The sequence below is a fragment of the Trachurus japonicus genome, chromosome 9 (assembly GCF_045865225.1).
Source record: "Trachurus japonicus isolate A0001 chromosome 9, Traja_1.0".
Lineage (NCBI taxonomy): Eukaryota > Metazoa > Chordata > Actinopteri > Carangiformes > Carangidae > Trachurus > Trachurus japonicus.
The window spans coordinates 5935312-5999055 of NC_140915.1; the positions used below are offsets into that span (position 1 = coordinate 5935312).

At 42.7% G+C, this 63744-nt stretch overlaps 1 protein-coding gene across 2 annotated transcripts; it reads left to right on the plus strand.

Annotated features, from left to right (window-relative positions):
• Nucleotides 1-22527: 22527 nt before the first annotated feature.
• ddr2l (discoidin domain receptor family, member 2, like) lies at nt 22528-50890 on the plus strand. Of its 2 annotated transcripts, XM_085785787.1 has the most exons (20): nt 22573-22878; nt 33154-33252; nt 33377-33479; nt 34370-34433; nt 34822-34974; nt 36320-36467; nt 37211-37316; nt 38243-38432; nt 39405-39651; nt 40137-40232; nt 41153-41298; nt 41866-41977; nt 43070-43186; nt 43450-43524; nt 44640-44884; nt 44963-45090; nt 46468-46665; nt 46758-46992; nt 47276-47425; nt 47711-50890. In XM_085785787.1, exons 2-20 carry the CDS (start codon nt 33189-33191, stop codon nt 47843-47845), a joined length of 2712 nt encoding a protein of 903 aa, XP_085641913.1. In that variant the 5' UTR covers nt 22573-22878; nt 33154-33188; the 3' UTR covers nt 47846-50890. The 2 variants fall into 2 exon arrangements, with proteins under 2 accessions (XP_085641914.1, XP_085641913.1); XM_085785788.1 differs by lacking the exon at nt 43450-43524 and having other exon boundaries at nt 22528-22878.
• Nucleotides 50891-63744: the final 12854 nt, after the last annotated feature.

Here is a 63744-nt window from a genome sequence, read left to right on the forward strand (position 1 = left end):
ATGAATCATGTCTACTGTGGGCACTCCAGCACTCACTGTCCATTAATATGCATTGTCCCGACTAAATAAACAAATTAAGTAAAGTAAGTAAAGTACGTAGGGTTTCTCCTATTTTTTTATTTTATTTTATTTTACCTTTTTATTTTATTTTTATGTTATTACTTATTTATTTTTAACAATTTGCTGATCGATAATAAATTTGGTGTAATAGCTGTTCGTGTTTGTGTTTGTGTTTTTTTTTTCCTTTATCATTATTATTACTTTTACTATTATTAAATATTCTTAGTTATTTACTATTACCCACTGGATACTTGTATTAGGTTATTATTGCTGACTTGATTACCAGTAATAGCATCCAACAACGTATTACCCATTATATACATGAGAAGGTATGCTTTGTCCTTTATGTGTCTTTTTTATTTTATTTTTTTGTTCTGTTTTTTGGTGTGTGTGGGTTTGTATATATATGAGATGGAAGAACTGAAGAAAAAAAAAAGTAAAGTACGTGGGGTCCCGACCCCAAACATGTGGTCTGGAGGAACCGGACCTCCTGACCCCATTGGACGTTGTTGCAGATGTTTCCAGCAGTGTGAGCAGCAGACGGTCCAGATGTGTGAGTGAGCTTCCTGCTGGCTGACGCTGCAGACGGAGCAGAAAACATTCCTCTGCTCTGCTCACTCAGGAAACATTCCTCTGCTCACTCACTCACTCACTTTCATTTTTTTTTTTTGCCATAAAATGTGAGTGTTGCTGAGTCAGGTTACATCACAGCTCTGGTTCTGATGAGTCATGAGAAGACGACTGCAACGAGCAGCTCGGCCTCACGCGTCGGCCGTTAGCTCACTGTGACATCACCGTCTCCTGGTGATGAGGTCACAGCTGGCTGGGGGCCAGGGCCGCTGCCTCGTGCCGCGGGGCCTCTGGGGAAGCCTGTTGATGTTGTCGGTGGCGGTTGCCATGCAGGTATCCCAGAGTGACGCTGGATCCTGAGCTGTGGGACAGGTAACAGGACAGGAATGATGTGTATGTGCTGGGGGGGCACACGGTGTTCTCCTGCTGTGACACACATGTTCCATGAAACCAAACACATAATATGACAAGCGGATGTAACATTTAAAAGCTAAGTTTGACTGTCCAGAATTAACATTGTAGATATCAACAAGTCGTAACTACATTTTGAATAGTTCAATATATCTGTAATTCAGTTTTGCCGAATCAAAAAGAACATTTCAGATCCCCGCAACTACGTTCTTCCTATAGGACAAATGACGTCACTTTTGCCGTTCATGTGTATGGGGTTTGTCATTACAGATATCTACAATTCATTTGCAGATATCCACTATGTGAATTACGGATATCTGTAACTGAATTACGACTAGTACGAATTCCAGTTTGAGATATCTACAACGTCATTTTGACTAGTCATAATTCCATTTACAGATATCTACAACTTCATTTCGCTTTGTCAAAACTTAATTTAAGATATCTGAAAAGGGACATGTAGATATCTTTAATTGAGGTGAATTAAAGATATCTTGAACTGGAATTATGACTAGTCAGAATGGAATTAGTACTAGTCGTAATTCAGTTACAGATATCCGTAATTCACATAGCGGATATCTGCAACTGATTTATAGATATCTGTAATGACAAACCCCATACACGTGAATGGCAAAAGTGACGTAATTTGTCCTAGGAAGAACGTAGTTGTGGATATCTGGAATGTTCTTTTTGACAAGACAAAACTGCATTACAGAAATCTACAACACATATCCAGTCTGGCTTTTAAATGTTAAAATGGCTTGACATAATACAAACGTAACAACCTGGTGGTTTGTTTCTCCTCAGTCTGAATCAACATGACTGACACCTGAAGAGATCTGGACCCAGAACAACTAGAAAGACATTTATGTATTCAATTAATTGATTTAAAAGGATAGTTCACCCAAAATTCAAATTTCACTATATCTCCTCCCCCTCATGTGGACTAAGGGCTGGGAGAAGTTTCAGAGTCCTCCGTGGCTTCTCTGAGTTACAGGGGGTCTCGGCGTAGCAGTGCATGTCCATATAACGGTTGCAAATGGATACCAACTGTCTTCGTAACAAAAAGACACACCAAAAAACATCCAAATACCTCCATGCTGCTCATATGTAATGTCCCTCTTGTATTGAAGCCCCAAAATGCGAAATTGTCCCGAAAAAAATTAAATGAGTCTATTTCAAGCTTGTTTGTAGTGGAAGCTTCTCGAAGCTCCTCTTTCGGTTCGTCCAGGAAGAGGAGCTTCAAGAAGACAATTTCTCATGTTGGGGCTTCAATACAAGACGGACATTACATACGAGCAGCATGGAGGTATTTGGATGTTTTTTGGTGTGTCTTTTTGTTACGAAGACAGTTGGTATCCATTTGCAACCGTTATATGGACATGCACTGCTACGCCGAGACCTCCTGTAACTCAGAGAAGCCATGGAGGACTCTGAAACTTCTCCCAGCCCTTAGTCCACATGAGGGGGAGGAGATAATGAGTTTGAAATTTGAATTTTGGATGAACTATCCCTTTAATAAAAACATCTACCTTTATACTGTATGGAGCTTTAATATGCAGGTTTGGTACCAGTCCTTTTCCTACTTCATGGAGTAGATTGAAAAATGATCAAATGTCACAAACACAATTTGACACAAAGTGAAACAAACCATCACAAAGACATGATGCATTTCACACCGACACCACAACACAACACAACACCACACCACAGTGACACTGAGGTGAATGAGGTGTATATCTTTGAGGTGCAGTGTTAAAACTGAAAAGTCGGTTCGATTCTCAGTTCCTCCAAAGTGGTCAGTCAGTATCTCCCACTCTTCATGTGTGTGTGTGTGTGTGTGTGTGTGTGTGTGTGTGTGTCACATCAGAGGTGACGTCACGGCGGCTCTGTGTGTCATCGTGGTGGAAAAACACCGGTGATGACCTCAGCCCCGACGCCAGGGCCTCCGAGGGCCCCACAGCTCCAGAGCTCAGACACATCCAAGAAGAATAACGTATAGAGACCACAGGTTCCTGAAAACTCCTCCTCTGCTCTGAAACTCTGAGCTTACTGTAGGGTTTGTTTTTCTCTTTTTTCTTCTTTTTCCTGGAAGTTTCTCAGTGGAAACTAACTGGATGTAGGCCTGTGGTGCGTTCAGGGACTCTTCTTCTTCCGGGATCCTCCTCTGCTCCGCTGCTCTGGGCTCATGTGTTACATAATTATGAGCTGAGTCCAGTCTGAACCTGCCCCGGCTTCACTGATCAACATCAACACACAAGTGCAGTGAAAATCACCTCCAAACACCTGCAATGATCCGATCTGCAACAAAAAACACTTCAAATGAACTGATGAAAGGTAAAAGTAAAAGGTATTTTATTTGTCACATATACAGCTAGTACAGTGAAATTCTTTCTCTGCATTTAACCCATCCCTGAGAAGAGGAGCAGATCTTCACTTAAACAACACACGAGCAGCATTTAGGAAAAAAACAACAGAAAAAAGGTAAAATATTCACATTCACCAGACCGGATCAATAAGCAATGATAACTATCAATCAGGCAGATTTGTTTCTCTGTAAAAACACTTTATCAGTTCATCTCAGGCTCAGCTTTAATCTTCTGTTTATGAATTTGTGATCAATTTGACTTTTTCTATATTTTCTTTTCATTATAATTTAATATTAATTATGTTTCATATTTCATTGCTCTGTAAAAGTTTGTTTTACTTGTTATTCAAAATCAATAATATTCACAGATGAAGAAAAGTAATCAATTTAATCAAGTTTTTTATTTAACTGAAAAAACAGAAATGAACAGAAAGCACAATCACACCATATTATATAGAAAACTATTTTACACAATCATCTCTATGCTCAGATACAAGTTCATTAAAGCAGAAGTAAGCGATCCGGTCGTTTTGGCTAATGCTGCGTTCCAGGCAGGCTTTTGAAACCGTAAATTACAGCTTCAAGTCACAACTTACGACTTTGTAGCGTTCCAGGCAACCCACTCGTGTTTCTCCGACCTGTTTTACCTGTGAAAGTCACTATAACGGCCACTCGTAACTTCCGACCCGTGAACTCGTACCAGATCGAACTGGTACGACTTCACATGTCGGAAAAACACGAGTTACGGGCTGCCTTGAACGCACCATAACGGTCCTCGTCCCTACGTCACCACATTCACGCGCATCCCTTGGCTGCACACACAGCCCTTTATGCCGTTCTCTCTCCTCATTGGATAAAACTTGTAGGATACGAGAAAAGTTTTCTCCTCGGCTCAGAGCAGAGCAGAGTGACTGACAGACCCGTGTTTCGGTCCAAACACTCTATGTAAGTGATTGCTGTCGGAAGATAGAACTATTTAAGACTTATATTAACACAAATATATCACTTACTTCTGCTTTAACCACATGGAGGTTTGCATTTGAATTTCGTTTATACCTGGCTTTGAATGACAATAAAGGAATTCAATTCAATTCAATTCAATTATTTCATAATTTAGTAATTATTAAAAATTTTAAAGTTAAAAGTAGAGATAAAACCATGTTGCTTTTCTTTCTCGTTATTATTTTGGTTTTACCCGTTTCTATTTAGTTTCATTTCTGGTTTAGTTTCCAGAGGTAGTTTCCCAGTTCTTATCTGTGGTCGGAGGTTTCCAAAGAGGGAAAAAAACAAAACAACAACAACAATGAAAACATTCAACACGACCGACGTTTTTCAGGACGTGTTTTGGTTTTTCCTTCTTCCACTAAAACGATTGTGGGTCAGTTTCCTGATACCGGCTGCTGAGCTGACCTTCAAAACACAGACCGCACTGATAACACACACAGACACACAACAACAGAGTCACAGTGGCAGCTCAGCCTGTATTTACTATGAGAGGGTTTCCAGGAAGCTGATTAACTCAGAGTGAGTTCGCCCTAAAGGAGAGGAAACTCTGGGTTTTCCTTCCAGAATGAGAGATTCTCAACTCTGTGTCAGTCACCATGGTAACTGAAACTCTGTGAACTTAACCTGCAGCTTTACTTGAAGAAACCCTGACGCCTACTGGAGTAGCTCGGTTCATTTCTTATGGAAAGTGTCAATGCCCCTGCAAGGCATTTTGGGTATTGGTGACGCAGCGTGTCCCAATAGATGACCACGATTCAACTTATCTACTCTACTTCTACTTATTTTTGTGTTTATTTGAATGGGACAGTGCACATTAAAGGGACAACGAGGAGTTTCTATTTGGTTATAAAAAAAGTCTCACGTTAATGTGGATGAATCTACGTTACCACTTGTTAATGGGCCCATTTTCAATATCGTTTTGTCTCTATGGTTATTTTGTTATTATTAGTGGTGGTGGAAATGCTGGTCGAGCCGACCAGCGTTTCTTTACTTTCGGTTTCGTGGCGAGTCATGAGAATAACGTCGCCGAATCTCCGTTTATGGTGGGAACTACGACGGTATGTGATCGTCTTCCAACCTCTGACTTTAATTCTTGATGAATGAAAACATGAGTCTGTCTTGCGCCGGTCAAAGAATTTCATGATGTAGTGTGAAAATGCTTCGCTTTTCCAAAACTCCTCGTTGTCCCTTTAATGGACAAAAAAACATGTAAATGTGCTGGATTGTAGCAAGGTGCTAATTTCCATCCGGAGTCCCATAAAGATAACAACAGGTCAAACAGTACACATTACACATAATAATGTAGACAACACAAAAATACAATGAAGAACATATTGACAAACACATTAAACACAGGTAGGGGACCATAAGAGTTTAGTTCTGGGAGATAAACTGCATAAGTGCTGGGTTGTGCTAAAGTGTAAGAGTGCATAGGTACCAGTATTGCACGATGCCCTATAAGAGTAGAAGTGCTAGATAGTAGCCTATTGCAGAAGGCCCTAAAGTGCACATCAGTGTACAGTCCCATTGTATTGCATAATGCCCATTACACCCAGTTGCACAAGCAGAAGTGTGTAGATATTGCACAAAATGAGACAATACAGTGTAATAATAAAGTGCTACAGTGCTCATCATCGTCAGGGATGGATAGATGAATCTAATGTAAATGAATCATGAGAATCATGAAATGAAACCTTACAACAGACATGACATCATGCAGGAAGTGATGAGCTGTTCAGGTGTTTTGTCACCGTGACTTGCTGTTGCGTTGTTGTTGTTGTTGTTGTTGTTGTTGTTTGTCATGATATTCCTCTGGCTGTGACCTGTCTGACTAACAGGACTTTATCAGCTGCTGAGGTTCAGCCACACGGTGATAACACACTCAACAACATCACAGCTCTACGCAAACTCATTCTGTTTACGTCTGTTTATCAGCACGCACACACACAGAAATATATAATAAACAGTAGAAACAGCTGCAGTAGAAGTCACTTGAAATGTTTTTGCAGAAAAATTGTGACGCTGTGACGATTTTTGCGTCATCATCAACCAGTTACTAATCGGAAGTTGTAGTCACCCCCCCACACACACACACGCACATGCACACGTGCAGAAGAACTCCCAGTGGAAACTTTACGCCCAGCTACATTTGCGTGGTAGTTCTTCATACACAAGAGGCAGTTTCTCCAAACACACTTCATTCATGATCTCCCCTGTAAACACACTTAGGCCTGTGTGTGTTACATCTGAAATAAACCTGAGGTGAAGTGAGGACACACTGAGAAAAACAACTCACATCTTTCTGGTCTGACACCGGATTCAACTTCAGCTAAACTAAGCTAAGCTAAGCTAAGCTAGACTGTTGTAGAGGAACAGCAGCATGTTTACTTTAATTCAAATTAGTGTTAGCATGTTAGCATGCTGTGAACAACATAGTTAACTTTATCTTTGAAACATGCTAATGTTAAGTCCATAATTATTAGACCACCTGTGTCTCACGCTGTCTTAGTATGCTAATGAATGCACTACATTTTGTTTGTTCGTTTAGCCTACTCATTAGTAACCATGCTAGCAGCATGGCTATTACAACATGAGATGTTTGAATTTATGCAAATTACTACTGTGGAAATGTTACTATTATTGGCTGTATCTTTGTTTACATGTTAATATTCAGGTTTTTGTTTGCCTGTAGCTATTTTACCTTGTTTAGAGGGGTGGGTCCACTAAAAAAAATCACGTGTCGATGGCTGGGGGGGGGGGGGGGGGGTCATCTTAATGCAGGGTCATATTAAAATTTACTGACTCCGACAGGGGGGTCATGTAAAAAAAAAAAAAAGTCCTGTGAATCCCTCCGGTGGCACTGATGATAAATAACGAACAGTCCCTTATGTCTTCCAGCATGTTAGCATGCTAATGCAAGCAGTAGGCTACCCTAGTTATTGCATGCTATGTGCCTATGTTCCCACAGCCCTATGTTCCCTCTGGACTCTCTCTACCTATCTGGACTCTATCTATCTGGCCTGTCTAGCCTCTACCGGGTCTTTTTACTAAACTTAACCAACTCTTTTCTTCATTGCCTAAACCCAACCAATGGTGGGACCAAAGGGCTGTGGGAACATAGGGCCTAATTTTCAGTGACAACAAAAGTTAGAAATGTGGGAACATAAGGCTGTGGGAACAAAGGGCTGTGGGAACATAGGAATGACCCCATGTGCATTAACTATTCTGCTTATTTCCATTAGCTTAGCTGCTGTTATCATTGTGGTCTAGCCTACACCAAACATATTCATTCAGAAACAGGTTTTTATAAATGACAGCATATAACGAAAAGCTATAATCAAATTATTCTTTTTCTACAACGTCTTTTGATAATGTCTCACCAATCTTCAGTTCAGGTCTTTAATCTCGGGTCTATAATCAAATAGCCTAAATATGAAGTTAGTGATCTGATTGCTTCCTCTTCATGTCCCCACACGTCAGGGTGAGCCCAGAGCTTCAATTTAACTAATTAGAGTTAAAGGAAGGTAAAAGCTCTGCTGGTGGAAACTACCCAAAGTGTATGGAAAGAAGTCCACCTAACAACCAACAACTAACTCGACAACCAACAACTAGACTAGACCACTCCAATAACTACTAACACCACTAACTCACAACCAAACCAATTTATTTGCAGGGCCAGTTTCCTCTGCACCAGAGTGGACACACACTGATCTGCAGCTCTCTTGACTTTCCTCCGTCAGATTTCGTCACTGGTGTTTCTTCCTCTTTCTTCCTCTTTCTTCATCTTTCTTCCTCTTCTGCTGACTCTGATCCAGGTGAAGATAAGAGGAGGAACCAACTCAGAGCAGCTTTTTCTCTTTTTAGCCGAGTTAACGAGAGACACAGAGAAAGTTTTTATTCTTTCCACACCTCCTCCCTCTCCCTTTTTTGTCCCTCCATACCAACCGGGTGAGTCATCGCTGGCAGAGACCGGAGGGAGGGGAGGGAGGGAAGGCTGGAAGACCCGGAGCTGAAAGGAGGAGGAGAGAAAGAAAGAAAGAAAAAAAGGAAGAAAGGGTTTTTAAGTGGGAGATTCCACACATACATCAGACAGGAAGCAGAAAATGATCGGGTAATGATTTCTCAATCATGTTGAGCCATCACTCACAGTGACGTTGGACCCTGAACAACATGGGAAATAATGTTCAGTGGAGCAGAAAATCCATCACATTTCACTGGTAAAGCCTCATCAGATAAGTGAATCTCCTTTATCAGTGAGTGAGTGAGCCGACCCAGGAGGCACCGAAACTGTAAAAGAGGAAAATCCCACAATCCTGGAAAGTCTAACAGGAGTTAGTCAAGAAAAACCAACAACAAGCTTCAGGAAAACCAGTCATCAGTAACTAATCAGACTTTTCCTCAAAGGTTGTTATTGTTGTTATTATTAACTGGTCGATAAAGCTAATGAACTACTGGAGTTGTGGTAATCTACCTTCAGTTCGACCATAACAATATAAAACTACCACATCAACCGTGACACACTGAAAAATATCTAAAAACATTTACCCTCAACATAGGCTACATGAAATAAGTAAAGGCCCTTATACGACACCGGGGACGTGACCAATAAAAGAAATGAGAAATAATTCACTGGCAAATATTTTGCATCAAAACCATCCATAAAGAGCCGAAGCGGAAGTAGGAAGTGACGTCGCCATGGGACCTCAATTCGGAATAAATCTCCATGTAAGTGAACGGGAGTCAACATTTTATTTTGTGATCTGATTAAATTGAATTAAATTAAACCTAATTTTGGAATTGGAACACCATTAGGATTTCTTTCAATGGTTCCTAATGGTTTTACATCCCAATGGTTCCTAATGGTTTTTTCTAATGGTTCCTAATGGTGTTCCAATTCCCATTAGACCATTATAGGAACCATTTTTTCTAATGGTATTTTACTGGATTTTTCAGCAGGGTACTACCTATTTAAAGCATTGTGTTTCATGCCAAGAAATCAGCAGTTTGTTGGTAAACTATTATAAAATAAAATTCAGAAGAATCCGTAACCAGAAAGACTACGGGTGACGTAGGTGACATCACTGGCGCCCTTTCCCGTGGCAGCTACTCCACTGCCTGTTACTGTAGTAGAGTGCTCTGCACACCAAATACATTCTGCCGTTGCCGTTTTACGACAAACTGCTGATTTTTTGGCATGAAACATGATGTTTTAAATAGATTAAGGTCATATATTTTTCTCATGACACAATTCAATCAGATCATGAAATAAAAATTTGACTCTCATTCACTAACATGGAGATTTTTTTCCGAATTGAGCTAGGCCCCATGGCGAGCTTCTCTTCCGCTTCCGCTTCAGCTCTCTATCTATGTGAATGTACGTCAGACGTGACAATTATGAACCAAACTTTCATGTCAGGTGGTTCGATGCCTGCAGGTCGAGCCTGAAACCGGTATAACACACACCTACATGTTAATTATCTCTCACATATCCAACAGCAGCTTGTTTACATGAGCCAAACCTGCTGTGCCGCTGTCGCCTTGTTACCAACTCTACTACGTCCAACACAGCAGCTCACTATTGATCACTATCTAAACACTATCCTGACAGCCTCCTCCACACTTCCTCCTTTCGTTAAAGTTGCTTTGGGTTGTGAGCGGGAATTTTTTTTATGATGATTGTCGGCCTGTTAGAAAACATGTTATTGACCTGAACAATCGGCTATACAGTTACCTCATTCATCGCCAGCCAAACTGGCCCGTAACTTTGTATTGATACCCACCAAAGTGAATTTAAACCTTCATTTGGCGGCTTGGTGTAGAGGGCTGCACGGGCCTGGAAATTAAGCCCGTACCCGGCCCGAGCCCGAGACTCTCAAACCAGACCCGAACCGAGCCCGAATTAATAAATTTAAAACCAGGCCCGACCCGACTCGTTACCCGAAGTGTTATTATGCAAAATGCACGTTATTTTCAATGACATTTAACAGCGCGACGCTCATCAAGCGGCTCGGAAGTCAGACGACTCGGTAGATAGAGAGAGAGAGAGCGAGGTGTGTATGTGTGCCAGAGCAACCTCACTCATACACGACAGGAACCAGCAGAGAAGGACAGAGAGACGTGCCCAGCGACACCAAAGGGCAGCTGCATCCAACCTGCATCTGGGCTCCCCTGCCCAGGCTGCGGACGGATGATTGGCTCACGGTGGCACCAGTCTAGCGACACACACACACACACGTGCGCACGCGCCGCTCAGAGCGCTCGCGACCAACGACCAAGACCAGCTGTCCGCGTGCAGCCCGACCCGACCCGGGCCCAAATTAATTAATTAAAACCGTTACCCGTCGGGCCTCGGGTTCCCCGCGGGCTCGGGTCGGGTAGCCATGCTCTAGCTTGGTGGCTTCAGTCCTGTGTGTAACATTCACTGACTGTGTGAAAGGACTCACAATCAAAACATGACAAATATGTCTCCAGATTGTGAGGGCCTTTACAAGATATACAAGAATAAATGATTTCTTATAAGTACTTTGATTTGCCTTTGTTTTGCCCTAAAAAAAACAATGCTAACACGTCGACGGACTCTCAAGACAACAACATAAATGCAAGAAATACTCAACGACCAACAATTACAACATGCAACATTTATGAACATATCATGACACAAAACACCAAATGTCTCTTTTGCTGTCAATATTAAATCGTTTAAAATAGTTTTGAGTGAGTAGTAGAACAAGTTCAAATTCTCTGTCGTCCTTGGGTTTTAAATGTTCAAACTTTACACCACAGAGTTTCTTCAGTGGTTTTTCTGAGGATCTTTGGAGACAATGTTCATACAGTAGTTGAAGGTCGCTGCACCAAACCATCATTTTTGACTAGCCTATAAAACTCTTTCCATTAAACTCTCTGACACCAGAACTTTCTGCCTCTCACTAAACCTGTTGAGGCGTCAGATGTTTCATGATGAGTTCTTTTGCAACACGGTTCAAATATAAACTTGTGTCATCAGTATATTTAATTATCTTCAACAGGGTTTGATCAACGTTAAACTGGTTTGTGTGAACAAGGTGCAGCAGCAGCAGCAGCAGCAGCATGTTGATATTAATGTTAGTGTTGAGTTATGATCAACAGACTCTCACTTCCTGCCTAGTTTACATTCCACCGGTGTTCGGTATGTGACGAATGACAGGAACGCTGGTGACATTGCTGCAGTCTGTGTAACAGTTTCTGTTGGACTTCTGACTCAAGTTCAAGCTTCACATCATTCGTTCCTTTATGCAGGAACCAGTTTTTCATGAGGTGAAGTTGGTACGGTGGCCCTGAGGGCTCAACTCGCTGCAGAGTGAGGAAACAACCTGCAAAGACACAAAACAGGGAACAAATTCAGAAAAAAACGACTCCCAACACAACAGTAAGTGTTTGTGGGGGGCGGGGGCGCAGTAAAGTAAGTTTGTGTTGATCATAAGGACTGTTAGCTTAGCATTAGCCTTTAGCCTGGTCCGTCCGTTTTTATGTCCCTAGGGTCACGGTATGTTCAGTAGTTCCTGTGTGACCCTCACAATGAATCCATAAGAGTAACATTTACACATATACAGTACATTCATATATAATATGAATGAATGTTTTGTTTTTTTTAATTTTCGTGTCATGCCACCACTGTGGGCCATCCCATATGGGATTACAAGTCACATTTAATGACAAATAGCCTCCAAAAAAAAAAAAAATAGACAGTCCTTCCTGTTGGTATTACCTGCCACACAAGTGTGACACATAAATAAAAAATTTAAGATTACTTTCAGTTCTCATTGATATTTATCGCTCTTCATCTCATTGCCCAGGCCTTTTCAAGAGATAAAGAAAATGCAAATATATGCAACTGAAAAAGATGTTTTAGCTTCTCAGCATCCTCTAACTACACAAATGTGTTACCTTACTAAACAGTTTTTGTCTTATAAAGTCATAGAAAGGACAGTAGAACACAAAATGAATTTCATTCTCCACCTCTCGGATGTCACACAAAGTACAAATTCTATCGTCTGCTGCTGTGCCGACATATCTGCCTGTCTCAATATGAAGACCAAGAATACCAACTCTAAACTGAGCACACGGGGATCTTTTCTTTTTGGAATCAAATTATGCAAAACATAATTTTACCTACTGGTAAAAATGCAGTGTTTTATTGTGTAGTAGCTAGTTCGTAGCAGTGTCACATCTCCTATCAGTGACCTACTTTAACTCTGGGATGTATAGGTGAGTCTGGCTCCGCCCCCCCGGTGACCTTTAATCCCTGTAAAGGTCACAGTGGAGTCCAGATGTCTGTGAACGCCTCCCGGTGTTAATCACCTGAACTTAAACTAATGAGCGGTTGGTACAAAGAGCTTCATGTGGCGCAACACTCAGCTGAGTAACTTCACTTCCTGTGGTCACGTGTTGCCGCGGAGACAAAGAAAACCCTGGATTAGAGAAATATGTCAGGTATCTGTATAGAGAGGGAGGGGGAGAGGGGGGGCCGGGGTGGAGCTGCATTCAGGTGCACTCTGTTATTTACTCAGTCTCACTGGTGTTAATGCGAGCTGGTTCCCACACCTCCCACTAGAACGGACCAATCAGAGAGCAGCGTCTGCTTCATACCTGAGAGGCCCCACATACCTGGCCGGGCACGGACGTGGGCAGCAAAGTGTGTGTGTGTGTGTGTGTGTGTCATATCTGAAATATCACAGTAAGGTGCAGCATGATGTAACTCAGTGCAACACCTGAACGCCTCACCACCTGTTGCATTCACTGCAGCTTCCTCCGGCCGGAAACCGGAGCTTCCTCTGATCCTGAAACCACATGACATCATCCATTCATTCATTTATTTATTCATTCATTTGTCCGTTCATTCATTTCTGACCGTGTAGCCAAAATCTGAATTATCAACAAGAAAATTGACAAGAATAACGACAGGAAAACGATACATTTGGATAGTTTTATTAATGTTTTTACCTTTTTTTCTTTTTCATTTTTACTTTTTATTCATATTTTTTCTTAATTTTGCTCAATTTTCCTTCTTTTGTTTTACGATCTTTTTCAATTTATTATTATTCTCCTGTTGTTTCATTTTTCTGTGAAAAACTTTATGAAATGATGTTTTTAACAACATTGTCATTACTTCAGTTTCCCTGTTGAATTTTCAATCTCTATAAACTTGTGTCCAGTTATTTTTCAATCTGATTTCTCTTTATTAATTCAATTTTATTTTTTTTGTTATAACGTTCCTGAGCTGAGTAACATTAAAGCTGAATGCAACTGTTACTCAATCTGTTCAGCTCTTTGTGCAGCAGACACACCCCGACACTCCCTCACACACACACTGTTAACACACACACACAGTTAACACACACACACGGTGCAGGTATTCAGTTGAATCAGATTTGATCTGATGAAACGACATTTTGAAACAAAGATGAGTCTAAAAGTTTCTTTCATCTTCTTCACCTGAACGTCCGTTTACTCAGCGTGAACAAGAACAAGCAGCTTCACTTCCTGTTCCCCATTCCCTAAATCACAGCTCAGCTCAGGTACTTTTTCTTCTGTTTGTACAATTTTATTTTATTTTATTTTATTGATATTTCTCAGGTTTTATTTTATTTTATTTTGCCATGTTGGTATTTCTTCTAAATCCATGTTGGTGTTGGTTTCATTTTATATGATGAATACAAAAATATTTATTAAACTAACTAATTTCTGTGTTTTATTGTTTCGATCCTACATGTCTGTTGCTGTGAGTTTAATTAACGTTTGTTTGTTTGTACTGTTTATTTTGAATATGAAAACAAATAAAGTGAGATTGCATAGATCTAAGTGTGCGGAGATCTCTTTCTTCAGAATATGAAAATAATAAAATAAAAGTCTTGCTACTGGCTTTGCTACTGAACACATTCTTGTCCAACATAATATAGAAATGTGCACTGAGGAAGCAAAAAAATAAAATAAAACAAAGAAAAAGGAAAAGGAAAATAAGTGACATATTTGAAAATTAAACATTAATTTAAATAAAACAACTTCGTTCACAGAGACAGAAATCCGTTCCATTTCCATTTTCATCATGAGAATCGTTTTCTGTGAAACCTCTCTCACGTTTCTCTGAAGTGTTTCACTGAGCTGAAGTGAACTCCACTTCCTGTTCCTGACAAATCCACCTCGTCTTCCTCATCCCGCTCTGTGTGTGTGTGTGTGGATGAGACTCACCTGTCTCACCTGCACCAATCAGAGCGCGGCTGACCAAGAAGCAGGAAGTGTGTGTGTGCAGTGGAAAACTACGGGAAGGAATCAGCTTCAGCTTCACATCTCACACACACAGACACACACACACAGTCTACATTCACATCAATCCTGAACACATCTAATCTGTGATGAAGATGCAGATCGGTCGTTTCCTTCAGAGATTATGACTTCATTGTTTGTCTTCATCATTTTTTTTTTACTCGTTATTAAAAGTCAGACTGGTGAGTTGTTTCCCGGTGTCTCAGCCGACTGGACACATTTCTGTGGTCTAGCGTCAGTGTGAAGTGATGAAAGGTGAAACCAGGAGAGAAACCCACACAAGCTGAGACACATCAGAGACCACAGCAGGAAACAGACCAGCAGCAGTGACATCACAGGTCAGAGGTCAGAGACTGGAGCTCAGTGTCGACAACGCTGTAGTTTAATCACAGTTCTCATGTAAACACTGAGTTTTGTGTTTAATAAACTGAAGTCAAAGTCAAAGGTCAAACCAGATGAGGTCACAAGAGCCTGTTGCTGTTCTAATACCTGAAATATCTCATCAACATGAATATGAGTGTGAATAATGTGAATAATGTGGATGAAATAATCCAGGAATTTGACATGAAAATAAAAGATTAAATAAAAACGGGTTCAAACAGATGTGAAATTAAGGAATTAAAAAAAACACCAACATAAAACAAATGATAAACAATAAATAAGATTATATACAGTAAGAGTGGTCATGTGTGGTCACTGCCTGTCGTGGCCGCTGAAACTGAATGTTTGTGCTGCCAGTCGGACTCGGATGTGTGTTGTCAGTGCCTGGACTCTATGCTGGACGCGGGAAGTTGCTGCATAGGAGGAGTGGGTGAGCTGTTTTCGTCTCTTTTCAATAGAAACCAGGCTAAGCTAACAGATGTTTGATGCTTTGTATTATGGGCTGGGAACCTGTTTGTACTGTTGATGACGTTTGGTGCTGTTCTGAGCATTATCTGTGGCCGTGAGTGGTGTTTTGATCGCGGTTTGCGCGTGGAGAAAATAGACTTGCTAAAGTTGCTACAACTGGGAAACTTTAGAGGACCCAAATTCCTGGAGATCTGACACTCTACAGACCTAGAAACCTGAAAACTTGAAGACCTGAAGACCTAAACACCTTAAAGCAGAAGTAAGCGGAATATTTGTGTTAAAGCAGAAGTAAGTGATATATTTGTGTTAATATAAGTCTTAAATAGTTATATCTTCCGACAGCAATCACTTCTATAGAGTGTATGGTCTGAAACACGGGTCTGTCAGTCACTCTGCTCTGCTCTGAGCCCAGGAGAAAACATTTATCGTATCCTACAGTTTTTATCCAATGAGGAGAGAGAACGGCATGCAGGGCTGTGTGTGCAGCCAAGGAACGCCGTGAATGTGGTGACGTAGGGACGAGGGTGAGGACTGCTAACTCCATCGGCTGACAAGAAGTTAGACAAAACCACCGGATCACTTACTTCTGCTTTAAGACTTGAAAAGCTAAAGACCATAAAAGGTGGTCCACCTATAGGAGAGGTGGTCTGTTGATTCAGTGTGTGTCTGCAGGCAGCTGGAATGTGTCCAGATCAGCCTCTGTGTGGCCTCAGGTCCTCCCCCACGGCCCGAGGTCTGTCTGGATGAATCATACAGCGTATGTGTGTGTGTGTGTGTGTGTGTGTGTGTGTAGATAACAGAAGGAAGCACAGTGACGACCTTCCTCTCACTCTGCTGATAAACACAAACTCTCCCCCGCGCTCTGATCTAGGAACAGCAACTGGGTTTCACAGAGAGGAGGAGAGTCTGGGAAACAGAGCTCAGAGGTCAGACAGGTGAGTTACTGACAGGGCTCGTATTCACACAGACTAAAAGTAGCTCTTAGTGACGTAACTCACTAAGAAAATTCTTAGAATTCCCCCTTAAAGTTAAGACTAGGACGTTGTAAAGATAAAAGTTATTCACGGTGCATCTCAGCCCTTCAGAGCTCCTGAGGTGAGTAACTGTTGAGAGGAGGGAGGAGGACTTTTAAGAGGCCTAGGAGTTTCTGAAGCAGAGAAGGAAATGCGATGCAGCGGCCTGACTCCCTTCATGGGACAATAAAGTACATACTTTGGGCCTGTCCCAATTCTCCCCCTAGCCCTAAATATTTGCCCTAACCCTATATTTTGCGCGTTCACGTGTAGGGGTAGGGTGTCCCATTACTCTAGGGAGCAAGGGGAAGTGCGATTTTGCCCTTAAAATCAGCCCTCAAAATGTAGTGAGGTCCGATGCGGGCTTAAAACTAAGTGGAAAATGAAATTACCCGTTGTCACGCTCGGTCACCGTTTAGACAAATCTGAAATGCTTGAAGAAACATTACCATTTCTCTCTGTGTGTGTTTTGTGTCGCTATGTATGGTATTATTGGGGGAATCACGGTGTTGCATCAGTGGCTGCAGCTGACAGGGACAGCTAACGGCAGCAGCAAAGCTAACGGCGGTAGCTAAGCTAATGGCAGCAGCAAAGCTAACGGTGGTAGCATCAGGACGTCAGCTGTTAAAACCCTCCCGTTGTGGGACACGACATGAAACTACTCCAGTTAGCTCAGTCATGCTGTAACTAAGATATCTGCTGGAGAAAATATTTTTTCATGGAGCGTTTATTGAGTCACTGAGTTGTTAAAGTTAAACAGGTAGCTAACCATTAGCCTGGCTAATCTATGATAACCATGACTAATTACAAAAATTGTTTAGACTGAGATAAACAAACACAGCCAACGCAACAGGCAACACAACAGCTGGAACCGCCGGCATTTTTCCTGAATGAAAATAGTAGCACGCTCCACCGGTATAATTGTAAACATGTGACGTATGTTATCACGTTCGCTACGTTCACTACACTAGTGGTGCCCTATTTCCATATGGAATGATTTTCAGCCACTTTCCCTCAACAAGGGGAATTCACAGTTGAGGGCACTCAAAACCAAGTGGAAGTTTTAAGGGGGAGAAATGGGACAGGGCCTTAAACTTAACTTTAATTTCCCTCTCAAATCGTTACATGCAAAATGACCAGCATGACGATTAAACATAAGCAGATCTAATAACTATCGGCATGTGAACATTAAATTAAACATAAAATTATTTTCACCATTAGCCTGTGCTGTGATCGGTGAATATCACTATCCATTCATCACTAGGAGCGCATTAAGGGTTTTTTCCCCTCCTTTTTTCTAACAACTTTATCAACCGGTTAAAGGTGTGGACGACTGAGGGGGCGGGGCTTATTTGAGTGACAGGCGTGCAGGTAATAAAGCAAACATCAGATAATAACGTCACATGTTGTGTTATGTGAAATTGTAGAATCATTTTATTCATTTGTTTGCAGAACCGGCTCCACACAAGCTCCTCCCCCTTCCTGCTCTTTGACCATATTTGGATTAGCTTCGAGGAAGGGGGGCGGAGCCATAAACAGCCAAGACGGTGACAGTGGAGCATCCAACGTGACAACGCTGAGCCCCAGGATGTGTTACCGACATCTGAGGCGTCTAGAAGTGATGACATATGTAGATGCCCACGCAGGCTCCTGATTGGCTGACGTGTCTCTGACCTTGTTGTCATATTTACTTTGTGTGTTTGAACTCTGCTTTTTTTTCACAGATGATCCCCCTTTTTTTTTTTTTTTTATTGAAAGTTGTAATAACAACAAATAATTCAGTCATTCCAGTTATAATTTCTATACAATTGTAACAGTAGAGTTACACATATATGACAGCATAATAAGAGTTTAACAAAAGAGGGAAACAATCAAATTAACGACAAATAAAAAAGGAATTTCTTGATGACAGACGTCGTAATCCCATGAGAATTGTAATTATAATTGTTGTGACAGATTATTGGTTGAAAATATGATATATATACATACTATATATTGCATATCGGAACGTATTCTTGATGTTGCATTCACGTGAAATCGGGCAGACGTCAGACAAACAACAGACGCTGCATGTAACAGGATAAACAAGCGTCTATGTCTATGTGTGCGTCGCCCACCTATGTATTTGTAACGACTTGTAACAACTCATTCTGAGGTACGAGAAAGCTTTCATTTGTCTGCAGGTGTGATTCCACTTCAGTGAAATACGGATTTTTGAAAGACAGATTTGATTTTTGCTAATAAAAAGCCAAATAAGTTAAATACTGGGGCTTTAAGAGACTTAAAATAATAATCAACTTCAATCAAAAACAGTTTAAATGATGGTGATGAATTCTGAAATTTACATTCATGGATGTGAAATTTCCCTAATAAAATATAAAGGTTGACTATAGTACATAGTTTCTTTTCTTTGAATTCGAAATAAGTAATAATGTTCTTCCTCTCAATGTTAATTTTTTTGTTTTGTTTTACATAATATAGCCTATAGCTCTCAAGTTCTTTCCAAAATGTACTGCTATATGCACAACCATAAAACAAACGAGTTACATTTTCACGGACGGTGATGATGATGATGATGATGATGATGTAACAGACCCGTGATACTGAGGAGTTTCCAGCTGCTCGCACAGATTTAGTAAAGTTTACAGAAGTGAGTCAGACGGAGGACGATCACTAGACTTTGATGTTTAAAGCAGAAACAAACCAACGTTCAGTTTTCTTGTTTTTTTCCCCTCAGACTGAGTTTATGTAACTGGCTCTTTGTGTTTTTGAATGATCTTTATTTAAACACTTTGACGTCACAAACACTGTTGTGTGTGACATCATCACTCCAAACTGAGATGTCACCTTGACTCAGGGAGTTATTATTAATTATTAGGCTATTTAAGGCGGTTTCACAGAGTTACAACATCCACCATCCGTGACCTCTGACCTCTGTTGTATTTTCACGTGAAAAATTTAAAACCTGAAGAAACTGAAAATACTTATGTGAACAAGGAAAAGTAAAAAATTGTCTCTAGACAAAATTTTAAGGCATTCCTATTAACAACAATGAGATTTGACAGCAGTTATTTGGCTGAATGCTGAAAGCATTTAACAATGTTTCCAAGTGGTCAGTTTTAAATATATTTCGTACAAATCTTCAACGATTCAAGTAATTTCCAACCATTTCATACAGCCTCCTTCTTGCATGTTTTAGTTTTACTCTTCAGATATAGTTTCTTTTCAAGATTGCTTCAGCGGTTTCTTCACTTAATTCAGCATTGTTTCAACAATTTATTCAGCTCATTCAAGCGCATTTCCTTCAGAAAATGCATTCTCTAGTTTGGATCTGCTGTTTCCATGAAGATTGTTTTTTATTATTGTTAGATCCTTCAAGTGTCAAACAAACAAAAAGAAGTCTTAAATACTTCAGTTTAAATCTTAAGGAGAAAACTTAAGGTGTTTTTATTTTAAGGGAACTTCAATGAGACTTTGAGGAAACTTCAATCTCAGAGTTCCAAACTCTTCAAACTCTTCAATCTCAGCTTTTCAATTACTTTGTACAAATCTTCAACGATTCAACTAATTTCCAACCATTTCATACAGCCTCCTTCTGACATGTTTTAGTTTTACTCTTAAGATATTGTTTCATCTTTTCAAGATTGCTTCAGCAGTTTCAACAATTTATTCAGCTCATTGCAGCTTCCAGCTTTCAGCATTCAAGCGTATTTCCTTCAGGAAAATGCATTCTCTAGTTTGGATCTGCTGTTTCCATGGAGGTTGTTTTTGTTATTGTTAGATCCTTCAAGTGTCAAACAAATAAAAAGAAGTCTTAAATACTTCAGTTTAAATCTTAAGGAGAAAACTTAAGGTGTTTTTATTTTAAGGGAACTTCAATGAGACTTTGAGGAAACTCTTCAATCTCAGAGTCTCAGGAGATCTTCCACTGATTTCTTCTGACTTCTGGTGTAACTTTGTAGTTTTTTAGTTTATTTTTAAAAACTCTGATGACATCACTTCCTCTTTTTTTTCTTTCTTAAACGCCGCCACAGAAACCGTGGAGCTCAGCTGGGATGGATACCAGTGTCCACGGCAGCAAGAGGAAGAAGATGCAGAGCCTTCATCAAAACCAAAACAACAACAACAGTCCTATCCTCTGGTTGTCATGGTGAGAGGTCAGAGGTCAGAGGGCTCACTGCAGGATGACCTCTGACCTCTGAGCTGTGAAGAGTCTGTGAGCAAAGCTGGGTTTTTCTCATCTCGTCACCTCCAGCGTCGAAATAGTGTCAAAATAAAAGCTCGGCTAAAGTAACAGGAGGAAATAAAAAGTCTTTTCACAATAAAATCCTCACAACAGTCACAGTTATGTCACTGTTTGTTTTAGACGACATCGTGACTGTTTATTTATGTAGAAAATAATCAGTGCGTGTGTGTGTGTGAGTCAGTGTGTGACTCCTGAATATTCAGTGTGTATTCAGAGTGTTTTCAACAGTTATTTTCCAACAACTTCACAACTTGTGACGTTGTAGAAAGTTGTGGATCCCCTCTGTAATTGCCATCTCTGTAATGTTGTGTACACAGTGCGGAGGCCTCTTGCGTCATCACACAGAGAGAGAGGGGGAACCAGCAGGGAGGAAGTGATGTGGAAAGAGAGAGCGAGAGAAGGAGACAGCGCCCCCTGCTGGAGGAGTCAGTGATGGACAGAGAGAAAGTGAAGAACTTCACCTTCATCACTTCACTGAGAGTAGATGAAACTCTGCCGCCCCCTACTGGACACAACACACACTCACACACAAACTTTTTACTACACAAGTTGTTGTTTTATTTTTTTTATCTTCTGATTGTTGATGTTGATTTAATTAAATTTTAAAAACACATTTTTTTTTCGTGTGTTAATACAACAATTAAAAGGGATAGTTCAACATTTTGGCAAATTGGTCCATTGCCATAATCCCTATAGTCATAGCAGTAGGTTTGTTAACTTTAATTGTCGGTGCAAGCTATTTTTAGAACGGCGGAGCAGAGCCGTGAGCTGCTCAGAGCTACGCTACGGAGGCTCATGGGATTTCTTGGTTTCCCTCATCAAACTCATCAAATACACAATCCAACAACAACGCTCTGGTGGACAAGTTGTTACAACAACGTTACCAGACAGAGTTGTGTTAGAGGGAAATTCATGCAAAACCGCTGATGCGCGTTGCCTTCAGGGACAGTTTTTCATCAAGCAGTCTCTGTATTTCCCGCTAAAACAACTCTGTGTGGTAACGTTGTGTTATTATCTCATAGCGTGGTGAATGTGCAGCTCACAACTTGTCCACTAGAGTGTTGTGGAGTTGTTGGATTGTGTATTTGATGAGTTTGATGAGGGAAACCAAGAAATCCCATTAGCCTCCATAGCGTAGCTCTGAGTAGCTCACGGCTCTGCTCCGCCGTTCTAAAAACAGCTTGCACCAACAATCAAAGGTAACGAACCTACTGCTATGACTATAGGGATTATGGGAATGGGCAAATTTGCCAAAATGTTGAACTATCCCTTTAAACATCCTAAACATATGGAAAATATTAAAGAAAATATAAATAATACTGAAAAAGACCAAAATAAATGAATAATTAAAATAAAGAAGATTGAAGATTGATTGGAATGAAAAATATAAATAAAACCACAATAATTAGTCAACAAAACACTGTGCAATGCACCTAAAAATCTAAATAAATAAATATATATGTAAATAAAAAATAATCTTTAAAAACAAAAATAAAAAAGTACTCGCATGTCCAACAACAAATGATTAATTCAATTTTTTTCCATTTATTTTTTATTTTTTGTCCTGAACTTGAACACACCCGCACCCCTCCCTCTTCTCCCCCCTTTTCCTCTTCCTCCTCCTCTCCCTATTCCCTCTCCCTCTTCCTCCTCCTCCTCTTCCTCCTTCCCCCTCTTCCTCCTCCTCCTCCTCCTCCTCCTCTCAGACGGGATGTGATGTAAATACACAGCCGTTTTTTTTTTTTTTTGTTCCTCGCGCACTCACTCAGCTCGGCTCGGTCCCTGAAGTCGGAAAAGAAAAGAAAAAAGTGTTGAAAAGTGAAGGAAGTCGGAGCGGAGAGACCAGGACCCAGACCCGGACCAGGACCAGGACCCTGTGGGAGTGTTACATTCCTCCACCATGATCCTGTAAAGCTGCTCCGCCCGTCCGTCTGTCCCTCCGTCTGTCCCCGACAACAACCCCGACCTGCCGGGGCCGGAGCGAGCCGAGCCGAGCCGAGCCGAGCCGAACCGAGCCGAAGCTGCTGTTGTGGATCCGGAGGAAAACCTGCGGACAGGTAACGGTGTGTGTGAGTTGTGGTGTGTGTGTGAGAGAGAGTGTGTGTGTAGCGGGTGGAGGAGGAAGGTGAAGCCGGGGGGAGAGGGAGGTTTGGGGGGTTGACAGCGGAGCAGAGCCGCTACTGAGGCCTAGACCAGAGGACAGAGTCCTGCAGAGTGCAATAGAGTCCAACAGAGTCCTGCAGAGTCTAATAGAGACTTAAAGAGTCCAATTGAGTCTTACAGAGAACTAAAGAGTCTAATAGAGTCCAACAGAGTCCTAAAGTGACTTACTGAATCCAATATAGTCTTATTTAGTCCTAAAGAGTCAAATAGAGTCTTACAGAGTCCTGCAGAGTCTAATAGAGTCCTTAAGTGTCTTATTGAATCCAATATAGTCTTATTTAGTCCTAAAGAGTCCAATAGAGTCATGCAGAGTCTTACAGAGTCCAACAGAGTCCTAAAGTGTCTTATTGAATCCAACGTAGTCTTACAGAGTCCTGCAGAGTTTAGAGTCCAACAGAGTCCTAAAGTGTCTTATTGAATCCAGCATAGTCTTATTGAGTCCTAAAGAGTCTTATTGAGTCCTAAAGAGACTAATAGAGTCCTATAGAGTCATGCAGAGCATAATAGAGTCTAACAGAGTCCTAAAGTGTCTTATTGAATCCAACATAATCTTATTGAGTCCAATAGAGTCCTGCAGAGTATTATTGAGTCCTAAAGAGTCCAATAGAGTCTTATAGAGTCTAATAGAGTAGTTATAGAGTCCTGCTGCATGTGGTTCTGGTTCTGGTCGGTGTAACTCAGGAAGCTGCTCCACTCTGAGACTGATACATGATGATCATGTTGTTAAAGGTTCAACAGTGGAAACAGAGAAAGGAAATAAACCTGGAGGAAACAGACAATGTTGACGTGTTGATAGTGAGTAGATTCACCTGCAGGATAATAACAACAACAGTAATAACAATCATAAAGATAAATAATATTTATTATGGAGCAACAAGTGATCAAATCAATCTAACTGATCAGAAACCAATACAGAGAAATCCAGTGATTCTACTTGTAGCTTTGAGTCAGTGCTGTTACCATGACAACACTTCTCCTATAGCTCTGATGTTAATCGATAATCTGTACCTGGATCAGTTCTACAGTGTCTGTGTGTCAGTGGTGAAGTCGTGTTGCCTTCACTGACCTCAAACAAACACCGTTCAAGTTTTAAAAAGTTCTTATTGTCAGTGTTGGACAATAATAATAAAAAACAAACAGTCATCGATCAATAAAAGTATTAATAAGTCAGGTCCGGGTCTGGGGGGGGGGATCTGGTTCCTGAGGTCGGAGGTCAGACAGGTGGAGCTGTTTTCTCCTCTGGTCCTTGAACGTCACACGACCCCGACCCCCCTGGTTCGACCTTTTACTGGGTTCCTATTGGTCGGAGGTTGTTGACAGGAAGGACCAGGTGCTCTACGCTGTTACTATGGTGAAATGTTCGCTTTTGTCCTCTATGATGATGAAGATGGTGTCGCCATAGCAACATACTACTACTACTACTAACGATAATAAGTTTTGACCCATATTGATCAGTCAGTATTGATCAGTAGCCTATTGATTGTTCAGGTCTGTGGGTTTGTTTGACAGACGGTTGAAGATGTCGCCGCCGTGCATTATGGGAAATCATGAGGACATAGTTCATTGTTTATAGTTTAGTTCAGTCTATTAGTTTAATAAGGGACAGTGTGCAATTACATTAATCATTTGCAGAAAAAAAAAGAAAAGATGGTTGCACCAGATTAAACTCCCAGCTAATTTCCATCTGTAGTTCCTACACATTACATAAAAATGATCAAATACACAGAATTACACAGACCACAGCTACTATACAAAGGGGAGACATAGAAAGACACAATTAGACAATAGACAACACATTAGACAATACAGAACCATGTATGAGGTAGACAAAGTGCAGAGTGCTCATAGCAGCAAAGTGTTGATTATACTGTATGTGTGTGATGGGCAAAGATATAGATAGATATATAGATTAGATAGCCTATAACTGATTATTATTGATTATAAGAATCTGCTGCCGGAGGGAAGCAGCTGCCTGCAGGTGTGTGTCGGTGTGTGTGTGTGTGTGTGTGTGTGTGTGGGTGTGTGTGTGTGTGTGTTGCTCTGTGTGTGTCAGTGATTTCACAACAGCAGCAGCTTCAGTGTTTGGCTCAGACTGTGAGAGCAGCTCCAGTGTGTGTGTGTGTGTGTGTGTGTGTGTGTGTGTGTGGACCTGGTGTTCAGGACATCAGAACGAGTCTTGGATCATATTTGTCTGGTCTTGTGACTGAAGGAAAAACCAGAACCAGATCCAGGTCCAGAACCAGGTTTATGTTTCTGCACCAGTTCACAGGAGAAGAAGGAGAAGTTTCACCTCAGGTCTCTCTCTCTCTCTCTCTCTCTCTCTCTCTCTCTCTCATCGTCCAATCAGACATCGTCCTCGTGTCTCCACCTGGATCCTGCTCACTGATCAGTGTGTGTGTGTGTAGGTGTGTGTGTAAGTGTGTGTGTCTGTGTCTCTAAACGGCCTGAACCTGAACCTCCGTCCAGTGAAGTTAAAACTCTCTGAGGGTTATGAAGCTCCCATGATGCCTCTGGGCGTAAACAACACTTCACACACACAAACAAACAGTTGAAGTGAAGCAGCAGTGTGTGTGTGTGTGTGTGTGTGTGTGTGTGTGTGTGTGTGTGTGTGTGTGTGTGGTGTCAGAATTCAATTCAATTCAATTCCTCTCATTATCCAGGAGTTGGGGGGGAAAAAAGTTTTTTATTTATGGAATAATCAAAAGTTAACTTTATTTACTTTCTCACTATAATGGTTTAATAATCAGGTGCAAAATATCAATGTATATTATGCTACATTGTTAATAAAGAACAACACAAACTGAGGGTTTGATCCAGATTAAAACAAAGACTGGATCATGTTTCATTTCATTTTGTTTCGTTTCGTTTATTTCAGTCAATACGTGTCATTAAAAGAGGAGTAACAAACCAGAAAAGACAATAAGTAAACAGAGAAAGAAAACTGATAATAGACATTTGAACCGAAAAGACTGAACCATAGTTTATTACGCCTCCCCTCTTATAAGTCAAGTAAATTTAAAAATGTAAAATGTACAATCTGTTATTTATTAATAAAAGAAATAAGCAGTCACAAAAAAGAGAAACGGCTGAATTTTTTTTCTTTCTTTAAAGGGACAACGAGGAGTTTCTATTTGGTTATAAAAAGTCTCACGTTAATGTGGATGAATCTACGTTACCACTTGTTAATGGGCCCATTTTCGATAAATATATCGTTTTGTCTCTATGGTTATTTTGTTATTATTAGTGGTGGTGGAAATGCTGGTCGAGTCGACCAGCGTTTCTTTACTTTCGGTTTTGTGGCGAGTCATGAGAATAACGCCGCCGAATCTCCGTTTATGGTGGGAACTACGACGGTATGTGATCGTCTTCCAACCTCTGACTTTAATTCTTGATGAATGAAAACATGAGTCTGTCTTGCGCCGGTCAAAGAATTTCACGGTGCGGAGGCTCATAAATGTAGTGTGAAAACACTTCGCTTTTACAAAACTCCTCATTGTCCCTTTAATAGAAAAGAGGAACAATCATACAGAACAAAACAAAACAAAAATAGCTCAGCAGCATAGCACGTGTCACCACTCATTACTCTAACTTATATAAATCAATCATCCTGTTTTTAAGTACTTTTTTGTCACAAATAAAAAAAAGTGATCACATGATCTGATCTGATCTCAGAAGATCTCAGTTTTCAGTTTTGAAACGACACATTTTCAAGATTTGATCTGATCCATTTTCCAAAATCCAATCAGATTTTCTCCCTGGTGATCAGAACCGGTGGAAACCCTCAAACCTGCTGCGGCGGCGTGGCGGAGTGGGCGGAGCCTAACGTTACCTGAGGCTCCGCTCGGATTCTTTCTCATTTCAAACACATATTTTATTAGTGAACGTCGTGTCCACGCTTGTTGTGATCAAAGTAGATCTGCAGTGCATCATGGGAGGTGGAGTCTGAATCTGAACATCCCAGCATGCACTGGGGCACGGTGTGTGTGTGTGTGTGTGTGTGTGTGTGTGTGTGTGTGTGGTAAGAATGCAGCTCCAAAGCTTCAGGTGGGTTCGATTCCCGTCGCCTCGGCCGTCACTTCAAAGCTGGACATGTTAAATCAAGCGCTCCTCCACATTCTTCAGATGCCGGCAGCTCCACTTCAGAGCAGAGCACCGGGGTTCAGACTCACACCGACAACTGGGACAGTCCACCTTAAATCAAACTAAGAACATCTTGGAAACTCCACCTTAATTAAAACCGGTAGCATCCAACATAACAACTGCAAACGTCCACCTTAACACTGTGAACCCTAAATGTCAACATCAGTATGAAGCTTGACACTGTGAATTGTGACCATCCACCTTAAAAACAGTAAACATCCATATTACAACTTTAAAGGGACAACGAGGAGTTTTGGAAAAGCAAAGTGTTTTCACGCTACATTTATGAGCCTCCGCTCACCGTGAAATTCTTTGACCGGCGCAAGACAGACTCATGTTTTCATTCATCAAGAATTAAAGTCAGAGGTTGGAAGACGATCACATAGCTACCGTCGTAGTTCCGACCATAAACGGAGATTCGGCGGCGTTATTGCATTTCCACCAACACTAATAATAACAAAATAACCATAGAGACAAAACCATATATTTATCTAAAATGGACCATTAACAAGTGGTAACGGAGATTCATCCACATTAACGTGAGACTTTTTTATAACCAAATAGAAACTCCTCGTTGTCCCTTTAATCGTCCACCTTAAAAACTGTTAGTGTCCGCGACAGCATCGAGTTTAACACTGTCAATGGTGAGCGTCCACCTTAAAAAAACAGTGAACGTCCACCTTAAAACTTAGAGAGTCAGCCCAAAGAACTATGAACATCCACCTTAAAAACTTTATGGTGTGCATTTTGTTGGCTTCCAATTATATATATACTCTACTTCATACTGTACTACATATTACTGCTTTATACTTCTCAGTACTACATGCTGTACTACATATTACTGCTTTATACTTCTCAATACTACATACTATACTACATATTACTGCTTTATACTTCTCAGTATTTCATACTGTACTACATATTACTGCTTTATACTTCTCAGTACTTCATACTGTAGCACCTCAACGCTGTGAAATGTGAACATCCCACTCTACAACTTTAATTGTCCACCTTAAAAACTTTGCCTGTGGACTTCGCATCCACTGTAACACTGTCATTGGTGAGCTTCCACCTTAAAAGACGGTGCGCGTCCACCTTAAGAGTGGCGGTGAGGTCAGTGTGTTTGAGCCTGGTCTCTTATGTAACGTGTTTCTGCTGCTGTGACCTACAAACGTCCAGAGAACGTTCACGCTGTCGAACGCAGCCGCACCGATGTTCAACAATGTGAACAACGTTTCCTGTGGAGCAGCTGAGTCTCGTCACACACAGCTGTACGTGTGTGTGTGTGTGTGTGTGTGTGTGTGTGTGTGTGAGAGAGTGTGTGTGTGTGTGTGTGTGTGAGAGTATGAGTGTGTGTCACATTGTTTATTGTGTTACATAATCAGACAGACGCTGCTGCAGCTCCACAGGCTGAAAACAGCAGCTTCGCAAAACACAGGCCTCGTGTGTGTGTGTGTGTGCGTGCGTGTGTGTGTGTGTGTGTGTGTGTGTGTGTGTGTGTGTGTGTGTGTGTGTGCGTCCGCCCGCCCCCTCTCAATTCCTTCAACTTCACCCAGTCTCCTCACTCCATGAAAAACTGGGTTTGTCCACCTTAAGAACTGTGTATGTTGTGTACATCTTTCAACTTTGTGCATCCACCTTAAAATGCAGTGCAGGCATCACCATTTCTGTCCGCTGTGAAATACAGTGCAAGTCCACCTTAAAAACTGTGAACCTCCACCTTAAAACTGTAAATGTCCACCTTTAAATGATCCCCATTAAAAACTTTAACTATGAATGTCCACCTTAAAACCTTTGAACTGCAAACCTCCACCTTAAAACTGTTAATGTCCACCTAATGTATAAAGCATCCCACTTAAAAACTTTTAACTATGAACGTCCACCTTAAAACCTTTTAACCTCAAACCTCCACCTGCATCAGCTGCTGAAGTATGGCGACTGTTTTTTGTATCAGGCGATGGAGCAAGAAGCACGTTGTCATGGAGACGGGGAGGATGTGACATCATTTAAAGGGATACTTCACCCAAAATCGATAATTCACCAATCATCTACTCCCCGTCATGCCAAGGAAGGGTTTGGAGAACTTTCAGAGTCATCAAAACGCTTTAGGAGGTTTTCATATAATGGCGGCGGATAGAGTTCACTTTTGAATGGTCCAAAACACACACTATGAAACATCCAGATACCTCCATACTCGTCTGTACTGACCCAAGTGTCACTTTTTATTTGATAATTGAATATTCGTTCGAACCTACGTTTTCTAGAAAGTGACAGCCCTAGAAGCCGCCACATGAAAAAGTTGCGTGAGATTTGCTGCGAGATGTTCTTCTGTGTTTACATCATACATCCAATGGTTTACAACGACAATCTCCATCCGCCGCCATTGTGTGAAAACCCGTCACCAGCCGGACCCCCCATGGAACTCCTAAAGCGTTTTGATGACTCTGAAAGTTCTCCAAACCCTTCCTTGGCATGACGGGGAGCAGATGATGAATTGGTGATTTATCGATTTTGGGTGAAGTATCCCTTTAAAGCCCCAGTATGTAACTTATTTGGCTTTTTATTAGCAAAAATCAAATCTGCCTTTCATAAATCCGTATTTCACTGAAGTGGAATCACAGCCGCATACAAATGAAAGCTTTCTGGTTCCTTAGAATGAGTTGTTACAAGTCGTTACAAATACATAAGTGGGCGACGCACCGAACCGAGGCGGCCATGTTGCATCGCCATTTTTTACGTTGAGTGTCAGCGTGACCGTAGGTAACCATAGAAACTGAGCGGAGCTGTGGGCTCGGCCTGTTAAAACTGTCACCACTGTGTAGTGTGAGGAAGGACGGAGGCACTGGTGTTGCATTCAGGTGCAGTCAGGCAGACGGCCGTCGGCAAACCAACCGGATGTCATTTTACTCCACCGGAGAAAGACGGCAAAACAATACCACATCACCATGACAACATATTGTCACATGGCCTGTATTGTTTTGCCTCGTGCTGGCGGACCACTTGTTTATCCTGTTACATGCAGCGTCTGTTGTCTGTCTGACGTCTGCCCCATTTCACCTGAATGCAACATCAAGAATATGTTCCGATATGCAACCGCACCGCTAGATGGGGGAATTCCTACACATTATACCTTTAAACATGGATGGGCGACCAATCAGAGAGCAGCTTTGACCCTTGACCTTTGGTTCAGACCGCTGCACCTGGAGCGCCGTGACCTCGCTGGTCTCTGATTGGCCGACGATGTCGAACACATTAAAGTTTTAGCTTGTGTTCGTCTCTATTGTTTCTACTGTGTCTGTTTTGTTCTCAGTGAACTCTGGAGAGGGAGGGAGGGGGAGAGGGAGAGAGGGAGAGAAGGAGGGGGGAGTTGGAGAAAGGCATGTGGATTCCTGTGTTTGTGTGAGCGAGAGACATAGACACAGACAGAGAGAGAGAGAGAGAGAGAGAGAGCTCTGGGTTGCGTTGAATGTCAGGAATGTTGAGGCTTTTGGCTCTGGTTTGTTCTGAGGGAGAAGGAGGAGGAGGAAGACGAAGAGGAGGAGGAGGAGGAGGGAGCGGAAAGGGAGGATTGAGAGGGAGGGAGGGAGGGATGAGAGAGGAAGGGAGGTGGAGATAAAGAAGGAGCTGAAAAAAAAAGGAAAAGAGGAAGAGAAGATCTGTCCGTTCTTCTGTTTGTTGTGTTTTTCGGTGTCGAGACGCTGCAGTTCCTCCACTGACCACTAGAGTGATAGATAGATAGATAGATAGATAGATAGATAGATAGATAGATAGATAGATAGATAGATAGATAGATAGATAGATAGATAGATAGATAGATAGATAGATAGATAGATAGATAGATAGATGACCTCAGAGGGAAACAGATGATTGATCTGAGGAGATGATCAGCTGATTGATCGGTCGGTCGGTGTCATCAACGAGCAAACGGTCAACGTCATTGATATTGATGATGATGCCTTTGTTGTTGTTGTTGTTCCTCTTCTCCTTCTTCCTCCTTCATCTCTTTCTTCTTCCTCTTCTTTCTCCTCCTTTTCCTCCTCCTCTCTGTTTTCTCTCTCTCCCTCCATGTGTTTCTCTCTCTCATGTGATTTTGCTGTAGAGATGAGCAACAGAGCAGGAATCTGAGCTGCAGCCAACACATTACACACAGCTCTACCTCTCTCTCTCTCTCTCTCTCTCCTCGAGTCGTTGCCAGAGAAGAAGAAGTCGAGCTCGGCTCCAGTGAATGACATCACTTCCTGAGCAGAGACGATCATCGTCTGAGAAAAAGACACTAGGGACGAAAGAAAGAAAGAAACAAGAGTTCTGTGACTTTATGATGTCACAACAAAGCTGTCACCAAGCCCCACTCACCTGAGCAGCAAGAGAGAGAGAAAAAAAAGTAAAAGAAAGAGTAAGGAAATATAGAAAGAAAGAAAAAAGAGTAAGGAAATAGAGAGAGAAAGAAAGAAAGAAAAAAAGAAAGAAAGAAAGAAAGAAAAAGTCAGGAAATAGAGAGAGAAAGAAAGAAAGAGTCAGGAAGGAAAGAAAGAAAGAAAGAAAGAGGACACAATCAGGACGCAGTGTACCTCATCACTGTGATGTCACAGCGGCCTCTTCTGACTTCTGATTGGTTGTGAGCAGCAGCTCAGACGAAGCCGCGGCGTCTGTGAACGTTTCCTCTCTGCAGCTTCAACACTCAGGACCAATAATGATCATTGATCATTGATCATTGATCACTGGGTCGTGATCAGGTGTCTGACGTGTCAGCGAACAGGAAGTCAGTGGTGAACGGTAACAGAGTAAATTTACTTGAGTACTGTACTTAACTCATTGAGTGCCGCGCTCCTTTCCAAAGTTTTAGTCAAGTGTACCGGCAATTTAGACCATTTTTGACGATTTTTGTAGAGCCACAGCGTATTCTATATTATTGCCACCAACACATACTGTGGCTCAATTGAAAGGTGAAACTTTCTGCTTCAAATGGCCACAAACCGTTTGTTTCTACGTGCCTCTGTTCCTGAGAAAAGTCAAGCTAAACATGGCTGGTTTTCACCAAAATCCCTGCTAAAGTCCCCAAATTTACACATAAGGTGTGTTAAAGTGTCTATTTTCATAATAAAAAAAAAAGAAGCAAAAAACGAGAAATCTCGTTTTTGGCGCTCAACGCATGGGAACGAAAAACGAGAAATTACGTGGTTGGCACTCAATGAGTTAAGTACATATCCAGAGGATTTGTACTTTACTTGAGTATTAGATTTCTTTGGTACGTATTACTCTTACTTGAATACATTTCCAAGACAAATCTTTTTACTTTTACTCCTACTACTACTCTTACTACGAGTTAATTTCTAGGAAGGCTGAAAAGTACTCGTTACTTTCAGGTCTGCTCTTTTTTTCTTTTTTTCTAAAATACTATTGTCAAAGAAGGAAACCCTAACCCCTAAAAGCTGCACATCAGTGCAGGTTTCAAAGAGTTCATTCTCAGAAACAAGAGTTAAAAGCTCCTTAAATTAATTTAGAAACAATTATAGTAATTCATTGATGAGAAAAATGAGAAATTTACTCTTACTTGTACTTTTGGATACTTAAGTACCTTTAAAAGCAAGTCCTTTTTCACTCTTACTGGAGTAACATGTCGACTGAGCTACTTTTACTTGTAACGGAGTACATTTTGACCAGTAGTATTTGTACTCTTACTGAAGTACTGGGGTGGAGTACTCTGTCCATCTCTGCAGGAAGTGATGTCACAGCTGCGGCGTCTGTGTCCGTCAGAGCGTCGGTCAGAGTGTGTTACACAACCGCAGTGAGTGGGCCGAGTGTTTGTGTTAACATTGTGAAATCACACACACACACACACTCGTCCCAGTGGTGGCTTCTGCTGAATTTCCCGTTACCATGGTTACAGCGAGTCCTTCCCACTGCCGTGTTCTGGTTCTGACCGGACCATGTGACCGTCGGTCGGCCATGACACCTGGTCGTCGGACTGAGGTTGGTCATAGTGACAGGAAGTGACATCATCATCATCTCTCTCTCTCTCTCTCTCTCAGAGATGTAGCGTGTGTGCTGGTGTGATCGGCGGACCATGATGCACCTCTTCCTGCTGCTGATCCTTCAAGCCAGAGCAGCGTTCGGACAGATCGACCCCGGTAGGTACACACACACACACACACACCTTTGATGTGGACTCTAAAGTCAACCAGACTTACGAATTTGCCCTTTGTCTGTGTGTGTGTGTGTGTGTGTGTGTGTGTGTGTGTGTGTGTTTTACAGGACATTGTCGCTATGCCTTGGGCATGGAGGATGGACGAATCGCGGACAATGACATCACAGCCTCTAGCCAATGGTACGAGACCACGGGACCCCAGTACGCCAGGTAAATATTATATTATGTTATGTTATGTTATGTTATGTTATGTTATGTTAACTAATGTTATAATATATTTTATTATTAGAGCTTCCCCGACCAAAGATTTTCTTGGTCGACCAATAGGGCCATTAGTCGACTAATCTAACTAATTAGCAGCTGTGTTTATTTATTCATGGTACCTATTCACTGTATTATCCACTGTATTTGTATCACTGTATTTATTGTATTCAGTATATTTTATTCTATTCTAAAGCCTGACCGGGGACAAAGACTGCAAATTGGCTGAAGCTAAACGTCTTATATATAATATTATATATATCACATTTTCCCATTTTTGTGCCAATGTTGTATGTATCGTCCCTTAATGTTAAATAAACATTAAAATAAAAAATAAATAAATAATTGTTGCGGATAATAGTGTTTCACGTTAATTAACGAGACTTATGGTGTTTCGGGTCTGGATCGAGTCCGCGGAGTCCGCTCTGCCCGTCTATGTGGGCAGGGCCTGTAGTTTCACACATAACACAGCTTATGAACTTGATGAATAGGGACCTGCCCTGTTAAAAAAAAAAAAAAAAAAAGATCACAGTGAGTGAGTGTCACAACTTCTTGTATCTGGCCCTTCAAATTAAAAGCCCTCTGGCTTTTCATACACAAATCATATAGATTTTGACTTAATTTTGACAAGACACGGCTCCAAATTATCCTTTTTTTTCTGAAACCAATCGACCAATGAAATTTTGGGGCGACTAATTCTTGGTCGACTATTTGGGGCCTATTTAGCCCTATTATATATATATAATTTATATTATATAATCGTACATAATGTTATATTATGCTATGTTATATTATAATATATTGTATTATATTATATTATATTATATTGTGTTGTGCAGGCTGAACCGTGAGGAGGGCGATGGTGCCTGGTGTCCTGAGCCTTCTGACAGTCAGTACCTGCAGGTCAGTATGTGTGTGTGTGTGTGTGTGTGTGTGCAGGGGGAACATGATCGTGCACCGTCAGTGTAAGAGGAGCTCAGAGCTCAGAGCAGGGAGGTCACAGGCTGTGATGAAACTTTAGACTAATAAAGTTATATTTAAACTCTGTCGTCAGCGACTTCACACTTCACACGTCTCACACAGAGTTTCATTCATTCACTAACGACTGACTCATTCATTTTTATTTAATCAGGACGTCACATTCAGATCTGACAAATAGCACATTTTTTTCCGTTATTTACTGAATTAAAGAAGTTTGATATGAAGTAACGATCAGATTTTGAAACAAAACCTTGTCTCTGATGTGTCACATGACTTCCTGACGCGCTCTCTGATTGGTCCGTTTCCTCAGGTGGACCTGGGCCGGCTCACCTTCCTGACCGTGGTGGGGACTCAGGGCCGATACGCCCGGAGCTCGGGGAACGAGTTTGCGCGAGCGTATCGTCTCAACTACAGCCGGGACGGACTGCTGTGGAAGCCCTGGAGGAATCGTCAGGGCAACACGGTGAGTGACGGGCGAGGGGGGCGGGGTTTAAATCTGAGGCAGGAAGACTGAGAAGAATGGGAGAAAAGCTGCAGAGGAAACGGGAGCCGGAGCGATAGAAGGAAAAGAATGAGAGAGAGGAAAGGAAAAGAAAATGATGCTCGTTAACTCTCGTATCACAGGAAATTACATTTAGACGCCAACTTCCTGTTTCTGCCCCCTGCTGCTACGGCAACGACATTTAGGACACAGTTTAAAGGGCGTGGGTCGTGTTTTTATCTGACCGGACTGTTTGTTTTCCTCTCAGGAAAAACCAGCCCAGATTCAAAGAGGGAAAACAATGAAAGAAAGATCAGAATTCATTCATGAAGGAGGAAAATATTCCCGACCAATCAGGAGACAGATGATGAGCAGAGGCGGAGCTTTGCAAATATGGATCAGGCACTTTTGGTGTTTGTTGCTCTGATTGGTTTAGTTTTAGTTTTATTAAACATAGTTTACAGATCATGCAAACCGAGCCAAGAGTCGCTGGTTCGATTCCCAACTGTGTGTTCTGACAGCTCCTGACAGATAAAATCATATTTTAGTCTATTAAAAAATTAAATCATAAAAGTGAATGTGGCCAAGAAAACTGATTGAATTTGAAAGAGAAAAAAAAGTAAAAACTGAGCTGAACTTAAAATCAAGCGACAGGAGTTCTGTGACTTTATGATGTCACAACAAAGCTGTCACCAAGCCCCACTCAACCTGAGCAGCAAGAGAGAGAGAAAAAAGTAAAATAAAGAAAGAGTAAGGAAATATAGAAAGAAAGAAAAAAGAGTAAGGAAATATAGAACAAAAGAATAAAGAGTAAGGAAGGAAAGAAAGAAAGAAAGAAAGAAAGAAAGAAAGAAAGAAAGAAAGAAAGAAAGAAAGAAAGAAAGAAAGAAAGAAAGAAAGAAAGAAAGAGGGAGTCAGGAAATAGAGAAAGAAAGAAGAAAGAGAAAGGAAATAGAGAAAGAAAGAAAGAGTCGGGAAATAGAGGAAGAAAGAAAGAGTAAAGAAAGAAAGACAAGCCAGCAAGCCCCGCCTCCTGAGGCAAAAAAGAAGAAAGAAAGAAACAGCTAGATAGAAAGAAGCTGATAGATAGTTCATGTAATACAATACACATGGCCGAAAGGGAAAGCGGGAGAAGCAAAAGCTTATCTAGTCCCGCCCCCATTACCCACAGAATAAAATCTTTATCGTAATCTTTTCTTTTCTTTTGCTTTTTACATTTTCTTTTACTTATGACATTTTGACATAACATGTTACAGCAGTAGGTAGTATTGATTGATTGATAGATGGATGGATGGATGGATAGATGATGTTTGTCGTCTGTCACCAGGTGATGGAGGGAAATACAAACGCCTACGCCTCCGTCATCAACGACCTCCATCCTCCGGTCATCACTCGCTTCGTCCGTCTGTTCCCGGTCACCATGCTGTCCACCACCGTCTGCATGAGGGTGGAGCTGTACGGCTGCCCCTGGGACGGTACGACACACACACACACACACACAACATTTCATATTGTCTTAGCTGTTAAAGGGACAACGAGGAGTTTTGGAAAAGCAAAGCATTTTCTCACTACATTTATGAGCCTCCGCACCGTGAAATTCTTTGACCGGCGCAAGACAGACTCATGTTTTCATTCATCAAGAATTAAAGTCAGAGGTTGGAAGACGATCACATACCGTCGTAGTTCCCACCATAAACGGCGATTCGGCAGGGTTACAAACATAAATAATAATAACAAAATAACGATAGAGACAAAACAATATATTTATCTAAAATGGGCCCATTAACAAGTGGTAACGTAGATTCATCCACATTAATATGAGACTTTTTTATAACCAAATAGAAACTCCTTGTTGTCCCTTTAAATGTTTTTCTTTGGTAATATTTGAATTATTTCATTGCTATTATATTGCATTGCTATTTTATATTTTTGTGTATTTGATTAGGCTTACATTCATGCACTGATCATTAAACGGACAAATCAGAGGTTACTGTAGGTACTCAGCAGTACTTGAGTAGCTTTTTCACCAAGTACTTTCTTACTCTTACTCTTATAAATGTTTGAATGGCTACTTTTTACTTTTACTTGAGTAACATTATTCCAAAGTAACTGTACTCTTACTTGAGTAAAATTTTTGGCTACTCTACCTACCTCTGCACACGCCTGTCAATCAACCAACCAATCAGACGTTGACATGCCCCTCCCCCTCCCCCCTCAGACGGGCTGATCGCCTACAGCGCCCCCGAGGGTCAGCTGATGATGCCGCCCGGCTACCCCATCGCCAGCCTCAACGACTCCACGTACGACGGCGTGCACGAGAGGAGGCGAGTCTCACACACACACACACACACACACACACACACACACACACACACACACACACACACACACACACACACACACTACACACTGTAACTGTAACTGTATTTCCTGTTCAAAAGTAATCCGATCAGATTTTGGATAATGGATTGGATCAAATCTTGAAAATTTTGGTTGTTCAAAACCAAAACCGGATTCTGAGATCGGATTAGATCACGTGATCCAGTCTTGGTTTTGATCTGGATCAAACCCCCAGTTTGTGTTGTTCAAAACTTTTCAGTAGGATCGGGATAACGGGATTATTCTGATCCCAGCAGTATGGTGGATTCAGGAACAAAATGTGATTTAAATTAAATTCAAACCGGTCAAATAAACAATATTCAGTATTATAGTATTATATTATAATATTAGTAGTATTATATACATTTATTGATTTATATTTTGCACCTAATTTTAAACCACAAAATTTAATGATTAGTAAATAATATTAACTTTTGAATATTCTACAACTGAAAAACTTTTCCCCACCTACTTTTCCCCAAACTGAATTTTAAAATTTGAAGTTTGAACTTTGAAATTTGAATTTCACTGATGTACTGTATATTTGTATAGTCTGCCTGTTTAAAAGACATTGAAAACGGAGTGTATGTATTGTTTTCTGTGCTCTTTGTTGTTTCCTCCTTCATTGTGATGCACAGTCCCATCTCGAGCATCATTATCCAGATTTGGTAATCTTGAACATTTGGATTTGGATCAGACTGATCCAATCCAACTTTGCGTTGAACAACTGGGATAAAAGTAAGATGGATTACGTGATCCTGGATAGAAAAAAAAGAAGGGATTTCAAAATCTGGATCATTTTTATCCAGATTACACCTTTTGAACAACTGGGTGGTCCTGGTGATTGATTGACAGCTGTGTGGTCCAATAGGAGGCTGTTTGGCGGGATGGGTCAGCTGACGGACGGCGTGATCGGCCTGGACGACTTCCTGCTGACGCGTCAGTACCACGTGTGGCCGGGCTACGACTACCTGGGCTGGAGGAACGACTCGCTGGGAACTCAGGGATACGTGGAGATGGAGTTTGTGTTCGACCGCCAGAGGAACTTCACCTCCATGAAGGTGTGTGATGATGATAGGACAGATTATTTTGTCTAATAAATCATCTGTACAGTAGATCTTTTTCATTTTACAGGCCGCTAATTAAATGATAATGTCAAGAAATAACCTAAAAATAACAATTAATTTCATCATAATGTCTAGAAATAGCTGCCAATTTCATAGTTATGTCAAGAAATATAGTAAGAAACGATTGAGTAGAAAAAAAAATTCCCCAAAAAGGGTTATGAAAAGCATGTGTAATCTTTAGCCTTTATGAAAAACATGACATTACTATGAAATTGACCGTTATTACTATGCTATTTCTTGACATTATCACGTAATTAGCGGCCTGTAAATTAAAGGGTTACCTATAAAAATATATCTTTTTTTTAATCTCTATTAAAATACTGATAGATAATATAATAAAAAGATTGGTACAGTTCACTCCTCTCAGAGTGTAACGGAGAGTCCGGGTGCACTCACTCACCCATAAAAGGACGTGCAAACCTGACTGCCAAGCGGTCATTGACCTCTTGGCACAACGGTTTGCATCGTCGCCCGCCGTGAGGGAGACCGCGGTTTGAATCCCACCTGGGGAAGTCCGTACCGAAACACAGCGCAGGGGGCCAGATTAACATCGGCTACAAGTGCATAATTGACTTAAATTAAACTATTGTTATTTATTTGTATTACTGCTAGTACTTTGTAATTTTGCTGCCTCTTGGCCATGAGGTTGCTTTTGAAAAAGAGATTCTATATCTCAATAAGCTTTACCTGGTTAAATAAAGGTTTAATAAAAAAAAAGTGAATTTAGTGTCAGTATAAGGAGCTTTAAGTAAAGTAACACATGAATCTATAACACAGAGTTCAGCTAATTGGACAAAATCTTGTCATATAACAAATAATGCATCTTCACATCGAGGATCCTTCACTGTTTTTCCATTAAACTGACGGTATCATGTGTTTATTGACAGTCTAAACTTCTTCCTCCAGGTTCACAGTAACAACATGTTCACCCGCGGCGTGAAGATCTTCTCCTCCGTGTCCTGTTGGTTTAAGCCCCGCCTCATCGCCGGCTGGGAGGCGGAGCCTGTGGCGTTCAAGACGGTTCTGGACGACAGGAACCCCAGCGCTCGCTACGTCACCGTGCCGCTCAACCGCCGCGCCGCCAAATCCCTCCGCTGCCGCTTCTACTTCGCCGACGTCTGGATGATGTTCAGCGAGGTCTCCTTCCAGTCGGGTAGTTCGCTGCCTTTATTTCAGTTTAGTTCAGTTTTATTTTAGTTTTTATTATTTTTATTTAGTCTTAGTTTTTGTTTTTCAGGTTTTAGGAGAAAGCCTCTGTCAGACCTCTGGAGATGAACTTTCTGGGATTTTACCCTTTTTAGTTGCATCCTATAAATCTCCCCAATTTAATTCTCGTTTTTGTAAAAAATTGTCAATTTTATTTTATTTTATTTTTTGGAAAATTATTTTTATTGAACATTTTCAAAAAGTATAACAGTCCAGTACAGTGCATACAGATTATAGATAAAGTATGTAGCAAATCCAGAGTATATTTCACAGCAATGATGTCAATTTTATTTTTATTTCAGGTTACTAAACTATTTTTTCACTGCTAGTTGTAGTTTGAATGAACTATAATAATCCTGACACACACGCACACACATCATTAGTCTTTTAATCAAAGCAGAAAACTAAAACTCCTTGTCGTTTGTCCCTCAGAGGACACCATACTCCCGACCCAGACGACGCTGCTGGTGACGTCTCCTCCAGCCAATGAGGAGAGAGAGAGCACCGTGACGCCCACGCCAAAGATAGGTATGACCCTTGACCTTTGACCTTGTAACAGTGGAACGTCTTTCAGCAGCAGAGAGGAGGAGAGGCCAGGGGGCTGATGGGAAATGTGGTTTAAGTTTAGTTTGGAGGAATGTTGTGATGTCACAACAAAGCAGCAGTCACACTAATGCTGCGTTCGAGACGACTCTGAACTCTGAATCTCTGAGTTGAAAACTCAGATTTCAAAGCGTTGGAGACGCACCGCGACCAGAAGAACCAACAACATGTTGGATCAGAACAAACGTTGCATTCAAAGTGCTTCACATAGCTAAAACATTAAAACATCACAAAACAAAACAAGAAAATGAGCATTTTAAAATAATGAAACAGTTCATTTAAAATTGAACAAAAATAACAACATGAATTCACCGTGTTCCTCAACGATAAACAGTAGGTTTATCTGTAACTGTACGTAAATATTGTATATTTCATAACGTTTTAATGTATTTCGGCATTGAAAATGCGTTTTAAATAATGTTTTACCGTTGACGATTGTTGTGTGACATCAGACAACTGATTATCGGCGAAGTCAGGGTAGAGTTTTTCTCAGACTTTCCCAAATCGGAGCTCCGACATGAGGTGACAACTTTTTCAACAACAATCCAAGTTCCGAGTTGTTTTGAACGCAGCATTAGCCCCGCCCACCACCGCCTGGACCATCTATCCAACATCTTGCAGGATTTGGCTTCTCTGAGTGTTTTATTCTGAAACCTGCTCTTTTTTTTATTGGATCGGTCAATAAGAACAGTCAGCCAATTAGAAGAGAGGCTCAGAGCCTCCTCCTCTCTTCTGATTGGCTAACACTGACCTGTTGTAACTAGGGCTCCATAAAGAAGCTGAGAGAGGAGATGGAAAACTACACTGAGATTCTCTCTCTCTCTCTCTCTCTCTCTCCTCCACAGAGGCGGTCAGTCCTTCAGCCAGTGACCAACCAGACGACGGGAACACGCCCATCCTGATTGGCTGCCTGGTGACCATCATCCTGCTGCTGGTCATCATCATCTTCCTCATCCTCTGGTGTCAGTACGTCTGCAAGGTGCTGGAGAAGGTGAGGAGAACAACTGACTGACCAAAATATAATTAAAGGGACAATGAGGAGTTTTGGAAAAGCAAAGTGTTTTCTCACTACATTTATGAGCCTCCGCACCGTGAAATTCTTTGACCGGCGCAAGACAGACTAATGTTTTCATTCATCAAGAATTAAAGTCAGAGGTTGGAAGACGATCACATACCGTCGTAGTTCCCACCATAAACGGCGATTCAGCTGCGTTATTCTCATGACTCGCCACGAAACCGAAAGTAAAGAAACGCTGGTCGGCTCGCCCAGTATTTCCGCCACCACTAATAATAACAAAATAACCATAGAGACAAAACCATAGATTTATAGAAAATGGGCCCATTATGTGGGTAGCACAGATTCATCCACATTAATATGAGACTTTTTTATTGTCGCAGAATTTTTCGTTCTGCCGATGGAGAAACTCCTCGTTGTCCCTTTAAACCTATTTTTTTACATCACACAATTAAAGAAATAAAGCTGCACAAAATGTAAAAACACTTTCTGGTTTTGTTTTTTACCTACAATCAAACATTTCTTTCACCTTTCTTCCTCCAGGCTCCACGTCGCATCCTGGACGAGGAGATGACGGTCCGACTGTCGTCCTGCAGCGACACCATCATCCTGCAGACCCCCCCTGTGCCCCCCCGCTCAGGCCACGCCTCCACAGGTACAAGTGACGGACGTTCTCCAGTTGAATTCAGGGCTGATTCATCAGTGATTTCAAAGTTCACTACATGTTTTAAAGCCCCAGTATGTAACTTATTTGGCTTTTTAGCAGCAAAAATCAAATCTGTCTTTTATAAATCCGTATTTCACTGAAGTGGAATCACAGCTGCATACAAATGAAAGCTTTCTCGTACCTTAGAATAAGTTGTTACAAGTTGTTACAAATACATAAGTGGGCGACGCACCGAACCTTGGCTGCCATGTTGCATCGCCATTTTTTACGTTGAGTGTCAGCATGACCGTAGGTAACCACGGAAACTGAGCGGAGCTGTGGGCTCGGCCTGTTAAAACTGTCACCACTGTGTAGTGTGAGGAAGGACGGAGGCACCGGTGTTGCATTCAGGTGCAGTCAGGCAGACGGCCGTCGGCAAACCAACCGGATGTCATTTTACTCCACCAGAGAAAGACGGTAAAACAATACCACATCACCATGACAACATGTTGTCACGCCTGTATTGTTTTGCCTCGTGCTGGCGGACCACTTGTTTACATAGACGCTTGTTTATCCTGTTACATGCAGCGTCTGTTGTCTGTCTGACGTCTGCCCGAGTTCACCTGAATGCAACATCTGTACTGTTCCTGTGTAACATGCACAGTACTTTCTATATTTTAGTGCGTATTGTTATTTACTGTATTATGGTTTTTATGTACGCTGTGAAGCACTCTGTGTATCCGTACTCAGAAGGGTGCTATATAAATAAAGTACTTACTTACATCAACAATACGTTCAGATATGCAACCGCACCGCTAGATGGGGGGAACTCCTACTTACTGGGGCTTTAATAATAATAATAATAATAATATTTTATTTGAGTAGGGACAGTGCATATTAATGAACATTGGTATAAAATACTGCAGTAAATATGCCGGATTATAGCCGAGCCGCTAATTTACGTCCGTAGTCCCTAATAAATAAATAAATAAATAAATAAATAAATAAAATAAACAATCAACAGTACGCCACAAGGAATAAAAACAATACAATAGCCTACTTGATTAACTCAGACGTTGGTTGTTGTGATGTCGCCCTCAGGCTCCGCCCACACTGACCCTCACTATGAGAGAGTCTTCCTGTTGGACCCTCAGTACCAGAACCCGGCGGCGCTCAGGAACAAGCTGCCGGAGCTGTCGCAGAGCGCCGAGGCCTCAGGTACACACACACACACACACACACACACACACACACACACACACTGCCCCCTGCTGGCTCTGTCTGGTTTCTCCTCTGCTCATTGAAACTTCACTTCCTCCACAAACTTCCTGTCTTTTCTCCATTTTCTTTGCATCTTCATGCTTTTTTTTCTCCTCGGTGACGATGCTCTGAACCTTCACACTCGTTCTTCTCTCCAGTGTTTCTCTCCATTACCTGCTCTTCTTCTTCTCCTTCCTCTCCTCCTCCTCCTCTTCCTCCAGCTCTCCTCCTCGGTAACCCTCTCTATGATCTCCTCCTGCTGACTTCCTGTCACATGACGTCAGGCTGGCTGCGTGGTAAGAGCTGAAAGGTGTGACCTCATGTCTGACCAACTTTATTTATACAGTGCTTCATAATGATTACAGACTATTAATTCATAATCTATAAAGCATTCTTCCTACATTGATACTAATTAGTCTGTAATTTACAAACACAGTTATAAATGTTTAACTCTGGGTCATTAATCTCAGTGCTCCTGTTTTTTATTATGATATCTCAACAAATTATCAAGTATGTTTTGTTTTTATAGTAAATAAAGTAAATTTATGTTGCAGTTTCAAAGTGATTATTAAATTAAAACCTTTATTTTTTGTTAAATGTTTTCATGTCAACGTGTTCTGGTCTGCGTGTGATCAGAGTTTCTGTTAAACTGTTTTCTAAAACTACTAATTAGAAAAATGTTTAACAAGTTAGATTTTTAAGGTCATTTTCAGCTTCTGTCAACAGTAAATCTAAACAATATTCATAACATTGTCAAACTATGTTCTAATGACAATCATAATTGTTAAAGAAAGGGATACTTCAACATTTTGGCAAATTGGCCCATTGCCATAATCCCTATAGTCATAGCAGTAGGTTCATTACCTTTAATTGTCGGTGCAAGCTATTTTTAGAACGGCGGAGCAGAGCCGTGAGCTGCTCAGAGCTACGCTACGGAGGCTCATGGGATTTCTTGGTTTCCCTCATCAAACTCATCAAATACACAATCCAACAACTCCAAAACGCTCTGGTGGACAAGTTGTGACCTGCACATTCACCACGCTATGAGATAATAACACAACGTTACCACACAGAGTTGTTTTAGAGGGAAATACAGAGACTGCTTGATGAAAAACTGTCCCTGAAGGCAACACGTGCATGAATTTACCTCTAAAACAACTCTGTCTGGTAACGTTCTGTTATTATCTCATAGTGTGGTGAATGTGCAGAGAGGAAAACTAAGAAATCCCATGAGCCTCCGTAGCGTAGCTCTGAGCAGCTCATGGCTCTGCTCTGCCATTCTAAAAGTAGCTTGCACCGACAATTAAAGGTAACGAACCTACTGCTATGACTATAGGGATTATGGTAATGGGCTAATTTGCCAAAATGTTGAACTATCCCTTTAATAACCTCTGGTCTCTCTGTCCGTCAGCGTGCGGAGGCGGCTACGCTGAGCCTGACGTCACCCAGTGCACACCGCACCAGTGTTTCCACAGCAACGCGCCGCACTACGCCGAGACGGACATCGTGCGGCTGCAGGGCGTCACCGGCAGCAACATGTACGCCGTGCCCGCCCTCACCGTGGACTCCCTCACCAGGAAGGACATCTCCGCCGCCGAGTTCCCACGGCAACAGCTGATCTTCAGGGAGAAGCTGGGGGAGGGGCAGTTCGGAGAGGTGAGGGGGCAGCGGAGTCAGCGAAGGCGTCCGTCAGGAGTTTGACGTGTTAACTAACTTTAACCCGCTCTCCTGCAGGTCCACCTGTGTGAGGCCGAGGGACTCCCAGAATTCCTTGGGGAGGGGTCGCCGCTGCCCGACAGAGACGGACACTCGGTGCTGGTGGCGGTGAAGCAGCTGAGGGCCGACGCCACCAGTCAGGCCAGGTAACTGTGCGCTCGGGTCATTTCCTGTTTGAGATTCGTGTCAGTTGCGTCCAGGAGCTTTTTTCGCTTTTCTTTTTTTGCTGTGGTGTGCTGGGGTGTGGGCATCAAGAAAAGGGATGCAAACAAGCTTAACAAGCTGATCAAGTAGGCCCAGTCCGTTGTAGGGGTGAAGCTGAGCACCCTGGAGGAAGTCACTGAAAACAGAGTCCGAACAAAATTCCTCAGGATCACTGACAACACCACCCATCCCCTCCATAAACACTGGACAGTCTTAAAAGTACTTTCAGTCACAGATACAGACTCCCCCGCTGCTCAAGAGAGCGATATAGACATTCATTCATACCCACTGCAATACAGCTGCACAACTCCTCAATCTGATTAATTCATTCATTCACCATAAGCATCCTGGACCCAGCACTTCTCAACGTATTAACCTTATACACGCATCCCTTATTCATATATTTATTTTATTTTGTGTTTTAATACACTATGTGTTTTTATGTCTTTATGTATTTTTACTCAGTGTTTGTGATCTGTGTTGTTGTCTGTATTGTCTTGCTGCTGCTCTGTGACATTTAAATTTTCCCCTCGGGGATTAAATAAAGTATTTCTATCTATCTATCTATGAGCTGCTGTCGACCGCCACACATCTGGTCACTGCAGCACCAGCTGTTGAACCAGCTCCACCTGTAATTATACTAGTGCTTTGTTCTGATTTAGCAGCTAAACACATACAATTGCTGCATTTTTGTCATGGGTCGTTTGTGTTCCCATGGTAACAGTGCCAAGCTCAGTCCTAAGTTGTATACAAATGTCATGTGCGAACCAACTGCTTCTCATTGGTCAGAAATCTTACCAGGAAGGAGGAGGAGGAGGTTACCCAGGAAAACCAAAAAAACATGGAATAGAGGTTTCAACGGGCTGGAAAATTAAAATCCGACCCGCGGTTGAAGCCTGGACCTGACCTGATCCGAGTCATTTGTGTATATCTTCAGACCAAACCCAACCAGAACACAGCCCAAAAAAAAGGAAGCCTACTGGAGTCATCTTAGGTATATATTTTTGACCCAAACGCGGCCCTAACCAGCACGCCCGGTCGTTGAGAACCATTCAACATCAGCAGCGTGTTGTGTTGGTTGCTGAGTTGATTACGTTCTCACTGCAAACGAACCAAGCTCCAGGGCTTGAATGGAAGTTAACCGAGACCAGACCACCACTTCTAAGCGATCTCGTCCCGCTTGTTTTATCCTTATCTGAGCGCGATTGTTGTGTTCACATCTGAACCAAATGAACCGATCTTTGTGGTGAAATGCTCCTTGTTTAGCTCCAAACAAGCCATGTCTGACTACACCCTAACTGAAAATGTTTCTCCACCAGGAACGACTTCCTGAAGGAAATAAAGATCATGTCTCGTCTGAACGACCCCAACATCATCCGGCTGCTGTGTGTGTGTGTGTCGTCCGACCCGCTCTGCATGGTGACCGAGTACATGGAGAACGGAGACCTCAACATGTTCCTGTCGCAGCGGGAGATCGAGAGCACATTGACCCACGCCAACAACATCCCTTCAGTCAGGTTGGTAACACACCTCTTCAGACCTGCTAACAACAAACCAAGGTGCCTACATGTGGACTGAAATCTTCTCCTCCCTCCCTTCGTGTGTCCAGTCTGTCCGACCTCCTCCACATGTCGGTGCAGATCTCGTCGGGGATGAAGTACCTGGCATCTCTGAACTTCGTGCACCGAGACCTGGCCACTAGGAACTGCCTGCTGGACCGCCGCCTCACCATCAAGATCGCCGACTTCGGGATGAGCCGGAACCTGTACAGCAGCGACTACTACCGCATCCAGGGCCGGGCGGTGCTGCCCATTCGGTGGATGGCCTGGGAGAGCATCCTACTGGTGAGGGTTTACAGGGGACAGGGGTAAAGGCAATCGAATTGAGCTTGTTATTCTTGATGTTGGTCTATCTTGGCTCCAGAAGACCCAGTTGGGGTATGATCTAGGTTTTTCAATGGAAGTCCAATTGGTCACGTTTGGTTCTTTTAGATTATAAAGTTTATCTTTGGGGTTGACAGAAACCCTGTGGACCTCGAAGACCCTTGTAGAAGCTGTTAACTTTGAAAGTTTAATCATGAAACATAATAATTAGACCTGTACTGTGGCCTTCCTATCTACTCTCCAGGGTAAGTTCACCACAGCCAGTGACGTGTGGGCGTTTGGTGTCACCCTGTGGGAGATCTTCACTCTGTGCAAGGAGCAGCCCTACAGCCTGCTGTCTGATGAACAGGTCATAGAGAACACTGGCGAGTTCTTCAGGAACCAGGGCAGACAGGTGAGCTGAAGCCAAACCACCTGCAGTAAAGAGTTCAGAGTGTCTCTAAAAGGTCCGTCTAGAGCGGACATAGGCAACCTATTCCACAAAGGGCCGTTGTGGTTCCAAGTTTTTGTTCGAGCCAACCAAGAGCACACAGTTTGACCAATCAACTGTCTGAAGTCAAGTCTGGTGTGCTGCGGCTTGGTGCGAAAGAAATCCTTCAGCCACACCGGACCTTTATGGAATAGGTTACCCATGCCTGGTCTTGATTTTCTTGACGTTTTCTTGATCTTTATCTCTCAGATTTTCCTGTACGCCCCTCCGCTCTGCCCACCTTCTCTCTTCGAGCTGATGATGCGTTGCTGGAGTCGGGATATCCCCAACCGACCCTCCTTCGAGGGACTTTACCAGGCCCTGAGGCCCCATGTCAACCAGTGAGCCGAAGCTGCTGGGATGTACCACTTGGGCTTTCCTTGGTGTGCATCTTTGTGCATCTTCGGACTCCTGGGAGACAACAGAACTGACACAAGAAGACTGACTGAAGACTGGTTTGAGCGGACTGGCAGAGCTGTGGTCAGAAGGTTGGTTTGGCTTTGTGGGAATCACAGCACATTTTTTTGAGAGACACAATGGAGATGGGAAGAGAAAAGGCCAGTCCAGTCCAGTCCAGTCAGAGGAGAAATGTTTTTAAAAGATTCAAAGTGAACAACGATTTCTAAGCTTTCTTAAGTTTTCTTTCATTGCCAGTTTTACAGTTTCACCCATCTCTTTGACCAAAACGTCTTGTCGGACTTTTTCACATATTATCTCTTCATAAAGCCAAAGGTGTCCTGAACTTAATTTTCTTCCTCTCTGGACAGACTCTTGGGTCTGGGTACTTTCTTCTGTCCCTGTGGTTTTTATTATTATTATTATGATTATTATTATTATAATTTTATTATTGTTGTTGTTGTAAAGCACTGTGTGTGTGTGTGTCTCTCAGTTATTCATGTTCATATATTAACCCACACTGGAGTTAGGGTTAGGGTCAAATTGTAGTGTAGGATTTAATTTTTTTTTAATTTTTTTTTTTTGATTTTTATTCTATTTTATTTTATCTTGGTTTATTGTATTTCACTTGTTTTGGTCTTTTTATTTGTGGATATGAATGTTCAGCTGAGGTTAACGTCACGGTGCCGAGAGGCTGCGTTGAAACCTGTGTGGTCCACGGACTGAGAATCAGTCGGTGGGGAACTGTGGGTAGTTTGAGAAAGAATCACAATCAAAGGCACTTTGAAATTAAAAATAACATTGTGCCTTTTATTGTTGCCAAAGAGTAACAAGGATTGCTAGTGTTAACATAATGATATTATTATAACATATACAATATTACAGCAAAAACACCTGCAAGTTGGTGCTGTTATTCAAAGTGCCTTACATCTGTAGCAAGGGTGGTGCCAGTGGGAATTGAGCCAATATTAACAACTGCTGCAATCACTGATGCACCTTTCCTAATGCCCTCAAAGAGATTGTGTCTGCAATGTTGGACAAACAAGTCTTTATTGAAATCTGTACAGATTTTTACCGCATAGCATTCAAAAGAGTCTTGTTTACAGAGCTAATGCAGGGTGCAGATGCAGCACAGAACAAAATGAAAACAGAGCTGTGGACTTCACTGTGGTCTTCAGTAAATCTGCGGGAAAGGCAGATACAGAGAAAGAAGTGTTGATTTTGTGTCGTGATGATGGGTTTTTACATTTCAAGCCAACACTGCAACTGGATTAACGTTTCACTTGGATTTGTGACAGTGAACAGGCTCGCTAGCTCTCCAAGTTAGCAAACCTGCAAAGTGACAGTTGTGCCACGTTCACGTCATATCAGACCTACCATGACCACGTACTTGTAATTATGGTAAAACATCCAATTTGTAATAATGGCCGTCAGGGAAAGTGTAGTTTTTATATCCAACTATCCATGTAAGTCTGTTGCTTAAGGTAAGTAAATGCTGAAATGTTAGTACATTGTATCATGGCATTTTTACACCTCACGTCCAATTCTGCAAAATCAGCTGTCACCCAAGTTTGAGTTTTTTCTAGTAGATTTTCTTCGCAGAAATGTTGTTGTGTCTTTCCATTTAGTTAAGTAAGCGTTCAATGTTTAAACAACTGGAATCTCCAGTCATGATGAGTGTGAGGAGGCAGCACAAGAAGAACCAACATCTGCCGTTAAAGGTTAAATGCCAATGTGAGTGCGGTATTAGCAAGCTAGCTAACTTGAAGCCCTGCCATGTTAGTCGCTCGTTTACCAACAAAACTTTGCAAGTATCAAATCAAAACCAATGTCAGCGGGGCATTGGCATGCATGCTAACTTGTAGTGTTTGCATGTTGCTAAAATCAACACCAACATGAGCCATACGTTAGCAAGCTAGCTGCCTTGAAGGGCTAGCAAGTTATCACCAAGTTCACCAAAGTATTTTCATCACCAGTGCCTCTAGTGCTACATATTTTCGCAATGTGTCAATTACACTATGTTGTCAACATCTTCTCATGTGTTAATGTGGTAAACACATTTTCATTTTTTATATTTCTTCACTTTACGTCCCACTCTGTTTCTGTGTTAGGCTCTCAGCTAGCGCAGAACATGTTAAACAGTATTTTTTTAATCGAATTGTTCATTTTGTCTGAAAAACGGACATCGCAAACCAACATCATCACCTTCACATAGGGAGGGAGGAAGTGCAAACATGTTCAGTTTGATCATCTTTGAGTGTTTTTATGTTGTTACAGTAGTGTTTTGTTACGTGTACTGTATCTTCTACGAGTGTTTGATGATGAGCGTGTGTGTTTAAGAAACGACTTGTGAATGAGTGTTTTCAACATTCCTTTGAGCACTGGGAGCGAGTTGGGATTATAGTGGTTGACCAGAGTTGCTCTGTTGTGCCAAATTATGTGATTAAACGGGAGAGAACGGATTTTTGTTTGTTTTAAGACGAGAGGAAAAAAAGTGCTGGAAGTAAGGAAACCACTAAACTCAATCTCCCAGAGTCCTTTGCTACAGTGAGCCTGTGTATTTTGTTCTGGTTGCATAATTAGAGAGATAGACAAGTCTTTTAGTTTGATAGTGTACAGTATGTGATCTATAATATCTCAGTGTGTGAATGCAGATTAGGTGTGATAATTGTTATTGATAATTGATTATCTATCAGAATTTAAAGTAGCTATTTCTCTGATTATTTCTATTCTGGAAAGGTGTTGGGATTTTTGTTTTTTCTTGTGGTTTTTCAGCAGCTTTGAATCTTTGTTTGTTTTCCTGCTGTTTTCTCCGGTTTCTCATCCACACTGTCTCAGACATATATATTGTACATAGGCTCGTAGCTGTGTATATTAATATATTGGGAGGTGGGAACTTTGTGTTCATTTGTCCAAAGTCAATTTCATTTTCTGTAACCTCTCATGTCTCCGTTTGTTTTTCTTAATAATAAACAGTAAATCTTGTCAAACAGAGGAGATGACACTGTGTCTGTTTGGAACATAGTTGGTTTAATATTCATATTTATGTAGAACACATCCTTAGCTCCAGTCTGGTCCACATCTGGGCAGATTCCAGGTGATGCTGTATCTTTCAATCTTCACAAACCACCTGTAGATCTTCCAGTATTGGTCCAGATGTAGAAGTAACATCTAACATCTCTAGGCCGTGGAACACATGCACTGCAAAAACAGTGTTTGCAAAATGTTTCCGGAACCAGGACCAGTTTCAGGATCGGAACCAAAACTGGACCCAACGTGTACCAGGACTGTAATCGGGACCCTGGTCTGGGAACACATCGGGATTCCCCAGTCAGAGCTGGACAACAGCCGGGGAAAGGGAAGTCTGGGGCTCACTGGTGGATCTGCTGCCCCCAAGACCTGACGGACGGACGGATGGATGGATGGCACAACATTGTGTAGTCAAGGTAACATGATAGAGTAGAATACAATAGAATGCCTTTATTGTGCCATAGGGAAATTCGTTTTCACACGCTGTCACTGAGCAACATAAATACATAATTTTTCTGGTCAATTCCGGTCCTACTTACGATTCCAGTCCCAGCTCCGGTACTGGTTCTGCTTCTGGTCCGAGTACTGATACAGTTCACGGTTCTGGTGGTCCTGGCCCTGGTTCTGAAAGGGGAGAAAGTGCTGTCCCATTCTTATCACAGCATCTGGACCCTTTCAGACTCTCACACTCGGTCACTTCCAGCTGATGTCCGATCGATCAGTGAGGGTGCAGAGTCTTTAGGGGGGCGGCGTGGAACTGGGTGTCTCTGCACTCTTGTGTCCTCAGAAACATTTTGCATTTTTTGGGGGGTGACTTGGCCAACGAACCGAGGGACCGGTCCGGTGACACAATAATCTGCGGTTCTGGGGCCTTTAGTTGTTCTTAAAGGGATAGTTCACCCACCTTCTCGAAGCTGGTTCGTCCAAATTTGATGAACCGGGAAGAGGAGCTTCCGTTTTTTTGGGACAATTTCTCATTTCGGGGCTTCAATACAAGATGGACATTAGATACGAGCAGCATGGAGGTATTTGGATGTTTTTTGGTGTGTCTTTTTATTACAAAGACAGTTGGTATCCATTTGCAACCGTTATATGGACATGCACTGCTACGCCGAGACCCCCTGTAACTCAGAGAAGCCACGGAGGACTCTGAAACTTCTCCCAGCCCTTAGTCCACATGAGGGTGAGTAGATAATGAGTGAAATTTAAATTTTGGGTGAACTATCCCTTTAATTCTTCTTGACTTGACTTTCTTGACTCTTGACCTTATGTGACTTTTTGTCAAACTGATGAGGCTGATTTCTGAATTTGCAGTGAGTTGAGCCCTCAGGGCCACCGTAGCCTCCTGTTCCAGCTGTTTGATCAGGTACAGTACTGAGTGTGCAGCAGCAGCAGCAGTTTGTGTAGTTATGTGTTGTGTCAGCAGAGGGCAGCAGTGAGTCAGAAACCTCGGCATCACTGCAGGTATCTACTGTAACTGGTTCTTCAGAGACTTTGACTCTTTGATTAGGTTTGAACTGAAAGTTTTTTCTTCTGTTTTTACTGAAGCATCAACTCTTTAAGATCTCAGGCTCAGTGTGAATTCTGTTTTAAAGTTGTTGTTTTTTTCCCTCCTCACTTCAGTTTAGCAACAGGGTGCACACACGGTGGGCAGGAATGTTTCTGCTGCCATGACAACGGGTGATAAAAGCCAACCTCAAAACTTTACAGCTATTAAATAAATAGGGATACAGTACTGTAGGTTCATAACATTTCCATCCACTAGGGGCAGAGGAGCGGTTGGAGACCTCGGCTCCTCTCAGCTCCGTTTGGGTTTAATGATGCAGAGATGTGAGAAACTCGCTCCCGGCCACACCGACTGTGGAGGCAAAGCTAAATTTGACAGACAAAGAAACCAAAAGCAGAGGGTTGTTTGCAGACGTGGGGCTCGGTGACCACAGCTTTCATAAGGGCCGTGGTTCAGCAGGAGCTCGGGGGCCAAAGGCAGCGTCATGAGGGATAAACGATGGAGCAGGTTGAGACTGATTAAACAGCAGCAGGATAGGAAGCAGCTCCAGGTGTGAAGGAGAAATGGCTTCCTGGTCAGAAATAAGCAGAACGAGTCATTTTGGACATAAATAAAAAAAAGTTTTACGCAACCCAGAGAGCGAGGTGACAACAAACAGCTTTTATAACAGTGCAGCGTGATGGTGGAGCAGCAGCTGCCAAACCAACCTGGCTGCCGTGGTTGGTGTTGTCCTCCTGAATGTGAGAGAACATTTGGTCACAGTGAAGATTATTTTTGTCTCCTCGCTGTGAGAACGGTCACGTCCACAAACACACAGACACAATCTGAGGAGACGGAGAGTTAAAGTTCAGATAACACATGTTTATCTGGCTTCTTAATTTAAATCCAGCATGAATGAGCTTCATAAAGGTAGATGTTTGTGTTAAAGCTCCATACAGTATAAAGGTAGATGTTTGTATTAAAGCTCCATACAGTGTAAAGGTAGATGTTTGTGTTAAAGCTCCATACAGTATAAAGGTAGATGTTTGTGTTAAAGCTCCATACAGTATAAAGGTAGATGTTTGTATTAAAGCTCCATACAGTATAAAGGTAGATGTTTGTGTTAAAGCTCCATACAGTATAAAGGTAGATGTTTGTGTTAAAGCTCCATACAGTATAAAGGTAGATGTTTGTATTAAAGCTCCATACAGTATAAAGGTAGATGTCCATGTGTAGTGTGATTATAAAGCAGCTCTAGGTCCTATATTAATACTGTGAAAGTATCAAAGCCTCAGTCCACAGAGAAATGCACACAGCCTGGATTCAGAAACTGAGCCTTAAAACCAGCCGTCAGGACTTCCTGTCACTTTGTGATGTCACAACTAAGCCCCACCCCCTCACCACCTGGACCCACCATTCATCCAACAACTTTGCAGGATTTGGTTTCTCTGAGTGTTTTATTCTGAAATGTTTTTTTTATTGGATCACTTTAGAAAACAGTCAGCCAATCAGACGAGATGTTCAGAGCTTCCTCCTCTCTTCTGATTGGCTGACACCGACCTGTTGTTACTAGAGCTCCAGAGAGAAGCTGAGAGAGGAGATGGAAAACTACACTGAGATGTTTTGTAGATCTTCTCATAAACAGTTGTGCGTATATTCGACTTTACCAGGACTTGTGATTTTCTTGATAAATCTTTGATATTCCATAATAAAAAACGTAAAGAAGCAGCAACAGCATCTTTAATCTGCATCTAAACACCACATGAAGACAAACTGAGAGTTTGAGCGGTGACTCATGGCTCATTCATGTATAAAAACACTTTTGCTCTCAGCTGAGAGTAGAAGGATTTCGTTCTATTTAAGGCTCATTTCTGACTCCTATCTTGCCAAAAAGAAATTTTCTCTTGATAATTTAAGACTCAAAAATGCAAGATTGGAGGAAATGAGGTAAATTGTTGTTATAATGAAGCTTAATGAGGTCGATCAGATTAAACCGTTAATGGTGTATTTTTGGGATATTTTGCGTCTGCAGCAGCTAATAATACAAAACAAAAGAAAGTAAGAAAATAAGTCATGAAATAATAACTCATCATCTAACTCGTTAAATATTGTCACAAATTCACTTTGAGTTCCTCATCGACCTCATTTGACCTTCAGCTTTTGTCCTTTCAGGTCAAAGTTGCTCGATTAGATCCAGTTGGCTCCAACGCCACGGTTTGATTGACAGGTGATCTCTGGGAGAAGTACAGTGAGCCGCCGCAGAAATGAGAGCAGACTCCTCTGATGTTTAATAGACGGGGTGTCGATCTGTCCTCTGGCGGTTCGACCCCGGGGTCAGAGGTCAGAGGTCAGGGCCGGCTGATGTGGAATCAGGTTCTGTCGTGTTTTTATTGAGCCTGGATTCTATTAGCTTCTACCGAGCAACTGTTTCTATTAAAAAGCCTCCTATCTGAAGCCGGCGCAGGTCTTTCTGCTTTGGTGCAGAGCTGGAATGGAGACATTAAAGGTGCATTTATAACAAAATCTTTATCACAGCTTCTCTCTTCAAGTTTCTCCTTAAAATTAACTGGATGGAAACGCAGCAGCAGCAGCAGCGACTGAAATAACTCCTGGTGCTCGGGTTTTATACTTGATCTTCACTGTGAGAGGAGCCGGGACGGGTCGGCATCACTCCGGATTTTTACCTGAACTTGTGATAGTTGTGGTGAACAAACAAAAACTTGTTTAATTCCAAGTGTGAACAAATAAATGTGCAACACAAAGCACAAATATAACACAACCACAACACAGCGTCCCCTGCTGGCCTGCTGCTTTTTGTACCCGTGGTTTCCTTCCTCGCACCTGAACGCGTCTCACACCAACATCAACACCTGAGGCCTCGCTCCGTTATGGGATGCAGGATGAACCAGAGAGCAAAACAAACCCCAATACTTCCATAAACAGTACTTCCACTTTTCCTTGTCACAGCTGCCATGGTAACCCTAACTCCCTCCTTCATCCCTTTCTTTCCCCCTTTCCATTCTTCTTCATTTGCTTCTTCCTTCCTCCTGCTCTTCCGTCCATCCTTCCTTCTTTCCCATGCACCTCTTTTCTTTGGCTTTTCACACCACGTACAGTAGGTTGTTGGTTTTTAATCTTTAGTATTTAATCTTTTTTATCTTCTATCTTTTATCTTTTCAATATGTGTTATTTTCTTTATTTTACTGTACAGCACTTTGAAAACCTTTGTGTTTATTTAAAGCAGAAGTAAGTGATCCGGTGGTTTTGGCTAACTTCCTGTCAGCCGATGGAGTTACTGTAGCAGCCCCCGCCCTCGTCCCTACGTCGCCACATTCACGCGCATCCCTTGGCTGCACACACAGAGAGGACCGCCCCTTTATGCCGTTCTCTCTCCTCATTGGATAAAGGTTGTAGGATACAAGGAAAGTTTTCTCCTCGGCTTACAGCAGAGCAGAGTGACTGACAGACCCGTGTTTCAGACCAAACACTCTATAGAAGTGATTGCTGTCGGGAGATATAACTATTTAAGACTTATATTAACACAAACATTCTGCTTACTTCTGCTTTAAAATTGTGCTTTATAAATAAAATGGATTGGATTGGATTCCCTCCTCCCTCCCTCCCTTCCTTCGTGCCTTTCTTCCTGCGTCCTTGATTCAATTTCCTTCCCTCCTTCTTTCTTTCCCTCTGTCAGTATCGGTTCTTTTTGAGATCAATTATCCACCACAGTCGTTTTATCCTCTCCATGAAGGTGCGTTCAAAGACCCTCTGATATCGAATGTCCAGAGAACTGTCACCTCTCAGTCTCTGAGTACAGACCCACACATGTTTGGACTTGGAGTGTTCACTCACGTGCATCACGTGTCTAATTTGCTGAATGCAGGTGTGACATTCACTGGCATCACTGCATCGGGTCTTAAACACCTCTTTACAGGCCGGTGTGAGTCTGGCTCTGCCTACACACAGGTACACGTATGTTCATGTGTTCACGTATGTTCATGTATGTTCACATATGTTCACTTGTTTGTATAAGCCCAGGCTCAGTGCCAGTGACACTGGGTGGTTTTGTGGTGTTTATTGTGTTTAAATCTCCTCTTTCCTCCATTGTCATCCACGCACTGTCAGAACTGGCTCCATTTTCTGACAAACAAACGCAACGAGGGAGAAGATGCCGGCAATAATATTTATTATACAACAACTAACAAAGACAGAATACAAGCTGTATCAGTAGTGAAGGATATCAGTGGTGCGTGCGGGTGCATGGCTGGAGATATGGATGTTGTATGTGAATTAAAACCAGGAGGACAATAGCAGGTGAGCTGCAAGACGCCAGGCCGTGAATGGGAAGAGAGAGAGGGAGACGGCGTGCCCCCTTGGGACGCACACCGGAGGCCCATGAGGAATCAACCTGCGAGGAACAGACATGAGAGCGAGAGGGGCACCACACACACACACCCACACATACAAACAACCACTTGGGGTTGTCACACCCCCCCCCCTTAAGACGGGACCCCAAAGGGGAACCGTAACAATAAACCCACAAGCTACCAAGGGTGGCTGGACCAACTACATGTTAACCATTTACAGTTGTAACCATACACTAAATCACATGAACAATTCCCACAGCAAAACTCAACCTAACTCACCCAGTCATCCCAGAACTCTGCAACCTGGTACCGGGGAAGCCTATTTAAGAGACTGAAAGGATGGAGGAGCAGGAGTGTAAAAGCGGGGATAAAGTTACATGTCATCACACAAGATTAAACAATGCACAACTGACCCAATACCCCATCCTTCTAAGGCAGAGGCGCCCTAGACAAAGCATCTGCCAGGATATTATCTTGCCCTTTAATGTGGCGTATGTCTAAATCATAACCCTGCAAAAAGAGAGACCACCTGACCAGTCTCTGATTTGGAGTTTTTAGGGAACCCAAGAATGTCAAAGGGTTGTGGTCTGTATAAACAATTAAAGGTGCCGTCCCACCTACGTACACCTCAAAATGCTGTAAGGCCCAAATGAGTCCCAAAGCCTCCTTTTCTATCACTGAATAGTACTGAATAACACTCTGAAGCTGATGATGATGATGATGTTGGTAGTGATGAAGGCCGTGCTATTGTGTGTGGTGTTTCCACAGCTCTTTATGTGTCCTGTGTGCAGGAGGCCCCCGCAGGCGGCCGGCCCTCATTATGGAGCTCAGATCGGGCCGACACCTGCTTCTCATTGGGAGCTGCAGCCGCCGCCGCGCTGCCTTGTATTCCTGAACGGGAAGTGCAGAGCGCTGCGGTAAAGTCAGCCGCTTTGATCTTTACACAAAGGTCTTTAAAAAAAAAAACAGCTCTTGTTCAGCTTGATCACTTTTTCCTTAAACGGTGAAGGAATCGGTTAAAGTGTGCACACGTGTTGGAGCCGCGAGCAAACTGCTTCTTCCAGCTGCTGCAGGAGCTGAGGCTCCAACACAAACGTTTACGCCTCTGGTAACACTTTATTCCATATTATATCTATTACAACACAAAGTCATGACGTCACATCAGATCAAGTAATGTCCTTGTGATCGTATCCTCCACCACCGTTACGCTACGAGAAAAACACAGGGTCCTTAACGTTACACAGAAATGTTGAAGCCCTGAATGTTACACAAAAATTTGGGGTCCCGAACTTTATACGGAAAACACAAGGTCCTGAACGTTACAGGGAAAACACAAGGTCCTGAACGTTACATTGAAAACACAAGGTCCTGAACGTTGAGGGTCCTGTCACTATGCCTCCAATTGATCATGGCTACTTGGCCAAGGGGATGTCCCTTTGGCCAAGTGGTTAGCGCGCATGACTCTTACCCGAGAGTCTGGGGTTCGAAGCTCTTCACCTTGCCACAGTTACATGGAAAACACAAGGTCCTGAACGTTACAGGGAAAACACAAGGCCCTGAACGTTACTGTGCGTTCACACCAAAAGCGATAACATTTCCTGTAGTTGCTCTGGTCCCTCCTTCCGCGTCACTTGCCAGCTCTACAGGCCCTTGCACCAAGCCACCAAAGCGGCGGGACTTTCAAGCTGCGCTGCAGATGTGTCCATTCAGGCTCTCTCAATTTCTCCGTGAGAATCCTAGTCCGCAATTGGCTGTTGCCGCGGTCGCGCCGCTGCTCATTTGCATAAAGTTGAGCCTCTCTCAACTTTCGTCGCTCAAATCGCGTCGCTCACGCTGCCGGTCGCTCCTGTTGTTCCTCGTTGTCAACGTACATTAAAAATGCATGGCAGCTGGTCGCCACGGTCACTCAAGTCGCTTTTGGTGTGAACGCACAGTTATACGGAAAACACAAGGCACCAAGAGCTCAATGAAATGAATGATTGAATGAATGGATGGATGGATGGATGGATGGATGGATGGATGGATGGATGGATGGATGGATGGATGAATGAATGAATGAAGTATGAGGATAAACCACAGCTACATGGACAGATGAGGAAGTGTACGGTCCAGTATGTGGACGGTGGCCGTTTGCTAAGTGTTTAGCTACGGTGTTTGTTTATGTGTCTCCGTGTTGTTGCTAGGTGGCTGCTGTGGCATCCTGGGCGGTTGCTAGGGGGGTAGCAGGTGGGTGTAGGAAAGACATACACACACACACACACACACTCTCATCAGAGGATCCAGATGTTTCCAGCTGCTGAACAATTAGCCGACGCTGGATTTTTTTATTTTTTTTTTACGTAAATAGGAGTTTTATCATCAATTAAGATTTAACGGCGCTCTGACGTGACATCAATGTCCGGTGCATGCTGGGAAAGTAAATGTTCTGTACATTTAATGACAGAGCAACAACGTGTAAACAACGCCCCGAGGCATCACACATACACACACACACACACACACACACACACACACACACACACACACACACACACACACACACAGCTGTTTACAGTGTGTCTTGGTGTGGTCGACCTGTACTCTGCAGTGATGTGATGTCACTGGTGGGCGTGGCTACAGGTGCAAGGAGCAGACTAAATGTGTCCGTCCCTTTATTGTGTCCCCTCAGAAACACGTCTGCTGTGTTGTGATTTTGGGCTATTTCTCTTCCTTAGTATGTATTCTTTCAGAAAAGTCAAAAGAAATGATAGAAAATCCACATAAAGGTTTTTTATTTTACTTCATTTTGTCTCTTTCTTCAGTAGATTTCTCCTAAATTCACCAAAAGTTAGTCTGACCCATGTCATGTCAGGTATCAATGTAAAGCTCTCCTTTGAACAATGATGTAGGCTCCAAAAATGGTCATTTCCTTTGTATCCGCAGCCAATCGTAAAAGTACGATTTACTTTAACAATCTTTGTAATTTTACAGTACAAGTCTTTAAAGGCCGTTTTCTCAGAAAGAGCTAGAAATCTCCACTTCAGCAGCACTTACAGACACCAAACCTTCCACTTTGATCCCTTTCTATATTCTGAAGGTTTTTACAGAGGGGATTGTTGATATATCATTCACAGCCTCATTTATACAACGTTTTATTCCTAAAAACAGGGCGAAATTGGATTTTTTTTAGGGCTGGTGACAGTATTTTCTCATTTATAAAGTGATAAAAAGAGATATCCATAATCCTCCTCTGTAAAAACTTCTGTAGAAAATCCCCATCTCCTTCCACCTCCCTCCTTCTGCCTCAACTCCTGCTATCCCCCCTCCTTCCCCTGACATCACTGGAGGGCGGAGCTCGGAAGGTGATTTAGGCAGGTAGCTCACCTGTTGCAAGCCCTTTCTGCTCTGGGGAACAAAGGAGCTGCTGCCTAGTCCTCCTCCTCCCCAACTCCCTGATTGTTTGAGCTGCGTGATTGATGTAAGTTTTTCAGTTAAGTCCCACACACTCTTTGTTTATGTTATAGTTAATTCAACCGTATTGTTGCTACCTTGTTTACCATTTATTAAGCTTGAGTTAGGTTAACCAAGATTGAATACTTGTATATCTGAGTTTTGTGGGCTAATCTTTTCTGTTCTTCCATTCTCCTCCTTTTCATCAGCATTAACCAGCCAAACAATAAACTAGATGAATTGGACCTTCTGCGTTTGTGCCCTTGTTTCACATCACCACTCACTGCGTTGATCACCCATAATCCGGAACCAGCCTCACCCCACACCCAGTCATATTTTACATGGTCCTTCGAGCCGGAGCGAGATCAATTCAATGGAGGAAGGTGCACAAACAAAGAAGCGAGCAGTACGTCTACGCAGACCACCTGCATATCTGCAAGACTATCAGACACAATTCTCCAGCTTGCCCGCTGTCAATCCTCCGCCCATGACGTCTCATCCTACCCTTCAGCCTCCTAAGCCCCCTGATGTAGCTAGAAAGCCCTGGGCAGCATCAGCCGAGGGTTTAGCTACTGGTGGTGCCCCTTTCCTTCCCTCCAAGCTCCCTAAGAGGGCAGAGGGTGAAACTGCTACGGAGATGCAGGTTATGTGGGGAGAGATTGAGCAGCTTAAAGGTCTCATCCAACAGGTGGGTCGGAGTGTGGAAGCTTTGGGGGACAGGTTGGAGACACAGCTATGTTCTGGCGTATCTACTTCTTCTCGTTCATTACCTGCATTGGAGGATGATGATGGCACTGGTGAAACCCCAGCACCTTGTCCCCCCCCGAATCCTCCCCCTATAGTGGAAGAACTGCGTGAGGAGTTATGTGAGCATAACATTCCCATTATTCATTGTGTCTCTCACCCTCCTGAACCCCCAGCACCTAGTCGCCTTTGCTCCCTTCCCCCACCTCCTAGTTCTTTAATGATTTCTCCGCCACCTGCAAGATCACAGTTATCCCATGCAACCCAAACCAGTGGGCATTATTATGAGCAGCAGTCAGATTTCGATTGTTCCAGCGAATCTGCTGACTTGCAGCAGCTTGAAGCAGCTATACCTTATGTTGTCTCTGCAGATTTGTTATCCAGGCAGCAGGAGTGTTATGAGCCCCGGCCTACTGTGAGAGCCGGACGTCAGCTCTCTTTACCCCTTCTTAGGGCTCAAGACTTCGGACCAGCCCCTGCCTTCCAACCTCCGCTGGTTGTTCCCCCTCCTCCTGCGGCTTCCTCCTCTTCAGCGGCTGTGGTGGCTAATCCTTCATATGCACAGGCTCCTTATGTGCACTCGCAAGTTGCCGGGTACCCTCCTGTGCCTTCCTACCTGCTGCCCCGTGCCCCTTTGTACGGGCAACAGTGGCCTCCAGCTGCTTTGCCACATTCTCAGGCTGAATCAGCCCATCGTTTCACTGCTCCCTCTTCTCTAAATGTGCGCAGTGCAGACACTGGTTACCCAGCTCAGTCAGTGCCTCAGCATCCGCCACAGCAGCCACTGAGGTCACATAGAGCTCATCCAGTTGCAGCCCCTTCCTTTCCCTACTTCACCCATGAAGATCCCAGACAGTTTGCACTGCTTAAAATGGCCCTCACGAACCTTTTACCCCACGATGAGAGTGAGCCGTTCAAATACCATGTATTATTGGACCACTTGAAGTTGGAGACCGCTTGTCATCTTGCCTTGGCCTATGCACATCATCCCCTTCCTTACACCAGAGCTATGCAAGCCCTGCAACAGAGATATGGCCAGCCGCAGCAGCTTGTTCTGAGGGAGATTACAGCCATCCGGAATCTTCCCTCTGTGCGGCCTGGCGATGCTAGAAACTTCAGTGACTTTGCCATCCGAGTCCGAGCTCTTGTCGGCATGCTGCAGTCTTTGGAGCACGGCGAAGGGGGTGCTGAGTTGGCTTGTGCATCTCATGTGCAGCAGCTTCTGGGAAAACTTCCTTCTGAGCATGTCGCCAATTATGCCAGATTCAGTCGTGCCACGAGGCCAGGTGTTCCTTACAACTTGGTTGACTTTTCCAACTGGCTTGAAGAAGAGGCAGAGTGTCAGGCTATGGCCACACAAACACGTGAGAGAAGAGGGCCCCTGGAGGAACGCAAACCCACAAAGTCAAGCTTTCCGAAGCCTAATTATCCAGTGGCTACTATACTCCATGGAACCAGTCATCCAAGCCAAGTAAACCCCCCACCTTCAAATGAGTATGCTACGCATCGTAGTCAGGCATGCCCTTACTGTAGTGTCTCTGACCACCACATAAGTGTCTGCCCAGACTTCCGTCAGCTGTCAAGGGATGCTGTCAAGAGGTGGATCCAAGAGAAAAGACGTTGCTGGAGATGTGCTCGTGAGCACAGAGCTCTGAACTGTGATTTAAAGAAACGCTGCCCGAAGTGCAATGGAAGGCACCTTGGCGTCCTTCACGAGGTTAACCAGCCACAAAGGGATTCAAGCACCTCTTGCCTCATTCGTTCTAGCTGCAGTACGAGAGTCCTGCTGAAAGTGGTCAAGGTTCTGCTAAGTTACAGGGGAAGACACCTCGAGACTTATGCAATATTAGACGATGGGTCAGAGAGATCCATGCTCCTAGCAACCGCAGCTACTTCCCTTGGTCTTGATGGGGCGGCTGAGTCTCTCATGCTGAAAACAGTCCGCCAGGGGACGGAGAGTCTCACCGGCACTACAGTCACTTTTAACATCTCCTCGGCAGCAAATTCAGGCAAGAAGTTCATTATAAAGGATGCTTTCACTGCTGAGAAATTGGGCCTTGCTTCACAGTCTTATCCCGTGTATGTTCTCCAAAGGTTTAAGCATCTGCACGGCTTACCACTCCAAGCTTTCCAAAAGGTGCAACCCCTTCTCCTTATTGGCTCAGATCATCCTCATCTTGTGTGTCCTGTGGAACGGGTCCGTTTGGGTCCAGGGGGTGGCCCAGCAGCGGTGCACACACGTCTTGGTTGGGCTCTGCAAGGACCCACAATGCTCCCTGAGGATTTCCTTGCCACCTCAGGTTGTTCTTCCACTGTAGCTGGAAGATTAGAAGTCCAGTCTTTGTTTCTTTCCTGTACATCCCCTGAGGCAGACCTTTATCGTGCGGTTGAAAAGCTGTGGAAAGTGGATGTATTGCCTTATCAAAGTGAGAAAGTCGTTACTCGCTCCAAACAGGACCAGGAAGCACTAGCCCAACTGGACAGCCGCACCATGAGAGTGGAGATCAATGGAGTTAGTCGCTATGCAACCCCCCTAATCCACAAACCAAAGGCCCCCGAACTCCAAGCTACAAAGGGATCAGTCCTGCCTGCCCTCCGACGCACGGAACGGAAGCTGTCAAAGAATCCAGAGCAAGCAGGTATTTACAATAATGAAATAAACAAGTTGCTGGAGGCCGGTTATGTGAAGAAACTCAGCCCTCAAGAAGTGGTCCAGAACAGTGAGTCATCTTGGTACATACCACACCACCTTGTGGAGCACAACGGCAAACAGCGCCTAGTGTTCAACTGCT

Bases quoted from the DNA above. Each gene is read 5' to 3' on its own strand.
- ddr2l (XM_085785787.1), top strand. From the start codon at position 33,189: ATGATGCACCTCTTCCTGCTGCTGATCCTTCAAGCCAGAGCAGCGTTC. The intron at 33,253-33,376 runs GTAGGTACACAC...TGTGTTTTACAG, and splicing joins GTTCGGACAGATCGACCCCG to GACATTGTCGCTATGCCTTG. The intron at 34,434-34,821 runs GTCAGTATGTGT...CCGTTTCCTCAG, and splicing joins CTGACAGTCAGTACCTGCAG to GTGGACCTGGGCCGGCTCAC.